The 53,790-nt window shown below is 38.6% G+C and overlaps 3 protein-coding genes and 3 non-coding genes across 7 annotated transcripts; 5 read left to right on the top strand and 1 right to left on the bottom strand.

The window, feature by feature from the left end:
- Nucleotides 1–3,881: 3,881 nt before the first annotated feature.
- rpl12 (ribosomal protein L12) lies at nt 3,882–7,203 on the top strand. Of its 2 annotated transcripts, none has more exons than XM_007256978.3 (7): nt 3,882–4,041; nt 5,373–5,446; nt 5,615–5,713; nt 6,138–6,219; nt 6,603–6,689; nt 6,960–7,072; nt 7,157–7,203. In XM_007256978.3, exons 1-7 carry the CDS (start codon nt 4,005–4,007, stop codon nt 7,160–7,162), a joined length of 498 nt encoding a protein of 165 aa, XP_007257040.1. In that variant the 5' UTR covers nt 3,882–4,004; the 3' UTR covers nt 7,163–7,203. The 2 variants fall into 2 exon arrangements, with proteins under 2 accessions (XP_007257040.1, XP_007257041.1); XM_007256979.4 differs by having other exon boundaries at nt 3,887–4,112.
- Nucleotides 5,173–5,298, top strand: LOC125785829 (small nucleolar RNA SNORA65). The gene has a single exon (XR_007428175.1). It is a non-coding gene; the product is annotated as a small nucleolar RNA SNORA65 (small nucleolar RNA).
- On the top strand, nt 6,289–6,414 carry LOC125785827 (small nucleolar RNA SNORA65). The gene has a single exon (XR_007428174.1). It is a non-coding gene; the product is annotated as a small nucleolar RNA SNORA65 (small nucleolar RNA).
- On the top strand, nt 6,747–6,874 carry LOC125785826 (small nucleolar RNA SNORA65). Its single transcript, XR_007428173.1, has one exon. It is a non-coding gene; the product is annotated as a small nucleolar RNA SNORA65 (small nucleolar RNA).
- A 3,039-nt stretch (nt 7,204–10,242) lies between the features above and the next one.
- Nucleotides 10,243–13,745, bottom strand: pole3 (polymerase (DNA directed), epsilon 3 (p17 subunit)). Its single transcript, XM_007256977.4, has 4 exons — nt 13,221–13,745; nt 12,164–12,249; nt 11,950–12,068; nt 10,243–11,301 (listed from the first exon to the last, which is right to left on the bottom strand). The coding sequence occupies exons 1-4, from the start codon at nt 13,284–13,286 to the stop codon at nt 11,123–11,125; spliced, it is 450 nt and encodes a 149-aa protein (XP_007257039.1). The 5' UTR covers nt 13,287–13,745; the 3' UTR covers nt 10,243–11,122.
- A 27,041-nt stretch (nt 13,746–40,786) lies between these two features.
- On the top strand, nt 40,787–52,857 carry ccn1l1 (cellular communication network factor 1, like 1). The gene is made up of 5 exons (XM_022664449.2): nt 40,787–41,190; nt 43,488–43,701; nt 47,553–47,900; nt 49,680–49,882; nt 52,031–52,857. The coding sequence occupies exons 1-5, from the start codon at nt 41,107–41,109 to the stop codon at nt 52,334–52,336; spliced, it is 1,155 nt and encodes a 384-aa protein (XP_022520170.2). The 5' UTR covers nt 40,787–41,106; the 3' UTR covers nt 52,337–52,857.
- The last annotated feature ends 933 nt before the right edge of the window (nt 52,858–53,790 follow it).

Raw genomic sequence — 53,790 nt, 5'->3', positions numbered from 1 at the left:
TAGTATCGGGATGGTTAGCTCATTCATGTGGTCTTCTTCCGATATGAGTCTGAAAGATGTCTCTACCCATCCTAAGTATGGCATGCTGGTTCCATTTGCTGCTGTTAGTGTCAGGCTATTAGGTGACTCAAGCAGCTCTGATACATCTCTCATCTCTGCACTTGGCAAGTATTTCTCCTTTCCCTGTTCGTCAATGATACAAACTTGGGAACCAGTGTCCCAGAGAGCTTGGGTCCTATGGCCATTTAGGTAGCATTCAATGAGACACTGACGACCAACCAGTGGAGTTATTTTACTGGGAGGATCTGTGTGAGGTGGCAATGGTGGACTCAGAGCACTGTCTAGAGGCTTTCCAGATGAAGCTGCTTTTCGATGCTTTGCTAACTTAGTGGACTGCCTGCTAGATATTGTTAATACTCGTCCTGTGGGATTTGATACTCCCCTTGTTGATGCCACATTTCCTCTGATCTTGCATCCAGCTTGAAAATGCTCATTGCTTCCACAACGATAACAATGTGTGCATCTTTCTTCAGTCCCACTCTGGTGGCAGGCAAAGCATCGCCTTGGAGTATGAACAGAACTCTTGAATTGCCAGTTTGACTCACGTTGAGGTCGCATCGTCATAGAAGTTTCAGGTGGGCGTGGGTTGTGTCGAGTTGAACTGTTCTGTTGGGATGCAGCAAGTGTCTGATTGTTTGACCCATTGTTCATTAGCTCTCTGTGCACAGGGGGGATATGGGACTGCTGCCCATAAAATGGTGGTTGCTGTATTCTTTCTTTAATTTGGGCTATCTCTACACCCAGATTACTAAGGGAAGCTACACTTGCTCTCAACTCCTCCAACTCTTTTTGCATGTCAGGTGACATTTTCGGTGTTTTCTCTTTGGCAGAGCACTTACAAGGCTGTGGATCTTGTGGCTGAACCACGTGTACAGCAGCAGCTGAAGACGCATGCGTTTTCTTTTTATTTCTTCTTTCTGCCTCTGTTGCACATGCAATATTTAATCGCTCCAGCAACAGCTCATCTGGAGTGGCAGTATTTACTAAGAGTGGTTGCATATCAGTTTTAATGTTGTCGTTCAGAAGACCAGTGAGTATGGTGTGTAGAAACATACTCTGAACCAGAACTGGGTCATAACTTAGTCCTGATTCTGACTCCTGAGATGCAAACAGCACTTTCTGTTTCAGATCCAAAACACGCATTAAAAAACTCTGGGGAGTCTCTTTACTGTGCTGTGCTTCAGAGGTTAGCTGTTTGTATAGTTCTGTTGCACTTCGTTCTTGGAAATGAGAGCGGAGTATACGTCTGAGTACGGGAAGGGTGAGATTGGGTTTGCCCTCCAGGTAGCTCCGTAACTGTGAACCTGGAACAATGGCTCTGATCACAGCATCTATGATTTCGGTTTCTGGGTACCCTCTATTTAAGCCATTTTCTATTTGATGAGCTAGGCTAGTAAAGGTTAGTTTATCCCTTTGCCCTGGTTCACCTATCTGTCCAGCTATTTTAAAGTCTTTACGCCATGCAGGGCTTGGCATTTGTGATGGTAGGTGAACTTGTGTGGTTGCAACCTGAGGTTGTGGCTGAGTTTCAATTTCAGTTCCTGAAACAGACAATCGTTCAATTTCTGCTTCCTTTTGCCTTAACATTATCTTTAACTCATCCAATTCTCGCTGTAATTTCTCACTCTGCCCCACTCCTTCTTCTTCGACACCAGTAGTCAGCTCAGAAATCTTGTCTTTTAATGCCAGTAGTTCAGACATACCTCCATCCTCTAATTCTTCAACATCTTCCCGTTCTAGGTACTTTAATATGTGTGTGATCAGCGAGATACGGGACTTTCCTATCACATCAGATCTTTGGTGTCCTGCAATTTTCAGATAATCAGTGATCTTCAGTAAATTGTCTTTTGTCATAGCATTTAACTCGTCTGCTATCTCTTCGTGTAGGGTCTCTATATCAGTAGCCATCTTGATAGCACAATGAGATGTCTGTCACGTGAGGACTAGGCTTAACTGGATGGACTTTATTTGGACTTTGGGATCTCTGAATGGCCTCAAGTCATATACTCAACCACCAGCTTCTTGCTCTCCTCATTGCTGTGACATATCACTCACTGATGCTTGCTCTGGGTTACTTGTATAGGGGATTAGTTGACTCAGACGTCATCTGACTGGCTGTGGGCAGCTGGCATCAGGACAACCATCCCAGCGGTGCCTCCAAAATTACTGTTACGCCCCTGAATATAGGGAGTGAAAAAGACCACAGTAAACAGTGCTGTTTCCTCAGTGATAGTTTTATCTAGAATTTCACAAAAATATATTATAAAACAAGGCTTGTTTACATTCTCTTCAATTCAGTCTTTTTACAGAGAAATAGAATTTAGACACATTTCAATACATGAATGATTTCCAGCGCCCAGTGTCACTGCAATAGCTACAACTTAAGAACAGTGAGATAATAATAAAAAACAAAGAAATTCCTTTTCTGACAACACAAAAATATAGAATGAAATATTCAAACTCAAACTCAATTTTCCACTAGGTATATGTATACTTTTTCTCTTCTCAAAATTTATCTCAAGCCATAACTCACATTATCTCTTTAACAGTTTTCTAACAAAATGAACAACACATCTGAGAGATCCTCTATTATGTATAAATTAACTACTTTGTTTTTAAGACAGATGAATTACATAGACTAGTACTGGTCACATTTATCTAACTAAGCACGCACATTTTATATAAACAAAAGCATTTTAAAATGGCCGCGGTGACCTACTTTACTAACAAACTCAAAGATACACATAAATCACATTTGAAAATGTATAAACACACTCTAACCACAAAAATATATATTTTCTACTGGAATTTCATCCACATTTGACATATATCTTTTCTTATGTGGTCCTAAAACAATGCTAGCTATGGCCATTACACACTAGCTCACTCAGCAAGTCTGCTCTGGAACTTTCCAAAAATACATCAACTATTTACTGAGTTAACTTGTATTTATAACCATTAAGCTTATGCTGTTGACTTCATATGACTTCCCAGTGGCATTTTAGACAATATAAAACCCTATTTTGTTGGTTTCTTACCTGAATATAGGGAGTGAAAAAGACCACAGTAAACAGTGCTGTTTCCTCAGTGATAGTTTTATCTAGAATGAGGAAAACGCTGTGGTCGCCCCCTACTGTCTGAATCAAGGCATAGCCACACAATCACAAATCACTCTAGCAAGTACTATTAGCTGATTTCCAATTTAAAAACAGCTAGACTTAATGTTTATAAATTCTTTTGTTTTTGTAAATACCTTTTTTTTCTTCAGCATGATTTCACCATAGTTTTTACTCTTTTCATACATGAATTTGTAAATTAATTCTTAATAAATTTTTAGCTCAGCTTTTACCACAGATAATTGTTTTTAACATTCTGTTTTTAAAGTACTATGCAACAAATCATGTATTATTTTTAACTAGTCACATATACATTTTCAGAACTAAAATAATTCAGATCCATAAATTTTCAGATTAAAAAAAATAAATAAACAGATCCGTAAATTCCCATGAAATATATTAATCTGAATTGTCAAATCTTAAAATGTATGATCATTTTTTTAATCTGAAAATTTTATTAAAATTCAAGTTTGTGAATTACAGTATTAAATGTTTTAATTTCAATAAAAATGAGATACATTTAATATAAAATAAAAAATGCAGATTCAGGTACTTTTGTAAGATTTTAAGATCTATAATGAAACTATTTTTTTTTTTTTTTTGTAAAGTATATTGGTGTACTGCAGTAGTGCTGGTATCGCGTTGTTTTAAGTATCTCGCGATGTTTGGTAACGTCACCACTATAAAAACCCGCTGCGGCCTCAGCTCAGCCTTTTCTCTTTCACTTAGCTGGTGAAGGTGCAACAGTAATCGGTCGTCCCGAGTCCGGGTTCATCCGACACCCTCACCGCCTCAAGCCGAACTGAGCTCAGCTTCAACAGCAACATCATGCCTCCTAAATTCGATCCCAGCGAGATTAAAATCGGTATGATCACAAACACGGAGAGATTTCGGTGGATTTCTGCGGCCTTTGTGCGGAGGCCGCGTCAGGCCTCGGTATGGGCTCCCGTCTGAGCGGGCTGGGGGTTGTGTTGATGTGGGGGAAGATATGTGTTGGCTAGCCGTGTGTTTATATTGGGTTAACCGCTTTTCTAATAAAGCAGTCTGTTTTTAGCGTAACGTTACTGGGTTATGGTATTTTAAATTTGCCAGCTTAGCTGGCTAACTAGCATACCTAGTTTAGCATCTTAGCTAACTAATCTAGCTTAAAGGTTCTTACCTTGTGGGATAAATTAACCTAGATAAGTTTACCTAGCGTTATATGTCAAAGAGATTTCGATTCTACCTATAAAACAGTGACTGGCTAGTGCAGCTAAACTCTTCTTAGGGTTGCTATGTCTTATGAATAGTGGGGTAGCTAACTAGCTGATTCAGCTGGACACGTGTTTGGGTCCATGCTCTGGGAGGTGCAGAGTAGCCCTTGTTGGTCCTCCTTACTATAGGAAACTATTTTGCAACGTAGAAACTAAATTGGTTACTAGTAAAACATGTTTAAATCTAGATGTCTAGTAAATGACAAGACATATTACTAGATATATGTTCATAATGTAGTTTTATTGCGAAGTTGTAGGTTTGTTTGTATGAGTTTCTCCCTACAAATTTATTTTTAAGAGTATGCCTGTTTCCATTTGGATGTTTACGTACTACATCTGTTTACTCAAACTGTAGGTGTAGATATCAATATTACTAGTCAAACCCCTTATTTTAGATTGCATAGATCAAAACGTGCTCTTCTGCTACATTACTTGTGCACCTAGACCTTTTTGTGGTCTGAATGTCTGAATAAGTTATCTGATTAGTTTTTTAGTAACATAAATCTATGTGTCTAATGAGTTTTAGTCCAGAGGAGTATTGCATTAATTTTCAAGGCTGCAAATAATGTTTTAGACCCACTGAATTACACTATTGTAGATTATCCAGGTCATTGTAATCATTATGAAAATGTAAAATTGACTTTTCTTTGTGTGTGGACTGAATCAAATGGGGAGACTTGTACTAAACCTTTGGGTTGCAGGATGAATAAGGGTCTAACATAAATATTTGTGTAGAGCAGCCTCCCGCCACTATGCTGGTCTGTGAGTGACTTGGTATAATCCAGTGGAGGCTAAAATCATTATCAGCTCTAGGAAGCAGGGCTGCCCAATCTAATGGGCATCTCTGTGCCGAAAGGTCTGAAACAAATTGCACTGTTAGTGTTTTAGTCTGTCAAGGTTTCAGGTCAGACAGATTATGTAATCGTCTGATTCTGTTTTTCAGTGTACATGAGGTGCACAGGAGGAGAAGTTGGTGCCACTTCCTCTCTGGCCCCCAAAATCGGACCTCTGGGTCTGGTAAGTTCACCTTATTGATTGATTTTTATAAACTGATATTTTGCTGTTAACTGTTACATAAATTCTTCCCATTAAAGAATTGTGCTAGTTGAGTAAACACAATGCTTAAGTCTTTGCTTTAAGAACTGGGTCTAAAATTGCTTAACTATTGTTTTCTCCAACATTTAGTCTCCCAAGAAAGTTGGTGATGACATTGCCAAGGCAACCGGTGACTGGAAGGGTCTGAGGATTACCGTCAAGCTGACCATCCAGAACAGACAGGCAGCTGTAAGACCAGCATATTGAACACAATTTTAAACAGAATTAATCTAACACATTGTACCTTAGACTATATTATTCAGCTTCTAACTTTTAATACAAACATCTGGTAGCTGACTGGTTAATTGTCTGAGTTCGACATGGTAAAAATTTGGGGCCAGTGAAATGTGACAGTAATGCAGTTGAGGTGACAAGTTAAATTAAAAGACTGTAATAGTGTTTGAATAATTTGATTGGCCAAATAGTGTGTAGAATTAATTCCTCAGTATAACAGTCTGTTTGCTTGTTTAAACCATAAATTACAACATTGAACATTTTTATCTGGATTAAAATGCAGCTCAGCAAATTTAGTTTAAGTGCTTTTCCAATTTAAATCTTATTTTAGTATAGTAACACGAGCTTTAATACCAGCTGCTTTTTTTTATTTTTCCAGATTGAAGTGGTGCCCTCTGCTTCTGCCCTGATCATCAAGGCACTGAAAGAGCCTCCCCGTGACAGGAAGAAGGTCAAGAACAGTAAGTTATATTTGTATGTCTTCAGCAGTGCTCCATTAATTTCCTTAGACAAACACTTGATGGCAGCCTCCCGCCACTATGCTGGTCTGTGAGTGACTTGGTATAATCCAGTGGAGGCTAAGACCAAACCCAGCTCTAGGAAGCAGGTCTGCCCAATATTATGGGTAACTCTGTGCCGAAAGGTCTGGAACAAACCGGCAACTAATTTTACTTGTGTAACTCGAGTATTGTTAAGCATATAAACTTGCTCAGCACACATTCAAGATGTTACTCTACATTACCCATTCATTGAGTTTAACATGTATATTTTTAGGTGTTGAATAATGTACAGCTTTATCAAGATTACAAAACTCATTCTAACAGTGCCTTTCTTTTTCTTTTAGTTAAGCACTCTGGCAGCGTTCCCTTTGATGACATTGTCAACATTGCCCGAGTCATGAGGCACCGCTCCATTGCCAGGGAGCTCTCGGGTATGGGATTTTCTTTTCCTCTCAACAATAGTTATTTTGGCTTGTAAAGCTGAGCCTCCCGCCACTATGCTGGTCTGTATGAGTGACTTGGTATAATCCAGTGGAGGCTAAGACCAAACCCAGCTCTAGGAAGCAGTGCTGCCCAATCTAATGGGTAACTCTGTGCCGAAAGGCCTGGAACACGCTGCCTATTAACTGCTTAGTTCCATTTAAAGATACTACTGTAAAGATGCCTACTCAAGTCCTAATTCATACTCCTCCTTTCCTTAGGAACCATTAAGGAGATCCTGGGTACAGCTCAGTCTGTGGGCTGCACCATTGATGGACGCCCACCCCATGATGTCATTGATGATATCAACAGTGGCAAAGTGGAATGCCCATCTGTAAGTATGAATAAGGTGGCGGCTTATGCAGTATTTGTTGGTAAAGTAAGTTTTGGTACTGATCTTGCTCTTTCTCTGTTGCAGGAGTAAGGGGTGGATGAGGAATGAAGACAATAAAAGTGTTAAAAGATGCTTTTGGTCTTGGTTGTGATTTCTCAAGATTACCAAGTGTAAGATTTAACCCTGGGCTGTGTTAAAACAGATTAAGCCATAGTTTTGGGGTAACTTCATACTCTATTACAACACTATCCTAAAGCTAGCCTCTAGCTAATGTTTACTTAAAACATGTTCACTATGCTAGTTATTTAAAGTGTTTAAGCCATTTAAACCCCCCCCCCCCTTTACTAGCTGTCCTACTAGGGCAGTGATTCAGTTGATTTATTAGTAGTTTCACTTTTTTTTATATATATTTTTTTTTCCCCATTTGCTTTTAAGTATTAGGGCTGTGTATTAGCACGAATTTGGCAAGGCATGGCCAAAGTACAGGCCCTATGATTCTGTATTAAAATACTGTTAGCAAGGTAATTACCTTTTTTTTTTTACTTTTTTTTTAATCAAATTTATAAATGTAGTAAATGTTTTACTTTGAATTAAATGAGAAATGTAGGAAAGAACACCTGTCTAGTAAGTAAGCATAAAATGACCCACTGTATGGCATCAATCTCTACATATAAACAAAAAATGAGTATTGTTTGAGAATTGATATTGCAAAAAGTGTTATACCCCTAGTGTATATAACTTATGAATGGTTCTGATTAAGTATTACCTTCTTACTGGTGGTTTATTGGAGGCTTACTTTTTTGGATTGTACAGGTCCTTCTCAAAAAATTAGCATATTGTGATAAAGTTAATTATTTTCTGTAATGTACTAAAACATTAGACTTTCATATATTTCAGATTCATTACACACAACTGAAGTAGTTCAAGCTTTTTTTTGTTTTAATATTGATGCTTTTGGCAAAGAAGTTAAGAAAAAACAAATCCCTCTAAAAAAAAAATATTTCATCTGACCAATAAAATAAGTGTTTTTAATACAAAATAAGTAAACATTCAAATAATTGTTCAGTTATGCACTCAATATTTGGTCGGGAATCCTTTTGCAGAAATGACTGCTTCAATGTGTCGTGGCATGGAGGCAAATCAGCCTGTGGCACTGCTGAGGTGTTATGTAGGCCCAAGATGCTTCGATAGCAGCCTTAAGCTCATCTAGAGTGTTGGGTCTTGCGTCTCTCAACTTTCTCTTCACAATTTCCCACAAATCAGGTCAGGAGAGTTGGCAGGCCAATTGAGCACAGTAATACCATGGTAGGTAAACCATTTACCAGTGGTTTTGGCACTGTGAGCAGGTGCCAGGTCGTGCTGAAAAATGAAATATTCATCTCCATAAAGCTTTTCAGCAGATGGAAGCATGAAGTGCTCCAAAATCTCCTGATAGCTAGCTGCATTGACCCTGCCCTTGATAAAACACAGTGGACCAACACCAGCAGCTGACATGGCACCCCAGACCATCACTGACTGGGTACTTGACACTGGACTTCAGGCATTTTGGCGTTTCCTTCACCCCAGTCTTCCTCCAGATTTCCGAATGACATGCAAAATTTGAGCAACAGTCCAGTGCTGCTTCTCTGTAGCACAGGTCAGGCATTCTGCCGCTGTTTCTGGTTCAAAAGTGGCTTGACCTGGGGAATGTGGCACCTGTAGCCCATTTCCTGCACACGCCTGTGCCCGGTGGCTCTGGATGTTTCTACTTCAGGCTCATTCCACTGCTTCTGCAGGTCCCCCAAGGTCTAGAATCGCCCCTTCTCCACAATCTTCCTCAGGGTCCGGTCACCTCTTCCTGTTGTGCAGCTTTTTCTGCCACACTTTTTCCTTTCCACAGACTTCCCACTGAGGTGCCTTGATACAGCACTCTGGGAACAGCCTCTTCGTTCAGAAATTTCTTTGCGTCTTACCCTCTTGCTTGAGGGTGTCAATGATGGCCTTCTGGACAGCAGTCAGGTCGGCAGTCTTACCCATGATTGCGGTTTTGAGTAATGAACCAGGCTGGGAGTTTTTAAAAGCCTCAGGAATCTTTTGCAGGTGTTTAGAGTTAATTCGTTGATTCAGATGATTAGGTTAATAGCTCGTTTAGAGAACCTTTTCATGATATGCTAATTTTGTGAGATTTTTGGGAATTTTGGGTTTTCATGAGCTGTATGCCAAAATCATCAGTATTAAAACAATAAAAGACCTGAAATATTTCAGTTGGTGTGCAATGAATCTAAAATATATTAAAGTTTCATTTGTATCATTTCATTTCATCATTATCAGAAGGACCTGTATTTACCAGATACATTGATAAGTGTTTCTTTGTAATGACATAAAAGAAGTCATGGTTTCTGTACAGATTTTTCAGGTCTGATAAGAGGCTTGAATGCAGGTTGATGTTACATTGTAATATACTTTCACCACACCTCAAAATGACAAATAACGCACTCTATACTCAAGATAGGCATAAAGTTATCAGGAAGATAATTTTGGAAAATTAATAAACAGCTAAATCTAGCACAAGTTATTTGACACTGTGTTCTGCAATGTGACTTTAAGGCAAGGGAACAGTGAGATGCAAAAACTATATCTTGTGCAGCCAGATCTGCAGGTGCTAAACTGAAAGCTATAGACATGAAAAGACCCACAATTCTTAAATTAGATCAGTAGTCCTTATAATCTGCAGCCCTGCATTGTTGGACACCTGGTTTGATGTACATAAGCTTTTAAATTTTGCTTTCACATTGCTGGTTCCATTTGTTCTATATTTAGAATTATCCAGACAAATCCTTATCCAGCAAATATTAGGGTGTATAACCTACACAGGACGCGGTTAAAGGAGAAATTCCTGTCTTTAGTAATAGTTATAAGTAGCTAAAGTGATTTCATTAGTATTGTAGGTAACATGTTTGCACTTCAATTTATGACTGTGAACCATAAAGATGGCCAAATCTGATGTGTGCAAAACCTTGGACATAGAAAGCCTGTAATGTGAATGAATCCTAAAACAGAAAAAGCAGAAGCTACCTAGGACAGTTTTAAACTGAGACTTATTTCTTCTGTGATGGAAAAGGGTTCAAAATTCTGTCAAATGTGAACAGATTACTAAACTACCATATAAATAACATCTAGAGAGAGGCTGATTCAGTTCTACAAAAGTACAAATTTATTTCAAAAGTACAAAATCTTGAATCAGTGCCTTACAGCACAGACACTGACATTGATGCCCCAACTTGTGATGCAACACATTTTCACAAAGGAAAAAAGTATCAAAACAGCCCTGCCTTGGTTGCAGTGATTTTCCACATTCCCTGAATCTTTGGATATATTTTGTTCCAGGAGGTACTGCCAGACTTTTGATCTTTCTATTCCTTTGTTTTTCTTCAAGAACATTGAGATTTTTTTTCGGTCAGACAAGTACATAGAAACAAACAAATAACATACAAAAAATGGCAGGTCAAATGTATCTGGAGACTCCTCCTTACACTTGGTCTTTGTAGCTGCACTGAAGAAGAGTCCATGTTGAAAGATAATCTGAAATGGACAGCTTTAAAGGCATATTAAAAGCTAATGGCCACCAATTAGCATTTTGCAATTTACACTATTCTACCTGGTGCATACTAGCTTCAAATGATTGTTAGGCAAGTTAGCAGAGCTTGGTCAATCTATACTCCCTAATTTTCTTTCCCCACTGCACATATTTGTGGCACTACAGTTAATATACACAGTGAATGTACTCTTGTTCAACTACAAGTAGAGCCAGTATCTCTGCAACACAGACTCTATTATTAGAACCAGTCAAAGAATGTAGGGAAGGGAATATAGCACAATACATCAGTGCCATGTTAGAATAGTGAACTCCTTTTGTTACCTTCAGATTTGTACAGATACACCTTTCTTTTTTAATTAGACCAAGCAAGTGCTGACAGCTGTTTCTTCTTCCTCTCCAATTTCATCTAGAACGTGGACATTACTATCAGGCTCCTTAGTCTGTTTAGGCTTGTTGCTAAATTGCTGTACCCCTTAATTTTCCACATCCTCCTCCTCGCCTTCGTTCTCTCCATCCTCCTCCTCCATGTGCTCTTCTTCCTCCTCCTCTTCCTCTCTGCTTTTGTCGTGCTCTTCTGTACCGTTTTTCTTCTCCTTGTCTTTCTTCTTCTGTTCTGATGCCTCTTTTTTGCCTTTCTGTCCTTTCTTGTAGGCTGATAAACAAAACAGGCAAAAATAAGCCTAGAACTAGTAATAGTACACCCTTAAAAATAAATGTGCTAAAAAAGTCAGAATTAGCAGTTTTAGTAAGATTAAACAACAACAAAAAATACATATAAATATAATTCACTTATCAGATGACTGGAGAAGACTGTCACTACAGACTGTTTGTTCATGACACACAATTTATCAATGGCTGCTTTTAAAATTCTAAGAGCAAATATTTAAATCCTGCAACTACATGTCAGGGTTCTTTTTCAACACCATATCTATACACTGTATACAACTATGTGAGACCCCAACTAAAAAAACATATGAAATGTCTCATCAGTTACAGGCCTTTTGTGAAAATTGTGTTATCAAGGTATCATTTAATATATGGAGGTCACTTTTGCTGACCTCAGTATTACCCACTGTGTTTACTTGCATCTTTTTTGCATAAGAACAAACAGCACTTTTTAAAGCTAGTTGTCTAATGGCCAACGGATCAATAAAAAAGGTAAAGATGAACTACTCAGGGTTAACTGCTGTTTATGTTTTTTTTTTTTTATATTGTTTAACAATATGCAGCACAACGTCTGACAGGCTTTACAAAGTGCCACAGCAAACAAAAATGTATTGTGAGAGTCCTAATCAGTTACCTTCAAGAGCGTCTCGCAGGGGTGGCAAGAAACGTTCAAATTCCATCTCCTCCATAGCCGACATCACATCTCCGGCATTGAGCGTCTTCCTTTTGGCTTTCATAGCGAAACTATTGGCACTGGAAATAAAATATATTTTTAAAAATTGATTAGTCACACACTTACTGTTGTATTTGGCGAGATAAAAGTTCTGTTCTGTGGTCTTCAGACATACCATGATGTTGCATAGAGAACAAACACACTGGCTGCTTGAGATATTGCCCTTCTTGCTTCTTTGGACACGTTTACACCATCTGGCAACTTACAAAAGCAACACAAAAGGAAAATTACATTTCACACAGTTGTTCTGGTCTACCGCAACTGAAGCTGATGAGACTCACAGCCAAAGTGTATATTTACAATACATACACTGCTGTGTTATTAAATAATGAGAATAAAATTCATGTAAATGTGAGGGAAATTTTTCATGTAAACGGTCATATTTTACATTAGTACAAAAACAGTTTGGTTTATTAAATAAAATGCTGGAAACCAAAATGGATATTATGGTATGCTCCTAGTGCTGTGCGATAAAACGATTGATAGAAATGTAAGCCACAGATGATAAAATTTTGATATAACTTGTTCTGTGAATATTTAACAGAGAATTGAAACACCCACTTTGTTATTCTGTAACATCTGATCTTTGAATTTACAGGATTTGAGTGTTTTATTTTTATTTATATAGTTGTATAACGTTCTAATGTTCATTTGTTAATTACTGACTAAATATTTTTTTAACTAAAATTACTTACGAGTAAAAGGAAACCTTTAAGTGTGACAGAAAGTGATTTGATTTATATCGTGATTTTGACTGATAAGGAAAACTATATCATGACGATGTTTTTTTCCCCCCATATCGCCCAGCCCTATATGCTCCTATGGCTACAGGCATATTTACATTTACATATACATAGAGGTAAATGTACAGTACCAGTCAAAAGGTTGGATACACCATCTCATTCAATTGTTTTTGTTTATCTAGTTTATTCATTTTTACATGGTATATTAATATTAAAGTTAAGGTTAAGAGTCTGTCAGTAAGCAAGTAACAGTGGGCAACCTAACAGGTGGCAGTAGCATCAGTTAAATTAGCATATATAGAGTTAAACTGCAAATAAACCCTTACTTATATCAGAAATTAGACTTAGAGGTTAACTAGATAAAAATGTTTAATCTAAGCACAGCAGTGTGTAGGAAGGTAGGTATGTAGTTTAGGTAAGTTTACTCACAGCCTCTTTGATAATGCGGGTGATCACAGCATTGGGAAGGTTTAGGTCCTCCGGTCTCTCAGCCATGCTCACTCACTCACACACAGCTAGTCCAGTGAGTAAGCTAGGCTAACGAGTGATTTAATAAATTAACTAAACTTAAACAGCTTTAATAGACCAAAACTCTGCCTGAGGAAGAGTGGAGACACTTCCAAACTCTGCTAAACATATACAATAATACAGTCCCGCTCAATAAAGAGCAGAACAGACTATCAGTCCGCCAAAACTACCGACTAACTGACGCTAGCTCAGCTAACCACCTGTGACTGCAGTGTGATAGAAAACAGCCCAGTTAGGCTAAGCTAACTCGATAAAACGCCCGCAAACTATCAGTTAACGGCCATACCCGCTCAGTACACTAATATATATATAATAATAACAGCAGCGGGTTATTTAAGTAAATAACCGGTAGCTCTTCTCGGACTGAGGTGAAAGAAACTCGCCGCTCTGAGCCGCTGAATCCCGCTTATCATCCAAAAACCCCCGCCTCACCGCAGGGTTGCCAGGTCCAACCAAACCATCCAGCCCAAAGTCAGTCTTAAAAGCTGCCCTTCAGAAGATTAAACTAATCCAAAATATAGGTTTGTCACACGTTTTAAGCATGTAGTAGGGGTTGGCAATATTATATCGTATACAATATATCGTGACACAGAAATATCGTGATATTAAAAATCCATATCGTGGTAATAGGGCTGTTCTGTTTTAAAAGTAGCCTATTATTTACTGTGAAGCTTTAAGTGTATTTATTGTGTAATTGTTTTAGTTTCTAGTTTATATGCATGCACTAAATATTCTGCAATATTATTTGCTGCATTATATTATTTTATGCTACATTATTTATTTTTGCCACATTATGATTATTCTGTTATACTGTTATACTATATTCCTGAAATTAATTAATTATTTTAGTTTTCCTCTATCGCCAGGTATATCGTTATCGCAAAAATACTCTGAAATATCGTGATATTATTTTAGAGCCATATCGCCCACCCCTAGCATGGAGTGGACGACTTAGTATTTTGTTTATAAGGAATTAGTGTTTTATTAGTTATTTTTTTTAACCGTTTTATATCCCAGTCAAGAACATTTAATTGTTACATAATTAGCAAAAAAAAAAAACTTTTACTTACTCATTTCTGTTCTTGTCCCTCCTGAGCTCTCTTTTCTCCTCTTTAACATTTTTTTCATCGCCTTGTGATTTCTGATTACATTGTATATTTAGTTACATTGATTTATTTGTCATTATGCATGGGAGGTAAATCCTGCCAAAAATAAAACTTAAATGAAAAGACTAAAATGAAAATGCAAATACAGTTTTGCACTTTCTTTTTCCAAACATGTGTGAAAATATTATAACAAAATTAAAAACAAAATTTAATCAATTCATTTGTAATTTAATTTTTTCTCTTGAGCATGGGTCATAAGTGACAAAAATAAAAAATTAAATTGAAAAGGCTTTTTGCCATTTATTTTATTAGCATACGAGTATTTCACAAAATAAAAAAATAAACCTAAAATAAAAAAGGTAATTGTGAAAAGAAAAAATTAAGCTTTATTTTGGCCTTGCCTTTTCGTGATGAACTGCATAATAAATGTCAAAAATAAAATCTAAATGCAATAGTAATGTTTTTAATTATAAGTCTTTGCAATGGGTTAGTTCCCATAGTTATATTCTCCTGGTTTTTATTGTTGTAATCCAAGGAAGATTTTTACTCGCGACTGGATTTTCAAAAAAGCCCAATTTGGCGGGAAACCTGCGAACCTGGCAACTCTGGCCTCACCCTTCACCCTTCACCCGCTCACACACAGCGCTGCTCCCGCAGCAGCCAATAGCAGAGCGGGCAGCCAGTCTATTATAATACACGGTTTTATTTTATACAGTTACTGTCGGAGCTGCTGATGTGTTTATTTTATTCACCCATTTATCTTTCTAGGCCCTCAATATTTATCCTTTTCTGTTTTCTAGCTCATTTTATTTATAAATAACATTTCTGCAGACAGCCTGTCCATACTGCGCATGCGCGTAACGCTTTAGTACGTTATACTAATTTTAATTCTGTAAAGTTATCAAGTAGCTACATTACACAAAAAGGTAAACCCTTTTAAATCTATTTCTTGTTGAATTTGATTTGTTTATTGATTCTCTTAACTGCCTAACTAAGAACATGAGGGAGTTAGATTTGCTGATGAATGACATATAAAGAATATAAATATAAATGTTTTGTTTAGCTCGTAAAACTTTTTGGTTGTATGATTAAATGATCTTGGATGTCCTTGTTTGTTTTTTAATGTTTTTGAAAAAAAAAAAAAATCTTAAAAAACGTTACTTTACTTTATCTTCTTAAAAGGGGTATAAGCTGTCAAAGTACTTTGATATTAAAAGTATTTTTGGATTAGAGATTTAGGCTGTCCATATTCACATTACGAAGCTGTTTATTGCATTTATTTATTTATTTATTTATTATTTTTAAGAGATATGCTGTGGCGATTGTGTCCCTTCAAATATTAAAACAACAATTTTGCAATATATTATCAGTGGGATATTATAAGACATCATAAAAATATCACTCCGTAATTGTGACACTATACATTTTATATTATTACAGTAAAACAACATTTTCAAATTTAGCCTGCCATAATTATATATAGCTATAAAAAAATATGATATGTTATAAGGAGATATTTATCCCATAATTGCAGATTGCTTATTTCTAAATTATGGCACATCATTTGTTGTTATCATTTCATATTATCTCATAATTGCAATATTTCCACATAATAAAAAAAAAATGCATAATTCTTCATAATAATTCTTATGATATAATACCCCATAATGGGATATGTCCTCAGAATTTCAAATATGTCCTTTTGTTTTCAAAGACGAAGCTCATAATGAGATACATTTTTGTAATTTTGAGATATTCTATGTCATGATTATGGCATGTCATTTTTTATTTTATAATAAGTTACTTTTTGGCATTTCAAAAATGTTCTTTGACATAAATAAAACATGTCATTTTATTTTAATATAAAAAAGTAGCTCATAAAGAGATACTTAATCTTAATTTCAGGATGTTCTGTCAGGATTGTGTAATGTCTTTTTTTATTTTATAATAAGGTAAGGTAATTTAAAAAATGTCCTTTGACATAATTATACAAAAATATCTCATAATATGATACATTCTTAGAATTAATTTATAATAATATTTCATGTCATAAACATGAAGTGTATATAGTAAGGATGTGAAGTTTGTATTGTTATTTTGATTGACAGTAATACATCTCTATAGAATCAGAATGCTTTATCCTATTTGAAAGTTATTATTCTGTACAATAGATGTTATCATTTGATAGTAACACAGATCAACATCGGCCTTTGAACTTGCTCCAAAACAAGCATTCCATTTCAGAGAATGTTCCATGATCATTATTGAGGCATCAGTGATGAAGTATGAAGCTATTATGAAATGTTTCTGCTGACCTCAGTAGTAATCTGCAGTGTTTCTTTTAGACTTCAGTTTCTCACACTTTGAGCTGCTTGCGTTTTAGAGCTGCCAAACGGTTTGTTTATCTCAAACTCAGATCGTGTGAAAAGTCCCTGAAAATGTGTTTTCTGTGATTTGTTCTTAAAGGAAAAGCTGTAGGGTGGTTGTTTTAGTATTGGCAAGGCGTGTTGGGTATATGCGATGGTCACGTAGCATTTTAATTCATGTATGCAAAGGTCAGTGAGGAATTCCAGCCATGGCTAATTTAACGTGAGGAATGATCCTTTAAGATTGAGCTGTGGGATAGATCTAGACTTTCTCCAGTGTATGTGTTTGTGTCATATGTATGTGTGGATGCTGTGAAAAAGATTGTATTACATTCCATCAAACAGAAAATGCTTTATCATGGTCTAATGTACTTCATTTTTAATAACATGCCAAAAGATGGTGTAGAAGAATGCAAATTAATCATAAAATCTTAGGAGGAGTGGGATAGCCCTTACTTGTGTAAGTTGTGAGGTGCTATCTTGAGGTAAGTGTGGTTGAACAGTGGTCAGCATGCTCATAGCAAGGCAATGTTTATGATCAGAGTTGGAGTGAGGTCTGATAGTGGGTGCCAGGTGGAAGACAGGACATTCCATTTCTTAGATTGTGCAGATATTGTGCAGTCATTTGTAAACTGGAAATACCTCATAGAAGGCATTACCACCCACAGTGTACAGGATTCTGAGTAAAATTGTCCATATGAACAGACAGTTAGGGCAGTGGTGGCTCAGTGGTTAGAGCACTGGGTTGTGGGTTCAATACACGCCTTTAACCCTCACTGCTCCCTGAGTGCCGAAAGCACCAGCTGCCCACTGTTCTGGGCACGTGTTCTCACAAAAATGTGTGTTTTCACTGAATGTATGGGTTAAAGGCGGAGGCTAAGTCACATAAACATTTAATGCAGAGAGTCAGTGCAGTATTTTTAGCTTCCAAAAGACATGCCAAAAGTCATGGGATACAAATTTCTGTAAATTACTTTTGGTATGTCAGTGTATTTTATTACAATTTCTATTTTAAACAGTTACAATTTTTGAGCCTGTAATGAATCTAAAAACTAAACTAATCATTTTAGATTAATTGCTTTTATTCATTCTAGTGAATGTCATACCATAAAGTATGTCCAAATGTTTGTGGACATCCCTTCTAATAAATGCTGCATTGATTGAAAGTTGCATTCACTGCTGAAACACACAGTAGGGCTGCACAATATTAGAAAAAAATTACATTGCAAATGTTATTTTTTTAACAGTATACTGTATATGGTGATATTAAACAATGCAGGGCCCATCACCCCCCCACCCGCGCCCTGTCTCAAAAGATGAGTCAGCGTCGAGCACTCAAACCCCGAGAAAAACAGCAAACCAACAGTAATTGGCCCTTTAATCAGGATTTAAATGGCTTTTTAAAAGGTTTTTCTGGGATTCTGGAAATATCTGCGCAAAACTGTGCTGGACTGAGGTGCACAGCTTTCGACACATGTGTTTACAAGCATGTGCCCAACCATGCAAAAAAGTGTATTGTGGCGGCTCTGGGCTGTGTGTGTGGCTGCCTGCAGGCATGTTTCTGTTCTCCTGTGTGCGAGGATGACAGGGGTGGGGCATCTCCCTTGGGAGGGGTTATGCAGACAGGGTGGGCACCACTCTGGATCTGCCATCTGGGAGACACACAGCTGGGTTGGTGGCCTTTGGGCTAGTTGAGCTCTGTGGGTTGATGGTTTTAGCTCTCCTAGTCTTGTTGAAGATTGTAAGTGAGTGGCAAGCCTGTTAAATAAAAGAGCTTATGAGCGTTCATCATGAGTCTCACGGGTCTTCCTTCCTCTTCCACGCCACAGTATGTTAGTTTTTGATTAATTTTCAAATGTCTTTGATTATTTATTCAGATATGTCAGTCGCTTAAAAAAAATATCATTGTTTAAACCTGGCAAAAACAGTGAGAGTTGATGTTTAAGAGTATATTTTGGTTTTGGCTAAAAATAGAATTATGAATGAATAATTTAAAAATTAGTATTAAATGAGTCACATTTTTAATTCATTTTATTATATAAAAACATTTTATTATATTAAATAAAAAACAAAAAGTAACTGTGGCTCAAAAACATTGAACCCAGTTGTTTTAAAAAAGTACTGCATGTAACACCATCTATTTTAGGCAACCCTGTTAACATGTGTGGTCCTCCTCAATATAGAGTTATAAAACTTTACATTTGGAATTTATAACAGAGGGGGCAGCGTTCTCATGTCATCACCACGCTTAAAATAACCCTCTTGTCACAGCGCTGAGTCAGCGTTGATTGCGGCACACGGCAAAGAATTTCCATGGCTTTTTGTCTGTCATTTTCCTTTTGTTGCGATTCCCCTCATCAAAATGTTTTGAGGTTGGTTTGATATATTAACTCATAGGCCATTTAACATATGTTTTAACACTGCGCTGTGTTTTATTGCAATTTGTTTCATCATTTTTCCACTCTTTTGAGGGTGGTTTAATTAGAAAGCTCTTGAAACATTAACATGATCTAAGACATGATGGTGGTAAAAGCTGTGTTTTATGATTATATGGTTTATATAATGGTTACAAGTGAGGCTTTGGATGGAAAAGACTGCACACAGCTGGACTCAAACAAGCAGCTTATCCACTTAGAAAAGGTGTCTAGAGCCCTATCAGGATGAGATTAGTTTCTCAGGGGGTCCTGGGGTAATTTTCCCTTTTATAGGGGGGTCCTCTGTGATTTTATTCCTGTCCGGATTGACCATATATGCCTGAGAAAATAACAGGCTGAAATACCTACTGTTTTTCAATGAACTCCTCCGGTAATTTTAGTCCCGTCTGGATTCACATCTATGAGTTTCGTCACCTTCTATTTAATAAAATAGCTATTCCACTGTCCACTGCCACTCACCATAATTACACTTTGGGCACATGTTTCCACAGAGATCCATGTAAACACAACAGCATGTGGAAATGGAGGAGCTACTGAATGCGATGTCATGTGACTGAGAAAGCCAAGAAAAACTCACTGGTCCTCCTGTTTTTTCAATTGCACTTTCAGATGCAGGAGTTTTATCACTGAGTAGAAGTGTTCCCCTGAGAAACTAATCCCGTCCGGATAGGGCTTTTCAGCATAAAGGCTAAAATCTGCTGTTTCTTACATTACAGTCCTACATCAGAAAATCTTTTCTATTGTTTGTTACATTTTCATTGATTTTGATTTGATTGCAGACAGCAGTACCACGATAGTTCATGATTTGTCTTGTCAACCTAATTTTGTTTGCCAATATACTGTATATTTATTGCTGAATTTCAGGGCTCAACACATTCCAAATAAAGTTGGGAAGGGAGGATTTTAAGGCCAGAAATGAGGTAAGAAAAATTTAATAATATTGTGATTTCAAACAAAAGCAGTATTCACAAAACAGGAGCAAACATAGACAGAAGAATATTCAAGTAAAACGACTGAAACAGATAACCGTCTACCAGGACATTTTAGAGCACTTCATGTGTCCCTCTGCTGACAAACTTTATGGAGATGTGGATTTCATTTTCCAGCAGGATTTGGCACACTGCCCTCACTGGCCAAAGTAGCAATACCTATTAGTAACCACAGTATCACTGTGATTGACTGGATAGCGCACTCATCTGACCTACAGTGCCCTCCATAATTATTGGCACCCCTGGTTAAGATGTGTTCTTTAGCTTCTCATAAATTGAGTTTTGTTCAAAATAATATAGGACCACGATGGGAAAAAAAAGTAAAGTCCAACCTTTAACTCAAGTGAATTTTAAGGGGGAAATAAAATCCCTGACTAAGAAATAATTATTCTTCATAAAATCACCTGTTCCACAATTATTGGCACCCCTAACAATTCTTAGGAAATAAATTTAATAAAAGTATTTCTGTCACTTCTACAGTAGTTTACGAAGTTGATCAGACTATGTAGGAACATTTAATTAGTAATTCACAACTTCCTGTTTCCCTGGGGTATAAATATGACGTGACACAGAGGCCATTTATCTTCAACATGGGAAAGACAAAGGAACATACCATTCAAGTGAGGCAGATGTGTGTTGACCTTCACAAGTCAGGCAATGGCTACAAGAAAATCGCTACTCGCCTACACCTGTCCATATCTACTGTCAGAGGAATTATTAAGAAGTTTAAAACAACTGGAACAGTGGTAAACAAGCCTGGACGAGGACGCAAGTTTATTTTGCCACCACGCACAGTGAGGAGGATGATAAGAGAAATAAAAAGTTCTCCAAAGCTCACTGTTACAGAATTGCAACAAATGGTAGCTTCTTGGGGTCACAAAGTCTCCAAAACAACCATCAGGCGCTATCTACATGCCAACAAGCTGTTTGGGAGGCATGCACGGAAGAAACCATTTCTCACTCACAATCATAAACGCAAACGTTTGGAGTTTGCTAAGCGGTACTATGACTTCAACTGGGACTGTGTGCTTTGGTCAGATGAAACAAAGATAGAGCTTTTTGGCAACAAATGCTCTAAGTGGGTCTGGCGTAACACAAGAGCTGAGTATGCAGAAAAGCACCTCATGCCCACTGTGAAATACGGCGGGGGATCAGTGATGCTGTGGGCCTGTTTCTCTTCTAAAGGCCCTGGGAACCTTGTTAGGGTGCATGGCATCATGAATGCTCTAAAATACCAGGACATTTTAAAACAAAATCTGGTGGCTTCTGCCCGAAAGCTGAAGATGGGTCATCACTGGGTCTTTCAGCAAGATAATGACCCTAAACATGTGGCCAAATCTACACAGAAATGGTTCACCGCACACAGAATCAAGCTCCTCCCATGGCCATCTCAGTCCCCAGACCTCAACCCCATTGAAAACCTGTGGGTTGAGCTGAAGAGGAGAGTGCAGAGGAGAGGACCCAGGTCGTTGGATGATTTAGAGAGAATGTGCAAAGAGGACTGGTCAAAGATCCCTCTTTCTGTATTCTCCCATCTTGTGAAACATTACAGGAGAAGATTAGGTGCTGTTTTGTTGGCAAAAGGGGCTTGTACAAAGTATTAACATCAGGGGTGCTAATAATTGTGGCACACATGATTTGATGTTAAATAATTATTTCTTAATGTGGGATTTGTTTCCTACTGAATAAATTCACTTGAGTTAAAGGTTGTATTTTACTCTTTTTTTCCATCGTGGTTATGAGAAGCTAAAGAACACATCTTAACCAGGGGTGCCAATAATTATGGAGGGCACTGTATATAGAAAATATATAGAAAGAGAATCTATAAGGTGTTGTTAAAAGCAAGATGAGAGACACCAGACCTAACAATGCAGATGAGTTGAAGGCTGCTATTAAAGCAACTAGAGCTTCCATTACTGGACTGATGCCGTAATTCATGCAAAAGGAGCCCCGACCAAATTTGTGTATTTGACCAAATTTGTGTAAATTGAGTTCACATACTGTACATACTTTTCAATAGGCCAACATTTCTGTATTGAAATTGCTTATTAATTGGCCGTATATAATATTCACATTTTACTGACATGCTGATTTAATATAAGCCATAATCAACATTAAAAGGAATAAACGCATACAATAGATCCCTCTGTGTGCAAAGAATCTATATAATATATGAGTTTCACTTTTTGAACAGAATTGCTGGAATAAATTAACTTTTCAATGATATTTAAATTCTTGGGGATGTTCAGTACCAGTTTGGACACTACTTAAATTCAGCGTTTTTCATCATTTTAAAATGTTCTGCATTGTAGATTAATACTAAAGTCATCCAAACTATGAAGAAAAACACATGGAATTATTTAGTAAACAAAAAGTGTAAAACAAACCAGAATATGTTTTATGTTTTAGATTTTTCAAAGTACCACTTCTTGCTTAAATTAGAGAGTTTTGCACATCTAGACGGTATTTTTTCAGGCTTTTAGTCAACAGCTTTGCTGAACTCATCAAGAGTTAATTACTTGAATTTCTTGCCTCCTAATGTGTTTGAAAGCATCAGTTGTAAAGTTGTGAAGAGGTGAAGTTACAGGTATACAGTGAATAGCTCTATCTGAGTAATGTTATAATACATACTATGGCAACTAAAGCTACTCATCTAACTAATAAAAAAAGACTTTAAGAAAGTCAACTTTTTTGAAAGTATCCTCGAGTGCAGTCGCAAAGACCTTTCATTATGATGAAACTGGCTCTCATCAGGACTGCCCCAGGAAAGGAAGAGTGTTACCTCTGTTGCACAGGATAAGTTTATCAGAGTTACCAGCCTCAGAGAAACTACAAGTGAACAGCTCCCCAGATTGGATTGTTTAACACGTTGTAAGGTCACTACAGTGTATCACAAAAGTTACTTACTCAATGTAGTATTAGCTTGAATCTCAGTGGTATTTAGTGGTATACCTGTATTTATTCTCATCTGTGCCAGTCTGAAAGCCTTGCAGTGCTTGACCCTCAGAATTTGACAAGAAGCGGCTGTGTTATGGCACTCAGTCGTTTCAGCGTCTCACTTTCCCTCTGTGGCCGTTAGCACCGAGTCAGTGTGTGACCTCCATAGCAACGGTCCTCGTCAACCCCAGAGGTTCGCAAACAAACCAACAACAAAAATTACGACTCCTCTGAGTGATTCATTTAAGTCAACTGAACTCGATTGTGTCACTTCGGAGACCCTTTCCATGTTATTGCTATTAAATCATTAAGTATATGGGGAAACGCGCGCTGTGCTTGTTTGAGTTGGCGTAGAGCGGTTTGTGTAAGAAAGGTGAAGGGGAATAATATTACAGCACCTATAGAGAGCACTTCACACGTGCTGTTACACTTAATGTGACTTGATCTGGAGACCGTAGTGTTTGCCACATGATAGAAAATACATGCAGGAGTGTAGAGAAGGGACTGCGGTGTGAGTTTTTGCCTCTGGTCCTGTTCATTTTGAAAACTGTTTGCATAGTGAAGTCAATGTCAAATACACAGCATCAACTGTTTAGAGTGTTTGTTATATTTGCAGTGTTTGTTACAGTTGTCTAGTAGGATAGTTTCATGCAGTTGTTCCTAACCTTGGTAACCATTCACATCAGAGGTGTCAAGTAATGACGTACAAATATCCCACCCACCCAGCACATGCACTTTTTGTCCCGCTTCCCTCAGGACGGAGGCTGCGGAGCATCAAGTGAAAAACAACCAGACTGAGAAACAGCTTCATTCCGGAAGCTGTAAGACTCTTAAACTCCACTTAACAACACACTGCACTGACACACAAGGACAATTACTGCACAAACACGGTCACTTTACCCGCACTGAGACACTTTATTTTCTACTGCTCTAATTCATTTCATGCTGCTATAGCACATTTGCACTCTGGACTTGTTGTTGCAACCTGTCTACTCTTTCTATTTATTTCATTTGGGGTATTTATCTTTAACTATTTTGTATATTCTATTTTTATTGTATTCCTTTATTGTACTTTTATCTATATATCTATTTAATAACAGCTCCTGGGTGTAAACTGGATCGTGAGATCACATTTCGTTCCACCTCATGTACCACATAAGATGCGAATGACAATAAAATCTCCTTGAATCCTTGAATCCTTGAATATTTGTTATCTTACTTAAGCAGAAATTTTGCTCATCAAACTTTACTGCAGTAATTATTTTTCAGTTTCTGTTTTTTTTTTTTTACTTTTTACTTCTACTCCTTAAATTTTCACACAGTTATATGAACTCTCTGCTCGTTATACAGCTCTGGAAAAATTAAAAGACAACTTCAGTTCCTGAATCAGTTTGGCTATTTTCCATTGTTGTTTTATTCTATAAACTATGAACAATATTTCTCCCAAATTTCAAATAAAAATATTGTCATTTAGAGCATTTATTTGCAGAAAATGAGAAATGGCTGAAATAACCAAAAATATGCAGAGCTTTCAGACTTCAAATAATGCAAAGAAAACAAGTTCATATTCATAAAGTTTAAAGAGTTCAGAAATCAACATTTGGTGGAATAACCCTGGTTTTTAATCACAGTTTTCATGCATATTGGCATGTTCTCCTCCAACAGTCTTACACACTGCTTTTGCATAACTTTATGCCACTCCTTTTTTCAATTTGGTAAAATCAAAGTCATAATTTTTAAGTGGTCTCTTATTTTTCCAGAAATGTAAATAAAATATTTGTTACTTTGCAAAATATAAAAAAAGAAATTTTGGCCTTGGATCCTTGCAGTACCTCTGTGGCCCACAGATTTAAGGTCTAAGGCAATGTCTTATGATATTGCTGTCAAGTGTTCCTTGATCTGTACCATAGAACCACAATCATTGTCGATTTAAATTAATATAGTGCTTAATGTCAAGGATTGGCAGATAAACCTGTGTTTGTAATTGTATCTCTTTCATAAAGCGTTTATAAATATGGAACACAGATTACCCAAGCTGTTCTTTCCTTTATTAACTTTAAATTAAAAGCAGTGCAATGCTCGAAATATGCTAATTTATATAATATAAATGTGTCATAATTCCACAATAAATTCCCTAGTTCCAGTAAACACTCTATTTGTAATAAAATTTGTATTAGACATTTTAATTAGAAAAAAACATTTATTCCTCAATGCGTGCTATTGCACTGGATATTAGCTATATTTTTAATCCTTCCTCAAGGTCACCACACAATTATAACTATCATTCCTAGACATGTCCTTCCATTTCCCTGGGAGGGACAGGAAGTCTATGTTCCTGGTCTCGTCCACTTCTCTTTCTGTTTTCCGGAAGAAAGCTAGAAACAGGAAAATCCGTCTAATCACCAGCTGTAGTGTGTGTTTTCTAAAAGAGGGATAAATACAGCTGTCACTGTCTGAATATTTGTCTGCGTACACATGGAGATGTAGGACCATTCCAGAAAAGGTCATCCTAAGGTCAAGAGCAGACCCCATCAGAATGGCTAGCAGTGGCATGTTATGATATGATCACCCAAACACGAACTCATGAAAAATCTTTATAGCTACTTTATATATTTTATGTCTTCAGCAGAAGTGAAGTAGCAAAGCAACTTGATGAAATAATACCTTTTTTCTGGCTATAACAGCTTTTGCTGGTTGCCTGAGCAACTTCTGTGCTGCTAATAATGTTGATACAAGAGCTACTGCATACATGGAGATATCAGAACAGCGAACTCAGTCGTCATCTTCTCATTCATGCATCATTAAACCAAAGACATGTCACTTTAACTTGTTGCAAGGCCAGTAGTACTGGAGTTTCAGCTGAACTGGAAGGATTTTTGCTTGTTGATTTTGTGTTTAAGAGACAGATGTATTTACACGATTAGCTCCTCATGTGTTTTGAGTTTCTGGATATGTATTTGCATTTTAACACATTGTAAATGATAATTGGTAATCATATACTGTAGTTGTGTGATTAACCTGGCATTTAACCTGCTAAAACAATGGAATTAATGTGAGATAAAAAAAAAACATTATATTAGATGCCTATTCGCTATTTTAGCTAAAATGTTTATACACTTTCACTGAAATGTACTTAAATTTGTAGCGCAGCAGTTCGGTGATGTTTGGTGAAGTTTTTTTGTTTAAACTGTTATTGATTCATAAAAAATCTATGCAATGAACATTTTCAAAATTTTGATCAGACTGGTTTAAAATAGTTTACAGCAGTTTACTAAATAGGCTATAGGCTGATGGATCTGAGTCGAATCTGCTAGAATGCTGCGGAGTGCCAGACTGAATGATGTAACTATTTAATATTATTTACTGTAATTCATTTGTTAACATTTGCATATTAATGTTCTGAGACATTTTTGTGGTTCGGGAAAGACGTCACCTCATTTTTCCTCTTTTACAGGAAGTTGACTTTGGAAAGTCACTTTTGATTGGCTGAGGTGTCACCTGTGCTTGACATTGCTCAGGCCTTGACGAATCATCAGAGCTCAGTGGTGTGTGCTTGGACAAGTGGCCAAGTAAAACCTGTGTGTGTGTGTGTGTGTGTGTGTGTGCACGCATATATATGAGTCCAAATTATACATTCCTCTGTTCAGTCATTTTTTGCCAATGTTTGTGGGGCTGCATCTGCAGTGCAAATATGTTCAATATCAAATTAGAATCTCATGCAAATATGACCTTTCACTCTGCTGTAGGTAAAGCCCACCTACAGCACCAAATTCAGACGGTCATAATACACAGGATATGAATGTGTTAAATGATCACTTTTACTTTCAAAAAATCAACACTGTGAATGCTAAACAGTACACTGAATTTAACACCGAAAGTAATACTGACAAATTTGCTGTGTATTGGTCAGGAGAGCTCACAAACGGTATCATCACATCTGAGAGAAAATTGATACAAAATTGATACATTCTCAATGCTTCAGGTTGTGTCTTCTCAGTTAGTTCATTAACTAGGTACAACTCACTGGCATTGCTAGAATAGACCACTGAAGTCGTGTCGTCATTTTGTAGTCGGCGCCATGTTGTTTATGCCCATATTTGGGGTCCCTTTGGGGTTCAGTGTCTAAGCGGTTCAAGTCAATACAGATTTGAATGGGCTTTTCAAAAACTGGCCTCTGTCACATTCTGTGGTAAATAAATCTGTTCAGAACCCTATACGTTTTATTCTGTGTACATTTACCTGCTAAATATCACTGGATCATCTGAATTACGAGATCTATTAAGGGTAGTAATCAGAAAAATGCTAACTTTAAGCTAATGCTTAACTGACGTCACACCACAGCGTCTGGAAATGACCCCGGACTGGATTCTGCATAACAACAGCGATCTCTGGTCAGATTGCGCATTTGATTATTTTTCTTCTTCACAGAGGACCATTAAAGCATTTAAACAGGTGAAAACTCTTTCAGTGATGTTGAGCAGTGTAGTCTGTGTTAGAGCTTTTAAAGGCAGATAATAAGAGAAAGTGGCTCTCAGTTAAGCAGTGCTTCCCTGCAGGTTTAGTATTTAATTACGGTCATTAGTTTATACTAATTACAACACCTGACCCAAATAATCAACTAACAACTAACTAATCAACTAACTACCTGCCCTCACTGAGGCGACAACCAACCAGAAACACCAGTTTATTTCACTGCATAATAAAGAGGGTAAATGTTAAAACGTGTTACAGCTGGTTCTGGAGTATCACTGACCTGTTTTAGTGATTTTATGCTGTGACACTCTCAGCTCTCTGCAGTAAGCGCAGTTAGTTCATTATTAGGCTCAGCTGTGTGTAAAATCCTCCTAACTTACAGCCGGAGTTTGCTGGTGTTGCGCTGAAAACAGTCCCCTGCTAATCTCTACAGCGGTGCCGGGGGTTCAGTTCACTCCGCTGTAGCATTAGCTTAAAGTTAGCATTTTTCTCATTACGTCTCTTAAGCGATCTCATAATTCAGAGGACCCACTGATGTTCAGGAGTAAAGTATACACAGAATAAAAAGTATAGGGGTCTAAACAGATTTATTTACCACAGAATGTGACAGAGGCAGGTTTTTAAAAACCATATTCATTTTTCTCATAGAGAAAAAACGCTTAGACACGGAAGCCGTACAAGGACTACAGAATGATGCACGACTTCAGTGGTCTATTTGAACGTGGCAGTTAGACAGTTGCACCACTCAAAGATTGTAAAATATTGCATGTATAATACATGTGTTTGTTTAAGAAAAAATGAAAGATAAGAGCAATGCAACAGAGCATGCTTCACATGCTAAGTAATTTTACTACATAAGCTTGGTGTAGCCACGCTTATAAGATCTGCATAATGCTGCATAACCATATTTGTGTAAATGTTGTAATATTATTCTAACAGCTCAGTCCACATGGTTCCTTCACTTTCAGTGGTGATTCTGTCTCTTTCAGTTTAAAGTGTAAAGTGTGTATTTGAGGGTTACTCACAGAGTGAAATATAAGAGTGTTTCCAAAACCAAAAGTAAAAAGAGCCGCGTAACTGATGCATATTTTTAGCTGGTAGCCTGTCCACACAAATCCATGTTTTCATTTCTCTTGACTTTTATTTGCTATAAACAAAATAAAACAAAGTAATCAATGTTTGAATTTAATAGATGTCCACTTTCCTCCAACTGAATCATAATTCATAATCAATATCATATAATAATAATTTAGTCTATGGCACAACGACACGGTCAGAAAACTGTGCAGCTTCCTTGCTAAACAGAAACTACTCCTATTGCATGCATGTGACATGCTTTAGCACCTGACTCTTTTCAGAGTTCAAGGCCAAAGCATTATAAATACAGTTGTGGTCAAAAGTTTACATACACTTGTAAAAAAACAATGTTATGGCTGTCTTGAGTTTTCAATAAGTTCTACAACTCTTATTTTTCTGTGATAGAGTGATCGGAACACATACATGTTTGTCACAAAAAACAGTCATAAAATTTGGTTCTTTCATAAATTTATTATGGGTCTGCTGAAAATGTCACCAAATCTGCTGGGTCAAAAATATACATACAGCAACAAAATTTGTCAATTTTGGTGATGTAGCGAGTTGTGTCAATCAAATTAGCTTCATGTCATGGCCTCTTCACTTCTTGTAAGTGATTCTGATTGACTACAGCTGTTGACTTCTCATGAGCCCATTTAAATAGGGCTCATTTGACCCAGTGATTAGACTCAGCTACAAAAGCTACAATGGGAAAGTCAAAGGAACTCAGTGTGGATCTGAAAAAGCGAATTATTGACTTGAACAAGTCAGGGAAGTCACTTGGAGCCATTTCAAAGCAGCTACAGGTCCCAAGAGCAACTGTGCAGACAAGTATACGCAAGTATAAAGTGCATGGAACAGTTGTGTCACTGCCACGATCAGGAAGAAAACGCAAGCTATCACATGCTGCCGAGAGGAGATTGGTCAGGATGGTCAAGAGTCAACCAAGAATCACCAAGAAGCAGGTCTGCAAGGATTTGGAAGCTGATGGAACACAGGTGTCAGTCTCCACAGTCAAGCGTGTTTTACATCGCCATGGACTGAGAGGCTGCCGTGCAAGAAAGAAGCCCTTGCTCCAGAAAAGGCACCTTAAGACTCGGCTGAAGTTTGCTGCTGATCACATGGACAAAGATAAAACCTTCTGGAGGAAAGTTCTCTGGTCAGACGAAACAAAAATTTAGCTGTTTGGCCACAACACCCAGCAATATGTTTGGAGGAGAAAAGGTGAGGCCTTTAATCCCAGGAACACCATGCCTACTGTCAAGCATGGTGGTGGTAGTATTATGCTCTGGGGATGTTTTGCTGCCAGTGGAACTGGTTCTTTGCAGAAAGTAAATGGGATAATGAAGAAGGAGGATTACCTCCAAATTCTGCAGGAAAACTTAAAACCATCAGCCCGAAGGTTGGGTCTTGGGCGCAGTTGGGTGTTCCAACAAGACAATGACCCAAAACACACATCAAAAGTGGTAAAGGAATGGCTAAACCAGGCTAGAATTAAGGTTTTAGAATGGCCTTCCCAAAGTCCTGACTTAAACCCCATTGAGAACATGTGGACAGTGCTAAAGAAACGGGTTCATGCAAGAAAACCATCACATTTAGCTGAACTGCACCAATTCTGTCAAGAAGAGTGGTCAAACATTCGACCTGAAGCTTGCCAGGAGCTTGTGGATGGCTACCAAAAGCGCCTAGTTGCCGTGAAAATGGCCAAGGGACATGTAACCAAATACTAATGTTGCTGTATGTATATTTTTGACCCAGCAGATTTGGTGACATTTTCAGCAGACCCATAATAAATTTATGAAAGAACCAAATTTTATGACTGTTTTTTGTGACAAACATGTATGTGTTCCGATCACTCTATCACAGAAAAATAAGAGTTGTAGAACTTATTGAAAACTCAAGACAGCCATAACATTATGTTTTTTTACAAGTGTATGTAAACTTTTGACCACAACTGTATATTGCTGTGAAAACATAAAATTAATAGACATGTAAAATCAAGTATTTAAATATAATAAGATATATGGCCTTGGCTAAAGCCATTAGGAGGCATTTGGCTCCTATACCCCCATGAAACTCTGCTTAATTCTGCTATGGTAAATCAGCAGTACTGTTATGGATATTGGGTAGTCAAGTTTTGCTTTATATACTCTCATTCTGTTCATTGCTGATTCCTATTAGCATTCATCTCCCTCTATAGCTATGTTGGTTTGAGTGATTCCTACACCTACACATGATTTCTGACCATGTAGTATCATAGCTTTGCCAGAACTTGAACATGGCAGTTCAATAATTGTTTTTACGTTGTGTTTAAGCAAGAATGAAAGTTAGCTGTGATCAAAAATACTAGCAGCAGTCTAAAAACACATGTAATTAAACTAGGGTTGTTCAACAAAAACATAAATGCTTAGAATAAAATATAGCTTGATTACCACATGAAGTCATTTTTTGGTCTTCTCTTTTGACAGTGTACACACAGGCAAAAAGAAAAACTCTTTAAATTACCTCAATTTTCTTTTCTAACAGGGATGCAGTACTAAAAAACATCCCACTTCCAGGCGACCAGTGTATGGCGGTCTGTTGTGCTATCTTCCAAAACCTACATTGTGGCCCTTGAGTCTGCTGTGAGGCTGAAATCAAGGCCTCCAGTGTGAGCAGCCTGAAATGACACGCTGTCGCATATGAGACACCACAGGGTTGCCTGTTTGTGTTTACAGTCTGCTTCTCTATTTGTCTGAAGTCTTTGAAGGCAGTGTTTACCCGGGCATTTCCACGATGTCTGCGTGTTTCACTTTACCTCATTAAAGCCGCTGCCTGAACTCTCACTTTGAACTTCGTCAGTGGCCCACCACCTAGCGGACGTCCTATGATGTTGAACGTCAGGTGTAGTGATTGCATCTCTGTGACATCTCCCAGCCATGTCCTCTTATCCTCCTAAGAAGTGGAGACTTGATAGGAATAATGATGTTTGAGAAATGCTGTTTTTAGGAAGATAAAATGTTGCAAATCTTGAAACAGGCCAACCTGGCAACCGTCTAGTTTAAATAAAATAAAAAAACAGCAATGGCAGCTCTGTGCCAGAGCATCTAATATAAGAACCATGGTAGGAGTGTGGTTGCTAATGAAAGACCAAAGTACTTCAGCTTCAGATAGAACACATGGCCTGTCTTTTACAAGCTTCACATGTATGATTTTAATCAAGAGCAGCCAAAACAGTTCACATGCATCAGGGTTATGTATGACATTTAACCTAGTGTCACCAGGGCCAGGACTAGGATTAGAAAACACAAGTTTATTGACAACACAGATCCCAAAGGGATTGGTGTACACAGTACAACTTGAAACCAACAGGGCAGCAATAAAGGGCAAAATACCAGAATGTAGTGAGCCGGTAATGTAGACAAGCAGGTAAAAGGGAGGTGGTAAGAGAGTAGTTAAAGGAGAAAGCAAGGTCGGTAACAGAAGATCCACAGCAAAACTAGAGGGCTAGGCAAGAAAGTAAACAAAAAGCAAAAACAGGTCGATAACAAGAAGACAAGAGTAAGTAGGAATCTGTGTCGTAACAGACCTAGAAAACCAGATAATACTCAGCAGGAAACAGAGGAAACAGAGAACTATTTATACTGATACAAACAGGTGTGGGAAATGAGTAATCAGAAGGTGGGCGAGTCATGTGTTCAGCTGAGTCATTGTAGTTCTAGTTCTTGGGCTGAGAATGCTGGGAAATGGAGTCTTTAGAAAAACCATTGTCCTGAATGGGCAGACAGACAGCGTCAGGGCTGACACCTAGTTCTTACAGTATCAGTTTACCACTGTCTGAATATCAGGGTTGCCTTTAAATATGAAAAGCAGAATACAATAAATATAAATAAATGTAACTGTAATCTATGTAATCTATTATAGTGAAAAAGTAAGAAATTAGATCACAGATCACTATTTCATTTTTAGATTAAATACAAGCAGAATTACATGTTGAACAGGATTAGTAGACCATGTTTGTTTTTAATCATCTAATGAGCGATCCTATTGTTGAAACTCTCAACTTGCTGTTGATGTTCTTTGTGATTTTTTCCCATCTTTTTTAAAAACACCCACAGAGCAAGTTTAGTTGAACAGCACCCACTAAATTTGTTTTAAAATACATTTTTTTATTTGAAACATGCTTTCTAAATAAACTTTTATTTTGAAAGGGTGTTGCGTGTGCTGTGTTTGTTGTTAGCAACTGGCTCTGGTTGTTATTTGGTCTTTTACTTTGTTTAAGCTTGAGCTCAGATGCCTGTTCAGAAATGTCCTGAAGTGAGCAGCAGCTTCACTGACCCAAGCTTTTACATCATTGGCCGTAGGGGAGTTTGTGCCGGCTTTAGACACAAGGTCAGTGATGAAAGCAATGAATCGCAACAATGTCAATATACTGCAAAGAAAATGTGTGGAACAGCACCCACGATGGAGAAGATTTTGCTCTGTAAGCCACTTATGGAAATTTCAGTAGAAGCTAATTTCAAAACAAAAAGTGGCCTTTCCAGCAGCAGAAATGTTTATAGATGCCAGATGATTTAAAAATCCACCAGACATGATGGAAAGAGTAGCAGTATTGGCGTTTGATGGATGCTTTACATTTAGCACATTCAACCATAGATGCAGCTCCTATTCTTTGGAAGGTGGTGGAAACAGTCAAGTTTCCACCACCTTCAGCCCCACTGCACTCCAATTATTTTTCATTGTGCATGGGAACTGGTTAGCTATGCTGTAAATAGCATTAAATATGACTATATAGTCTGCTGGAATGTTGGGTAAGCTAGGCTAGCTACTTTTTGATCAGTGTCCACAGCAGTAGCTTTTTTCAGACTGCATTTTGAGTATGATACGACCATAAAAACCATGAACCCTTTGGTGCAAAATGACCAGAAATTCTAAAACAAAGATGGCAGACACAAAAAATTGTAATATTTAGAAAATTACCCAAAAATATTTGTTATAAACATCTAGGCTCTGAATTTGGGTATGGGTTCATGTTTTCAGACCACCAAGGCTAAGGTTGTTGATGAAAACACGGGCAGTGCTCTGTAAAAACTGCCACGCCTCTCCCAACTCACCACTTTACAAGGCTTGAAAGACTTCTTGTTAGAGGGGTGAACGTCAGTGTGGAAGGCTTGAAGCTGCAGATCCTACAGAGCGAATTCTCTGCCTGTTTTCTCTGTATGTGTAATCTAGGGCACAGAAAAGACAGGGATAAGGAATGGCTGAACTTCATGAGTAATAGTGCCAGTTTCCTACTTTCCTTACTACTCCCCCATTGTCCTCCATTCCAAGACTTGACGTGTTTTTAAGAGATATTTGCTGCTGGGTGATGAAGATAAACTGGCCTGGACTGTTATCCACTCATAACTCTCAGTTATCATAGCAAAATACTTCTGCATCCAACGCTGTTCCCACAGGCCATCGACAACAAAACACATCTCCAGAGTCTCCAGTACTCAACTGAGCTGGACCCTAGCCTTCAGTGCTCCCTCTGATACGCTTCATATCTGCGGCGCACCTGGACGCTTCGCTCCGTACAGCGGGGAGTTTGTTGCTGAAGTGTGTGAGAGGGTGGAAGGTGATTCCTCTCTCTCTCCTCTGTCAACACCTCCATTAAAGATGCTGAAGGAATGTGGAGGAACTCTGCAGCTCACGCCAGTGATGAAAAGCTGTCTGAACGCTCTTTGTAACACACCTGTGTGGAAGAGGAGCTTCACCTGGTGAACTCCTGACCTGTATATGAGGACATGAGGAGAAGTGGAGCAGATGGGAGCTGAAATCATCTTAGTTAAAAAAATCTATAACAGGGCAGACAAGACACAAACCATTCCCGCAAAGCCTGTAGAACATTTCACTGTAAGCATCAACCATTCAGGACTGTTCTTGTCCATAGTGTATTATACATACAGCTCTCTCGTACTTTGGCCGCTGATGCAAGCAGCAGGATCGGTGCCCTCGTCCGCTTTGGACCACTTTGAGCTTTTATTTTTTATTTTGAGGTGTTTTGCGATATTTTTTCTGCTTATAGAAGCCATTTATCATCATTTCATTTTTTTACAGATAATGGTAGAAACATGCCAGATATTTACCTGAACACACCTCACTTCCAGACCACCATGCCCATCAGTGCAAATCACTTTTGATGGGGTTTAGGATAGCAGCAAGCATTGCGATCTGCTTTACACAGGATTTACACTTGCTTAAATATCAAATTATCACATCTGTTAAACAATGCATCTCCACTGCAGAGTCTGCTAAATCATCTTGATGGTCTTTTGCTGTTAAGTAGTGGTGTTGATTTGCCTTTTCAGCAATCCAACCAGCAGTTCTGCCAGAAGTTTTTTTTTTTTATTCTTGCTCTGTGGATATCAGTTATTGTAATGTTCAGGGTGCTAGGCAGCTGCTTAGAGGAGTACATGGCTGCTCGTTGTTTGGATTAAATTTGAGGAGCTAGAGCATCAATACCACTTTAACATTTCTTATCATAAATTAAATAAGTTGTTGCTGATCTTTTGGAGGACTTTTGGTGGGGCAACCAAAGTTCATGTGAATCCTGATGGAACCACTAGGCCAGATAGATAGGACATTCCTTTTTTTCTTCAAAGTTTTGCAGGCATTTAACATTACTCGATTATCAACATCATGTGTGTACTGGGAATACAACATACTGTAGAAGCCGTTACCACCCACAGTGTACAGTGCAGTGGGTGATGATGATAGTGACTGGCGGTATCTGGTTGGAATTGTCCATGCAAAAAAAGACAAGGCACTATTGGGACACTCTTGGGACACTCAATACAGGAGACCACATACATACTGTATATCCCAGAGGGCAGTTTTTAAACTTCCTTGGGACATGCCAAAAGTCATGGGACATGCTAGACACAAATCACTTAACTTGCTATCATATCAAGGTATGAAATTAATTTAGAGAGAAACCATAAAAAAATCAAGAAAACAGGAAATAGTTTTCACAGCCCTGTAAACGGACAGTGCGACGGAGTGAAGCACTGTGGACATTTAGTGATTTTTAAAGTAGAACACTGTCAGGCTTTCTGTGAAGGATGTGTTTTCAGCAGTGTGTTAACAGTGCAGACAGTTGTTTGTATACACAGAAATTGGAGGAAAAGGAAATTGATGGAAGCTCACCATGATGCAAGCAGCAGATAAACCTGAACTGAAGAACAGGCTGTGCTCCTGTCTCAACCCTCTAATGATGCATGTGTGTGTTTGTGTGTGGTTTGCTGTTGAGACATACATTGCATGTCTCTTATTCACTTTTATTGGCACTCTCTCTCTCTCTCATACAATTGTTTTTTTCTCTCTCTTACTCTTTTTATATTCCTTAAATGTATTGAATTAAATTTACAAACAAAATTAATAATCAAAATGTATTAAAATGACATAAAATTGTATTTTACATACGTCGCCTCAAAATTTGAAGTAATGTTCAGTGAAAATGAAGTTAATTATACTTAAAACCTTTCCTTATCATGCCTGAGATGTTTTTTGCACAACAATTCTACTTAATTTAGAATTTAATTTTGAAGTTAGAGTTCTTTTTGATTTAATTTAACTAAAATATAGTTTTGAAATACTCATAGAAAATTAGATTGAAAAGGAAAGAATATGGTACAGAGTGACAGTATATCATACAGCCTTTAAGGCTTCTATGTTAAGGTGATGTTAAGGTTTTCTTTGAATACATAATATTTCACAGGGAACATTAAATTAGCAGGTGTCTGTAAACGTTTGTCCTCACAGTGTTAATACTCACTCACTGTCACAAAATCCTTACTCTCACATACAAACACATTCACAAGAGCAGTCTAGTGTTGACACATGCTTTACCACTGCATATACACACACACCTACACACAAACATAGGCTCAGTCTAAATATCTGCAGATGTATTACAAATACTCTAATTCACTCCTTACACTTTGCTTTGGGAGGCCTGTTCTTCTAGATAAATGAAAAATGATGGAATCACCAAGCATGTGGACACACGCACACACACATTTGTACAATTTTTTTGGAGTTCCTGTTGAGTCTACTCTACTTGTTTCTAGACTTCTGAAAGTCCATCGTTCACACCGCCCGCCTGATCTCAGCTGCAGAAATAATTCATAACCAAACACATTCATATTTCACCTTTTTAATGATTTATGAGAGCTCGCGGATGCTTCACTGAAACCTCAAATCCTGTAAACCTTCTTGTGCATATCCCAGAGGTATTTTCGGTATCTGCTAGCAGTGCTTCAAACCATCCCTGGTATTCACTGATATTTTCACCCCCCCTTCAGACTCTGACTCATCCAGGAGGGTATTTTCCATCTCAACCTGCTGAACAATATCGCAAAAGGTGCCTTCAAAATGTTTAGGTAAAGTGGAAAAGTTGCATGCAAAAGTTTGGACCCACCCCAACCAATAAAACCTTTAAACATTAAACTTTTGTTTTTGTTTATACTTCTTTATTTTCTTCTTTTATTGTTTTAACACAAAATAAGTGTTATAAAAATAAGAAAATAAATATAACTGTCATGACTGGACAGGACTGAAACACACACAGATGCAAATCAAATACTTTATTGAATAAAGTAGGGGTAGAGTGGGTGGTAAAAATGAGCAGGGTCAACACCAGTAAACAGCAGCCAGAGAGAATAAACATACCATAAACGAGAAGCAGTCCAAGGATCATACACAGAGAGGCAATACCATAGGGCAAAAAAAACAAACAAAACCAAGGAATAAAGGCAAGGAATAAACACAAATCTTGAGAAGGAGTGAATGGAGTGCAGGTGTATATATAGTGGGGTGAACAGGTGTAATCAATATTTTGATGATGAGCTTCCTGGTAGTGCAGTGTACAGTGTCATGTGATCCTGAAAGGGACTGATGTCGGTGTGAAAAGTACCATTCCATGCTGTTATGAGCAACAAGTCCAAATGCCCAGGGTTTATCATGGTGTAGGTGTGGGTCAATACATTTCTATGATGCAGCATCAATACAAAAATATACATGTGCCTTTAACACGGCACCTTTTACTTAGAAGTTCACGCATTTTCAACAAAACAATGGAAAACAAAACAAAAAAGGAGATAATTTCACATACAAATGTCAGACTTCAGACTGAATCAGTTTAAATGAAAGTTATGTAAAAGTTATTTTGTGATGTTAAAGGTCCTCGTGATTAATGTTCTCTGCCTAAATTCTAAAGCTTTTTCCTTAGTCTTTTTACGTCACCGCTGGATAAATTTCCTATCCGTGCCTGTCTGGACATTGTGAATAATATCCACCACAGCAGACTCACAGAGACTTTGTCTGTTTGGATCTGGACATTCCGCTGGATTCATGAATGAAAAGCTTTGGAGTCAGATTTATTCTCTCACTGGCTCTCAATCTCACACACTGACACACTCTCACACACACACACCGAGGTCTTCCTTCCTCCGTCAGGCTTTCTCTCTCTCTGACTCTTCATTCCGAGAGCAGGCGGCGCACGTCATTGACCGGCTGGCAGCTATGTGCCATGTGTGTGTGATGTCTCAGTGATATCGTGGAAAGTGGGCCTTGTCTGACACACTGCCTGCCCTGTCTGCATGAGTAGGTGAGAGGGAATGGCTCACTGTGTGTGTGTGTGTTAAACCATTAAAACTGTTAGGATCTTCACTCTTATACATAATACACATATAGTATCTCCCATACTTAGGGTGACCAGATTTGGGTTTCTGAAAAGGAGGACACCTTTTTTTTTGTTTTTTTATTTCTCTGATATAAAAGTTCAGTTCTAATTCTTCAGGTTAAAGGTGCTTCCTCCTTTAAACAGCTATAACATGTAATTGTATCAGGCTACATACAGGGTTGCTTTATGAATTCATGTCTTAAACGCATTTTACTCTTTTTTCTCTTTTACTCTTATTCAGTGTGGGCATACCTTTTGCTAATAATACTTTTATATTTTTTACACTTACTTTTTAAGTTAACTGATCATTTATCAGTTTTAAAATCTGTTATTTCACTTGTTTTAGTGCTTTTTAAAACATGTTGATCCACAGCAAATAGACTACAAAAGAGGACGTCTGGTCACCCTACACATACTAGCTTCATAGTGCTTAACAAATAATAAACCTTTATAAATAATTATATCTTTATCATGCAGTAAATTCTGATAATCATCTGAGACTAAGTTTAAGTTTAATATCTGAAGTCTTTTTTGTTTATCAGCCAATGCTAGTGAGCTCATTTTTTCTATGTATTGCTAAAACAGGAACAGCGGCCATAATAACACGTGATTTGTCAGTATTTGTGTCTTTCTACAGATAAAGATAAACTATACAGGGTCCACAACCACATAAACAAGTGTATTTGACATTCCTACACAAATTGACATGGTTCAAATATGATAATTAGATGTAGTGTTTGTATAATAGTGTTTCAGCTGTGGTGTGACTGGTGTTAGCTACAATAGTTTTGCAGATGAATAAAAAAACATAATATTAGCCTTTACTAATCCCACAGCAGTGACATTTGCAGCATTATGGCAGTGCAGAGGACAGAACAGAACAGTGTCAGCAAATATACAGCAATATTAGATAAAATATATTTATATATTTACAAAAAATATAAGAGAACAAAAAAAAATGGTAAAAAATATAGATCTGTAAAAGAAAACTAAGAGTAGAGGAAACACTGTTCCACAGTATGTATGTCTTAGAGTAAGCAGTGACAAACTATATAAGAGAACATAACAGTAATAAAAATATATAGATCAAGAAAAAGTGTAGAGGAAGGATGGTAACCAGTATGTATGTCCAATACATGCAGTGACCAATAATGTTATTGGATGTAATAGTAAATAAATAATACATAGGTGGTGATATTGCATATATTGTTGTTATTATTGTTATTAGACAGACAGACAGACAGACAGATAGACAGATAGATAGATAGATAGATAGATAGATAGATAGATAGATAGATAGATAGATAGATAGATAGATAGATAGATAGTTCCTTGGTTAAATTATCATTTTATTACACATGAATAACATAATAATATGCATGAATTTTAAGGAGTTAAAGGATGTTTTTCAGCTTTTCACTGTTTCATAGCAGCCCAGTTTGTGATTGATCGAATCTGCAGTCTGACCCACAGCTTGCTCGAGTTGCTTAGTTGTCTCAGTGTTTGGGTTCTTCACTAATTCTGGACAGGGTGAAGTCATGTGATTTCATATGCAGTAATATATGGTTATGAAAACAAACACACAGTGGGGAAAGATTACATCAGTTAGAGTTTTTGCATGTCAGTTTTGATATTTTTTTTATGAATTGTCCAGTCCAACTTTGTAATCAACATTTGGGATCGAATGTAGGTCAGTGTGAATAATTGGATTCTAACATTCTTTAGGTGCTAATTTGTGTTTAAAATAACTTTTAAACCAAGATAGTCTGATGTGCTAGATTTAGAATATGGATAAATTGTGTTAATTTGATCGTTAATAATAGTCATATTATGGTTAATAACAAAATAATAGGCCTGGAATTTTACACTTTCGTAACAGTCCTACCTGAGACTCAACTATCAAATCTAGAAGCATTTTTCGAGCTTCTTTCTTCATATTTTTCCCGCTGTCCTCAGTTTATCGGCACGGACGCACATTTTCAGGCTGGTTTTGGAATGTGTTTTGAAGGTGATGGGGCTTGGAAGTGCGCAGATGGAAAATGGGGCTATCCAACTCAAAAGTGTGTGTGCGTGTGTGTGTTTGCTCAAACTATGCATCCAAATATTTGCTCTGCACACACATGGCACAAGCAGTTTAAAGTGAAAAGGCCAAGATTCCTTTGCAGTGAAATAACTCTAATTAGTCACAATTACTTCCTTTATTTCTTATGCATTGAAAATGATTCCACAGTGACTCTCCATGCCACCCCATGCTGCGCGTGTGTGTTTATGTGAGGCAGTGTGTGTGTGTGTGAGACTGTGTGAGTTGAGTGTGTGTGTGTGTGTGTGAGATCAGAGGGGGCTGTGCTGTTGGGTGCTCTATAAAAGCTGCAGCCGCTGAAGGAATCTCTTCATTAAGGGCAACTTCACACTTCACACTGCTGCTGGCCTTTCACACACTCGCCTATACACACACACACACACACACACACACACACACCAAGAGACAAGCTCCGGACTGCATTTCAACACAATAAACCAAAGCAGACAGGCTTTCAGGACCGAAAAGAAGAAGAAGAAGAACACAAATTTTCTCACTTTTCTTCAGAGTAATACTTTTATCCTTCATTTCCAGCACTCAGCACGTCTCATCCTCGTCAGCTTTAAGCTCTGACAGCTCGACTCCACCACTCCACTTCTCCGCCCTCACCTCCTCCTGGCTGAAATGTCTACTTTCAGACAGATTTTACAGCGAGCAGATCTTCAGCTTCTCATGCTGCTGCTGCTTCTGTCCTGGTCTGCTTTAAAGGTAAGAGCATCTTTTTGCTGCTTTTCTGAACTGTAATTCTCAGATATCACTATAATTACTATAGTATAGTATAGTTTCTAATCAGTACAGTACTGAGTTGTAATTATATAATATTTAGTACAGTAACTGAGTTCTAATTCGTAATTCTATATTAATCAGTACAGCAACTGAGATGTAATTCAGTAATAATTAGTACAGTAATGGAGTTGTTATTCTATAATATTTAATACAGTAACTGAATTGTAATTATAGAATAATTAGTACAGTAACTAATTATCAAACAACTAAACTAATTCAATAATAATTAGTACAGTAACTGATATGTAATTCAATAATAATTAGTACAGTAATTGAGTTATAATTCTTTAGTAATTAGTATGTTGAGTTGTAATTATATACGTATTACTTATTCAGTTCAAATACTTTAGTAGTTAGTATAGTAATTGAGTTCTAATATTTAGTCTCAGTCTTAGATTTCATCATGATTGGAGTCAGTATGATTCAGAGTGATCTTAAAAAAACATACACATAGTAAACACAAGTGCCTGTAGTAGTATAATAATGGATATAAATAAACATATTATTGAAGATACAATACAAAAATACAACATATTTATTATTGTTGTAAACTATGTTCGAAACTATAATTTCTAGCCATACACAAAGAGTACACACTTTGATTCAGACATTCCAAATTGATCCAGTTAAATCACCAATTACACCTGTAGTAAAATCATCTGAAGTGTCTGAAGAAGTCTTTGTAGATTAAATAAGGAAATATCACTAAATTCTGATTAATTATGAGAAATAAAACTGTTTTATTTATCAGTAAATAATACAAAAAACAGGTGTGGATATAAGGTTTAAAACTGTTGTTTTAAAAACAGTTCTTGATTAAATGTGGAGTATTTTAATATATTGTGGCTGCCAAACAAAAACACTGAATCTCAATCTGTGCTGTTTTCCACTTTTTGACATAATTTGATTTTGACCGAAATGCTCCTTAATAACTATAATTACAATAAATATGATTACATTGTCTTCCACTCATTAGTTTCCCGTAAATGTATAAATTTGGAGATACAAGGCTGTTTTCTCAATAGCAATTATATGTATTGAAACATAATGAATATATGATGTAAAATTTTGAGTACATGATGTAGAGTATATTAAATATAATATGGAATATATGAAATTAAGTATTTTTTTATGATATTAAAATACTTATATGCATGATCAAAGATAGAGGGATTTTGTATGTATTCATGCACAATAGTTATATTAAAGCAGGCTCAATGTCAAATTACACTTTTATTTACATTTGTATCATTTTGCTGCTTAATACATAAGAAAAGTTTGCACTGTTCCCATTTTCCATAACGCCTCCCTACTGATTTTCAACCATCTGCGTCTCACCGTTATTAAAAAGTGTATTCTTCATAAAATGAGCCTCATAATAAAAACTGTTTGTTTAGCATGTGTTTTTATCTGTTTTTTACACTTAACTATTTTTTGCACTATAAGGCGCACTTATAATCCTTTAATTTTCCCCCAAAAAACATTAGTGCACCTTATTATCCGGCACGATTTATGTATGAATTTTCCCAGTCAGGTTGTAAGGAGCAGTAAAGCTACTCTGCTGAAGTACAGCAATATACAGGAGTTTTAGTTTAGTTCTCCAGCAGTATTAGCATTGGCCATTAACAGCGCTAAGCGCTAGCTCTTTTCCCGTTCAGAGTTGAGTATATCGGACTGTAGACTGCTGCTTACCCCAGCTAGCACTGATGGATTAGCATTAGCCACTAACCACGCTAAGTGCTAGCTCTTTTGCTCAGAGGTGAGTATATCGGCCTGTAGCCTGCGTGTTTACAGTGTTAAAAGAAGTGACGTGGGATGAACCGCTAGCGAATATCACCTTGGCTTACCAGAACACAAACTTGGAAATCTGGAAGCTTACTGTAAATAAACGGTAGCACTTTACTCACCCAAATAAATAGCTTTTAGGAGAGAAATCTGTGTAGATTAACATCCAGCGCTTGTTTGCTTAATTTAGCTTAGTGGTGAGACCTGCTGAATTAGAAGGAAAACATGGCAACACCCCTGTGCCGTACTAGTTGCATAATGCGCCTTATAATTCGGTGCACCTAGAATATAAAAAATAGACCAGAAAATAGACGTTTATTAATAGTGCACTTTATAATCCAGTGTGATTTATAGTGCAAAAAAATACAGTTAATAGGTAGCCTCCCCTGTCTTCTGGTCACTGTTAACCCCACCTCTCCGCCCCTCTGTCTCAGGTCCAGGCTGAATGTCCGTTGAAATGCTCCTGCCCTCCCTCTCCCCCCTCCTGCCCGCCGGGCATCAGCTCAGTGCTGGATTCCTGCGGCTGCTGCCGGCTGTGTGCCAGACAGTTCAACCAGGACTGCAGCCCCACAGAGCCCTGCGACCACATCAAGGGGCTGCGCTGCCACCTAGGGGCTGGAGGAGACCCCCAGAGAGGCCTGTGTCGAGGTGAGGAGGCAGTGCTTAGCTTTAGCACAGGTTGAAATATCATTGTTATATATGTTATATATATTGATATAAAATATTGGTTGGAACACAAAGCTGTGACCCAGAAAACATGCTTATTTGGGTTTGAAATGGGAAATAAATTGGGAACCCAAAAATGTTTGGTCCATGGGTTCCATGTTAGCCCAACATATTGTCACTCTCTAATGAAAAACATTTGTGTCGATTTTTAGTTTACTAACTAAATAAAACACATTAACTATCGCTTACTCTGTGTAAAACTTTCTTGGTAAGAGGACCAATCGAAATTCTCCAAACCTTTTTTGAAATAAACTCTTTTTACTTCCTTCTTGACTTGAAAATTAAGAGATTTAGAGAGTTTTCACACCAGCATTATTTGCTGAAACAGTCTATTTCTTCTCTCCACTGCTGAAACTGAGATTTAATCCAATGTTAAGCTGAGCTAAACTGGTGCCATGTGGGTCAGCCAGACCCTGGCAGTTTTCTGCTAAATTTTGTACACTCGATTTTGTACATTTTCTGGTTATTGACTAGAACTGAAGAGCTAGTCTGTATGAAATTACTTAATAATTTAAGACAAATTAAAGAAAGTGTAGAACGATTTAGGTCATGGGTTCCCAATATTTTCAGACCACTCAACCCACCACAAAATGTTGCCCACACAAGCACTAACTAATTAAGATTTCTTATTAAGTTTGAATTGTTTTAGGATCTTTTGATTTATGAAAAATGTCATGCAATAAGATAAAATCAATCAGACTAGCACTAATATTAATTACAATTAATATTAATATAATTAGGTTGCTAATTCAGAAGATAGCTTTGTTGGACATGTGACTGTATTGTGGCGTGGAAGAGGAAGGAAGACCCATGATGAATGCTCATTAGCTCTTTTATTTTACAGGCTTGCACTCACTTACAGTCTTTAACAAGACTAGGAGAGCTAAACCAACCTATCAAATAGGCTACCCACAGAACCAAGTGACTAAACTCACTACTCACTTACTTTACAGTGAGTGCCCTAAACAGCACCCATCTGCATGGCCCCTCCCCATACCCTAGGTTACAGGGGAGGTACCAGCTACGTAGGCTGAAGCAACACAGCACAACAAAACACATAAGGCCCCACACACAGAAGAACAGAAACATGCCTACAGGCAGCCACACACCCAACCCAGAGCCGCCACATAGCCCCCCTCCCAAGGGTCAGCCGTCCCGGCGACCCCACCAACCCAACACAAACCCCGTGTACAACAAAACATTTATTTATTTATTTATTTTTTTTTTCACAATCAGTCGCAAACAAAGTCATCAAGGTGGGCGGGCGGCCTCTGTGCCCACGGCAGCCTGGAGGGGCCGGGCACGGCACCGCCTGCCAGCGGCTCCGAAGAGCCAGAGTTCAGATCAGGCACGGGTGCAAGGCCGGCAGGTTCCGCACCGCAGTCCTCAGCGTCCAACAGTCTCGGCCTATAGGGGGCCAGCCTATCACGGTGCACAATCATAGTGCGTCTGCCCCACCGGATCTTATACACCACCTCCCCCAGCCTGGACAGCACCAAGCACGGACCCACCCAGGCCGACTGGAGCTTCGGGCACAGTCCCTTCTTCCACTGAGGGTTATATAGCCAAACCCTCACCCCCACTGCCAACGGGTCCCCAAAGCAGCGCGTGTCGTACGCACGCTTCTGCTTCTGCCCGGCAGCAGACTGGTTGTAGCGTGCTAGACGGTGCGCTAATTCCAGCGAAGACATAAGGTCCGAGACGAAAGTGGGCGTGTCCGAAGCGTACCTGCCCCCGTCAGGAGGCGCCCCAAAAGCCAGGGAGACCGGCGTCCTCAGTTCGTGCCCCAACATAAGCAGAGTCGGCGTGAATCCCGTCGTCTCCTGCACAGCGGAGCGACAGGCCAGCAGCACTACCGGCAGGTGCCTGTCCCAGTCACGCTGGTTCTTGTCCGACACCATGGTCAACTGCGCCGCCAGCGTGCGGTTAAAACGTTCCACCAGTCCGTCACTCTGCGGATGAAGGGGCGTCGTCCTGGTCTTATGGATTCCCAGGATGCGGCAGACCTCCGCCATGACCTCCGACTCGAAATTTCTCCCCTGGTCGCTGTGCAGTTCTTCCGGAACCCCGAATCTGCAAAAGAACTCCCACACCAGGATATCCGCAGTAGTGACCGCCCCTTGGTCCGGCACCGCGTAGGCCTCTGGCCACTTCGTGAAATAGTCCATCGCCACCAGAACAAAGCGATTCCCAGAGTGCGTCACCGGAAAGGGGCCCAGCACGTCCACGGCCACCCACTCCATCGGGCTGCCGCACTGGTAAGGGTGAAGTGGGGCGCGGGGCGCCCTCGAGGGGCCCTTCTTGGCAGCGCACACGTCACAGCAGTGCACGAAGAGTTCCGTGTCGGTTCTACACCCAGGCCAATAGAAGCGTTGCCTCAGGCAACGCACTGAGCGCGTGTACTGCCCACGATAATTCGCGATCCGCCCGTTGCGCATCGCGGAGCTGCTCTACGGACACCTGAGCCACCCCGACAGCGCCAGTAACATCCCCGGAGATTGCAGCGCAGCGTGAAGTCTCAGCAGATTTCTCCTCAGCACGAGTACAATGTTTGCAGTCGGCGGCCACACACGGCCGGCGCGACAAAGCATCCGCGTTACTGTGGCCACGGCCCGGGCGGTGCACAACCTCAAAACGAAACTCCTGGAGTCTAGATAACCAGCGGGAGAGTTGGCCCTCGGGCTCGCGGAAACGCATGAGCCACTGTAGCGAGGCGTGGTCGGTGCGCAGCAGAAAGGGCACCCCATACACGTACGCTCGGAAATGTTTAAGGCTTTCGACCACTGCGAGTAGTTCCCGGCGCGTTACGCAATAGTTGCGCTCCGCCTTGTCCAGGTGGCGGCTATAGTACGCTATTACGCGTTCGGAGCCGTCCTGAACCTGCAACAAGACTGCTCCGAGGCCGTGGTCGCTCGCATCAGTATCCACAATGAAACTCTCAGACACCTTCGGATACGCTAGAATCGGAGCATTGCACAAGCGGCTTTTTAGCTCCTCGAATGCCCGCTCCGCCTCGTCAGACCAGCGGAATTTCACACTAGGCTTAGTCAGAGCATGAAGCGGCACTGCCACGTCCGCGAACCCCCTAATAAACCGCCTGTAATACGAGGCGAGCCCCACGAAGCTGCGAACCATTTTTGCGTCTCGCGGTGTGGGCCAGTCACGGACCGCCTCCGCCACCTCTGCGAATCACGGGCAACCGGCGACGCCCCCCACGGTCCAGGATGGCTTGAGAGGATGAGTTCCACTAGGAGAGCTAAACCAACCTATCAAATAGGCTACCCACAGAACCAAGTGACTAAACTCACTACTCACTTACTTTACGGTGAGTGCCCTAAACAGCACCCATCTGCATGGCCCCTCCCCATACCCTAGGTTACGGGGAAGGTACCAGCTATGTAGGCTGGAGCAACACAGCACAACAAAACACATAAGGCCCCACACACAGAAGAACAGAAACATGCCTACAGGCAGCCACACACCCAACCCAGAGCCGCCACAGTATTTTACCAGATCAAACAATGAGCTTGATCTTAATAAGTTTTATTTTTTCAATTTGTTGAAATATAAGTAGGAAAAAAAAAATCTTGTAATAATGGTCCTTATCCATACCTCAAGCGGCCTCTGATTTATGCTCCTCAATGGTACGTAGCTTTCATTGCTTGATAGCTACATTAGTCTCATTGGTTCAGTGCACATGGGAATAATGTGAAGAATCTTTCTTTCCCTCCAAACTGTTCCTTTAACTCTACTCTTCTAACTCCACTTTGTAGCAGAGGCTCAAGGCCGGCCCTGTGAGCTGGATGGTCGAGTTTATCAGCACGGGGAAGACTTCCAGCCCAGCTGTGAGCACCGCTGCAGCTGCATGGACGGCGTAGTCGGCTGCATCCCCCTCTGCCCGCACCACGTTCCTCTGCCCGACTGGCGCTGCACCCGGCCCAGACTGAGCACTCTGCCCGGACGCTGCTGTCAGGAGTGGGTCTGTGATGATGATAACCGCATCGATGAGGAGGACCTGTCAGTGGATCCCACACCTTATGATCAAACTGACCTCACGGGAAATGAGCTGCTGGAAATGGCACCAGCACCTTGGGACAGCAGCGCAGGAGCTCCATATCAAGGTACACTACTGTTCAAAAATCCATGGGTCTCATTTACCACTATCTGATAATATTCTTAAATAGGTTCTTAAGAAACAAGGATGTCAGATTTATGATATGTTTTTAAAACAGTGTCAAACAGACAACAAAGCAAAATGATGCCACAGTTTTTTTTTAAACAGTGCTATAAAGCAGTGGCCAACAGAAAACTAGGCTACATCCAGAGATGTTTGAATATTAAATAAAACACAAAACAACATCAGAACAGTCATTACAAATATGTAATTAGGCTGGACCTCTGCAGCAAATGTGATTGGCTACCAGCTGTCTAGAAGTTGTTGTCAAATCAGCCTTGGGATTGGCTGAAGTTATTAAGAATCGGCGAACGTCAAAACACCAAATATCATGATGAAGTGCATCAGCTCATGCTTTTTCACAACCACTGCTGATTCTCTATGTTCACTGTAGTAAAGCTGTAGTAAAGGTGAATGATGTCAGGAGCAGTAGAAAAAAAAGTTCCTGAGCATAGCCCTGGCTTCAATTCACCGATTCTGCTCTAAGTGATCAGTGTTTTGCACGCACCACTTAAAAAAAAAATTGCAGGAACAAACCTACATGCTGTTTTTTTTTATTGGTTTCAGTTTATAGAAATGCTCTTTAGGAAAGACATATTCTGAGGGATTGCTTCAGAAAAGCTTTTTCCACTATTATTTTTGTACAAGCTCAACTCCAAATCTCTAGAGGTCCAAAACATATTAGGGAAAAACACTAAATGAGATTCCTCAATAGTTTTTGTTTTTACTTAGATGTACTGTTGTAGCAAACACATGTAACTGGTTTTGAATTTCTACATTATGTCCAGGTTTTTGTGAATCCCATAAATACTCTAAACAGTTGAGTTTATGATCTGTAAAATGTATCTATAACATGAGTTCTATCAGGAAGACTCTACATGCAAGCATGCAAGAATAAAATCTTTAATATTGATAGTTTTAAGAATGTGATTTAACATTTAACATTTACGACATTAAGCTGACGCTTTTATCCAGAGTGACGAACAATAGGTTCTTCCTATTACCGAGTTGGGCCAATGTAGTGTTAGGAGTTTTGCCCAAAGACTCTTGCTGGTGTAGCACAGCATCCAGTCACCCAGACTGGGAATTGAACCCCAATCTAGCAGGTAGTGATGTTATCCACTGCGCCACACCAACACAGATGGATAACATTCAATGTCTTTAGCTTAGGCTCCAAGGTCTGCAACATCCAGACCCTCACAGACTCTGCTGTATGAAACTCTGTGCAGCCAGTGTGTAAGAGGAGATCTAATAAAAACAGGTGGAAGCTGGTGATTGGTTGAGATTTGAGTGACAAACATTGGAGTTTCCTGTTCGTGAACTAGCTCTAAAGCTTTTAGCTCATCTTTAGAACATAAATGTGAAATATGTCAGCAGTTGGGTTAATAGATGTGATTGGGAATTGTTACTCATAAAAGTGAGAACAGATAAATTAAATTAACGTTTAATGTAGTATCTAAACAGCAATAAAAGTGCAAAACATCCCCAGACTCAGTTCTCAGTTCTTCCTGCTAACTTTGTTTCATTAACACAATACAACCCCAAGCAAGCATGCCGCGTCATTATAAAAGGATTTGGGACTGACTGTAATGATAGGACTGTGAGGTATAACATATGGAAATGGAGGAAATGGTCAATTTTTTATAATCACATTAGTACATTTGTGCTAACATAATACCTACTATAATATTAAATAAATATGTTTGTTCTTTGCTTTTATCTTCAGAGTGGACCTCCACCTCCCAGTCCCATGCTCTGGTTCCAGGCACCTGCTTCCTGCAGACCACTGATTGGTCCCCCTGCTCGTCCACCTGTGGGATGGGCGTGTCCAGCAGAGTTACCAATAGCAACGCAGAGTGTCGGCTTGTCAAGGAGACGCGTCTGTGTCGGATACGCGAGTGCAGCGAAAGTCTAGTGCAAGCACCCAAGGTAAAAAAAAAAAATAACCTCACAGAATTTAAACGTAGATTTGAATTTATGATCATGTAAATAATTCATGCATTTGGGAAATGTAGTTAATTACCTGTTGGTGCACAGTTAGAGACTGTAGACACTCAATTTCTTGCCACAGAGCCACCCTTGAGTGCAGTGACACCAACCATAGAGTGCACCCTTGAGTGCAGTGTGAAAACCATTGCAACACTGTTGTGCCTGATGCACTTCTACCAGTGGTGGATGCTGGTCTTTCAAGGAGGGGAAGCTCAATTTCGGCCTACATCTTAACATATGTAGTTTTATTTATACGTAAATTCTACTCTCCCTGAGATTTTTTTTTTTGTAAACAAAAGGCATTATTTTCAAGTTTTCACTACACAACAAAAAGGTACCCATTCTTTACATTGAACAATTACGTAAAAAAGACGCCATGACATGAATAAACATAAAATGATCAGTAAAAAAAACATTACGTAAAATCTTTAAAGTTGGTAAAGGAAAAACATGCAGGTACATTTATTTCCTTTTTAATTTCCTTAAATAATCCCTTTATTAATTTAAATTATTTTTAATAATAACACAATACTTACTACTGGCCCCTGTTCATTTATGTCCTGAGATAGTTTCATCAAGAGGAATGGCCATCAGTACATTTTATTTGTTACAGCACTTCCAGTCAGCCAGCTCACTTTATCATACCAGGACAGCTGAAAAGACCTGTTACTTTTCCCCACCTTTTACACCAAATTAATCTGAGCAGTTGATCTGTCCTGCTGTTTAACTCTAAGTTTTTCTTCGTAAGGAAGACTATCAAATAGCTTCTCCAAAACGGATTTTTACACTAAAAGATCGCTGATTCGCTCTTTTCGCTGTCAATCAAAAAGGGACTCCGCCTCAGACAGATCATCCAATCATCATGCAGAAGCTGAGCGTCCGGGCCGGCCGAGACCAGCCCACTGCTCCATAGACCCCCAGAGACGCTGAGCGTCCGATGGGCGGGACAAAGCCCAGCGTTTATCCAATGACTCGTCTCGTTTCGCCGCGCGCGTCCGCACTGTTTAAAGCAGTGCTGCGAGAATGAGTGAGAGGAAAGCCGTGGCGTTACCAGTAATAAGAAGCTGATTCTGAACTATGTTCAGCGCGGTGTAGCGCATATTTAATCAGTGACATGTACACACAACAGTATATATTTAATCACTTATTTTTTTTACATTTTAGGGGAAGCTGAGCTTCCCTTGCAGTCTTAGAGCAATCGCCACTGACTCTATCTATCTCTTGCCAACATTAAACACACAACCATGATACTACAACTAGGAGAATGTAGTGTTAGTAGTGTGAGATTTGATCATCAATATTATGTTAAAATCATCATTATTCCTTTTATTTTAAATTTTGTTGATTTAAATTTGGTAAAATTATACCTCAGTTAGTTCTGACCCTGCAATGTGATTGGCTGAAAAGCATTCCATGAGTGCCATTATCAGCCGGTAATGCACTGAAACCGAAGCACTCCTTGTATTACTCCGCCACATACAATAACCTAGCAACGATGCAGCGCTTGCAAGCCAAACAGCGCAGCAGTTTTAACTCGCATAGTTTTTATAACAGAACTGTTATTTTTTCTCATCCTCTTTAATTCAAAATCTTTCAATAAACAGCGACAATGGAACTGTTGTATAATCGCAATAATGCACCCGAGATTTGTGCTATAACGAGTAATATTGGCACTACTGTTCTGATCAATGACCTCAGCACAGCAGTGCCAATATTACACGTTATAGAATGTATTATTGCTTAAATATTAAGCATTCTCTGTGGTTAATGCTTTAATGATGTGCTGATCATAAAAAAAATACAATATAGTGACAACAAATCTTGATTTTTCTATATTCCATTGGGTCAAAAAGTGTCCAGTCAGTGACAGGTAGTGTCTGATGAACTGAATTATGAATAAATATATGTTTTAAAGCATTAATTTAGTACATTAATTAGAGTCAATATGTGTAATTACAGCTTTGAGACACCCCTAAAGTACATATGTTACACATGCATTTCTGGACAAGCTGGGAGATATAGAATTGTCACTGAAAGAGAAAAATTAACATAGTGTTGCTTTGTGTTGCTCCTGTCTCTCCTCCTCAGAAAGGAAAGAAGTGTCAGCGGACGACGAGGCCACACAGACCCGTCCCCATCACATTTGCCGGCTGCTCCACAGTACGCCGCTATCGCCCGCGTTCCTGCGGATCCTGCGTAGACGGCCGCTGCTGCACACCCTCGCAGACTCACACAGTCCAGCTGCGCTTCTTCTGCCCGCAGGGAGACACCTTCATCCGCAACTTCATGTGGATCCAGCAGTGCAGCTGTACCCGGAACTGCAGCAACCGGGGGCACACCTGGAACCCAGAATCCCACAGCATTCCCAACGACATACACATATTCACACACTGACCAGTGTGAACACACACAAACACCTTTACAGCTGGACGTACTTTTACCAAGCAAAATTCACTCATTCAATTAAATATACTGAATTTATGGACTGAGAACAGTACTCCCCTTTAAAATGAGCTCAGAATATAATCCATGTATTAAATGCAGAGTACAGCAGGATGTGGTAAAAGATGTGTAATCTTCCTGTAGTATATCCGTTTCTTGTATTTAATAAGCAATAAGATACAATATGAGAAATTGTATTGAATAAACGTAAAATAACTTATTTATACTGTACATGTATAATTGCAAAAAAAGCATCCTTTCAGAAACTGAATGTAAAAACTGTAAATACTGTATGCCTTGTACAGATTTGTATTGTATTATTATTGTGTGTTTGTACAGACTTCACTGTGCAGAGGTGGAGTGTCACCTTTTAAAAACACCTCTATTGTTTGAGGTAAATATATAATCAATGGTAATATTTTGTATACATATTTATAAAGATTAATTTTGATAAATAAACTTGTTACATATTTGCCTTGTGTCAAATGTTTTTTGATCACATACATGATCTATCTGTCTATCCATCCAGCCATCCATCCATATTTGCTTTGTGTCTCCTCTTTTGTAAACACTTACTTGCCAATTAAAAGTTTATATTACATGTAGGAGATAATATAATAATATTAATATTAATTATAATAGGAAGAAAAATAAAAAAAATGTCCTTAAATCTTTCTATATAAAAAAATATTGCTGAACATTCTTAGAACATTCTCTGTTAATTGCATGCACCTGCCACGGTGGAAGGATAAGAGGATGGATGTAAATGCAGATGATGCAAATGTAAATTTAATCAAATGAAACAAGATAAACAAAAGCAAAACAGATAACAAACACCGAAAACGCGAACAAAAAACACAATAAACAACAGTTGGAAAGCTAATTAACAAAAACAAGAACACAGAATAATCAAAACTAAAAAAAACTATAATATTAAAAATAAACCTCACGCACCTACACAGCATAGTAGCACAGAAAAGACTCCATACTTAAAGGGGCTATATACACGAGGAGGGTGAGGAACACCTGCGGCCGGTAACGAGGGTGCGGGGTTACAAACAAGACACAAGGTAACAGAAATAATGGCTAGGGCAGGGCTAGGTGGAGAAAGGACAATAACAAAACAAGGCCATGTCCTTAAAGAGCACATGGATGGGAACAGGAAATAAGACAGGAAACAGAGGACAGATGATGCATGGAACCAAAAAAGGAAAAATCACAAGACAGACACAGGCTAAGATGTGACAGAACCAACAATCTTGTGATCAAAAAGTCTATTAATAACTAAAAACTGAGCCACTGCTAAAAGACTAAAAGCCAGACAGAACCTTTGTTACAATAATGATAATAAAAGTAATAATGTACAAATATTTGGTGTATATTTCCAGGAATTACATGACTAGATA

This window comes from Astyanax mexicanus, chromosome 1 (genome assembly GCF_023375975.1).
Source record: "Astyanax mexicanus isolate ESR-SI-001 chromosome 1, AstMex3_surface, whole genome shotgun sequence".
Classification (NCBI taxonomy): domain Eukaryota; kingdom Metazoa; phylum Chordata; class Actinopteri; order Characiformes; family Acestrorhamphidae; genus Astyanax; species Astyanax mexicanus.
This window is presented reverse-complemented; position numbering and strand designations above follow the sequence as displayed.

Bases quoted from the DNA above. Each gene is read 5' to 3' on its own strand.
- rpl12 (XM_007256978.3), top strand. From the start codon at position 4,005: ATGCCTCCTAAATTCGATCCCAGCGAGATTAAAATCG. The intron at 4,042-5,372 runs GTATGATCACAA...TCTGTTTTTCAG, and splicing joins TCCCAGCGAGATTAAAATCG to TGTACATGAGGTGCACAGGA. The intron at 6,690-6,959 runs GTATGGGATTTT...TCCTTTCCTTAG, and splicing joins CATTGCCAGGGAGCTCTCGG to GAACCATTAAGGAGATCCTG.
- pole3 (XM_007256977.4), bottom strand. From the start codon at position 13,286: ATGGCTGAGAGACCGGAGGACCTAAACCTTCCCAATGCTGTGATCACC. The intron at 12,069-12,163 runs GTATGTCTGAAG...TTTTATTTCCAG, and splicing joins GTTCTCTATGCAACATCATG to TGCCAATAGTTTCGCTATGA. The intron at 11,302-11,949 runs GTAACTGATTAG...TTTGTTTATCAG, and splicing joins CCTGCGAGACGCTCTTGAAG to CCTACAAGAAAGGACAGAAA.
- ccn1l1 (XM_022664449.2), top strand. From the start codon at position 41,107: ATGTCTACTTTCAGACAGATTTTACAGCGAGCAGATCTTCAGCTTCTC. The intron at 41,191-43,487 runs GTAAGAGCATCT...CCTCTGTCTCAG, and splicing joins TGTCCTGGTCTGCTTTAAAG to GTCCAGGCTGAATGTCCGTT. The intron at 47,901-49,679 runs GTACACTACTGT...TTTTATCTTCAG, and splicing joins CGCAGGAGCTCCATATCAAG to AGTGGACCTCCACCTCCCAG.